The following is a 72,089-nucleotide window of genomic DNA, read 5'->3' on the forward strand; positions in this document are numbered from 1 at the left end:
GATAGGCCTCGGAGGCGCCTTCATAATTTTTGCATGAGAGCACACGGTCTACACGGTTGAACTAGAGAGGTGACTACCCAAGCTTCTTCACTACTCCCTTGCCTCTTGCCGATCACCCAAGATACCAACAATGGACAATTGTACTTTGACTATGACCAATGAGATCATTATCATGGAATTCAGAAAATTCTAAGTATAGGAGCATCAAGAACTTCACATAGATGATTGAGTGTTCAGTACGGATTTTTCCACCCTTAGTATAAGAGGAGACAGCTCAAGGAAGATCATATGATAAAGTCCTTGGCCAAGATAGTGAAATATTCGAGAATAGTTCTCTAACGATTTCAAATCCATCCATACTAACTTAGATGAATTAAGGTATGACAGTTAACCACAACCTAAGTCATCCTAGGAGCGTCGAATATATGATGGACTATAAGTACGTGATAATCGAGGACATTCATGTTCTATGAGTGAGTCGATGCACACTCTTTTGTGTAGCTCGGCACCCCATGAGTTGGAGCCTTGATCCATAGATTCATTGGAAAGGTCACTGAAGTTGATTCATTTTGGTGATATAGTTGATTAAATCGAAAGATCACTAAAGGTTATTAGGCCACTGGAGTCATTAACTAGACCAATACATGGCCTAGAGGGTCACACGCAAACGGTCTTTTGGACATCAGAAGATATACTTTGGGGAATTTTATGAAAAACACCCACTTAGTATTGATAAAATCATAAATAGAGTGAAATTACATCATTGTGGATTTTATTTTAATCAATAAAAATTATAAACCTTTATTCATAAAATCATTTGATTAGTTTGAGAGGAGCAACAGTTGTCTCCATCGGGAACGCATGTTAGAGATGTAGTTTTCTCTCTGGGGTGAATTTATAATGATGAGAAGGGATATGTAGAGTGTAAGAGGTAGTGGGAAAATGAAGGTAGTGATTAGAGATAGGGATAACGCCTATTTTTTAAGAATAAGATGAGAATTACACACGAGGTAGGTAGGTGATTGCAAATGAAGCAAGTGAAAATTAAAGGATAGGATGAAGGAAAATGTGAAGAAGTGACATTAAGAGGAGATGAGAACTAATGGGAAATAATAATAGTAATAATGATAACTGATTTTGGGTTTAATAATTGTGTATGTAATAATTTTGGGTCTAATAAAATACAGGAAGGGTTTGAAGGTGAGACAAGATAAAGACGACATGATGATGAAGGTGGTGGGAATAGGAGTTAAGTGATGAATGAGATGAAGATAATAGTTTAGGTTTTCTTAAATAAATTGAGAGGTGAATATGCGATGCAATCATGATGGAATAGGTGATACATGAGGAGGATGGTTGATGACGATAGATGGGGATGGATTATGGATGATGGTGGATAGTGATGATGAGTATAATGTGTTTGAATGAATGTGTTGAGGTGCAATGTAGACCCAAAATGTGGCATGCAATCATACACATTTTAAGGTTATTTTGGGATCATTTCATGTGTATTATCCTCAACTTTACATGAATTTGCATCTCATGCACTAAATAGAGAGTGATAAAAAAATGCATTTTTAATGCCATTTTTACATGTTTTACAAGTCCAAGAATTTCTTAGTAAAAATTAGTTCAAAAGATATTTAATTATTATGACATTAATGATTTATCTAGTATGTCAGTCTATATTTTTGCAGGGAAGAAGTCAAATTTGAAGAAGTAAATAGAAGGAGGGAGAGATAAAGGAACAAAGTATATACATATAAAAAGTAAAAAATAAAAAATTGTATTAGTGGCCAGCTGAAGGGGGAAGAGCCGGTGGCACTCAAGCCAGTTGCCAGCCAGCAAACGCACAGCTCTCAAGCCAGCGATCACCGCCGAATCACTAGCCCAACTACTGGCCCACTGACCACTCACACAAATAGACCCTAGGTGGCCCAACAGCAGGCCCAGAGAGGCGAAGGAGAAGTTCGCGCACACAATAGAGGGAAGTCATTTATTTTCAATTCATAGTAGATTGCAAAATTTTTATAGAGTAATAGATTATAAAACTTTCCCATATGGGATTATATCCCATTCTTCCGTTCAGCTCCATGTCGGGCCGGGACGAGAAGCAACACGATTGATCTCGGCCCAACGGGCCACGATCTTATGATATTTAAAAACAAACCATGACCGGGCTGGGAGCCGATCTGGGCCGGATCAGGTGTCATTTCAGGCTATTTTTAAAAAACGGATATGATCTCATCCATCTGATCTTCTAAAAGAAGATCAATTGATGAGATCTGCCTTGTTTTATTTAACTTGTTTTATTTCTTTTTCATGCCTTCGTATTGGTTTTCGGGAGTGACAAAGATCATGGGACCCCTCGATAGAGGAATCAGGATAAGGATTGGTGACGGGATTGTTGATGTGGCGGCTGAAAGGGCAGGCTGACATGGCTCGTTGGATCAAGCCTCAACCCTTGAGGGGTGATAAGTCCAAATTTAGGAGTTATGTCGTCATTTTGATTCAGACTTAAACAACAATATTTATGAAGTTTTTCCACTTAAATACTCTATACTTAATATAGGAAAAGTAAGAGGTCGATCCACATAGAGGCACAAATTAAATTTCAGAATTTTTTTCTCAAGCTTGAGGTGAAGATTTTGGGATTTTGGGATTTTAATAGATTTTAGATAATTTTCATAATTCCCTATGATTTAAGTTGAAGCCAAAACAAAAATAAAAACGCAAAATAATATTTTTACACTAAATTTTCTATTTTATCTTAACGAAATAAATAAGAAATAAATATTTTTAGAAATTTCCATATTTAAATTTGCACCAAAAACAACTATAAATATAAAAAATGAGAGTTAGAGATTTTTTAGAATTTTTTAGGTGTTAAAATGACTGTAAATTGATTATATGAATTTTTGGGGTTTTTTCTAATTTTTTCCAGATTTATAAATGCAGAAAATAACTTTTCTGATTTTTTTTATTTTTTAATAATTTATAAATACTAAAAATATGGTATTTACCTACAGCGGCGATCACCGGAGAGACGGCCGCAGCAGCAGTAGCGGAGCGGCGACGGCGACAGGCCAGATGGGCTGGCGGGTCCGGTGTGGCTCGTATAGGGCTGGCCTTAGTGGGTCAGCCCACTAAGGTTACCCCAATTTGGCCAAGTAAAGACTTAGCCAAATGGGCTTAAGCCTTATTGGGCTTAACCCAATGCTCAGGACTTAGCCGATTTGTCTAAGTCCTACACAGGGTTACCCTGTGCCCTGCGGTCGTGTGCCCTGGCTGCACGCAGACCGGCGGGCAGAGGGCTGTCCCTGCCACACGGGCACCGCATGGCACTGCACTTCACCGCACAATGGCGGCTAGAGGACAGAAATTTGAGTTTTGAAAGGATACAAATGATATTTTAATGTGATTTTTTTGGGATTCGAAGTAGGGAATGCTTGAGGATCTAGAGAGAGATAGGGAGATAGTTTAGAGGGAGAAATAAACATTTTTAGAGAGATAAAATGTCAAAATGTTAGGATAGAGAGAGAAAATGAAGAGATACTGTAGAGAGAGTTTGAGAGGGAATTTGAAGGTGTAGATGAAGGAGATTTTTGAGGTGGTGAACTTTGGATATGGAAGAAGGTCTAGAGAGATAAATAACAGATTATAGGGAGAGAAAGGGCCAAAATGAGGATATAGAGAGAGAAAATGAAGAGAGAGTATATAAGGAGTTTGAGATAGAATTTAAATGTGCAAATGAAGAAAAAAATTTATGAAATTTTTAGGGGAGTAACTAGGGATAGAGATGAAGGTATAGTTAGAGAAAAACCTATTTTAGAGAGAGAAAGTAGAGAAAATGAGTGTTTAGAGTGGGAAAGTGATGGATTTTAAGGGTAAATGGATGGGAAATGATGGAGAAAGTAGAAATCTAAAATTTTAAAGCCTCAATGCAAGTCTACTGAGCCCTCAATGCTTCCTCTTAAGTATGGATCCTTATATTTTGCAAGGATCAGGCGTTTTTCAATGCAAACAAGATACGACATTAAGAGAAAACTTCAATAAATTGACATTAAGCAGGTTGAACAACCTGGATTCTGAAAAATGCCTTGTCCTGCTGGCCAGCCACTTGCTAGAGCACTTCCAAAATGAGGGAAAATGAGGGAGAAAAATTCAATTTATACATTGGGAGAATTACTAAAATACCCCTTTTGGCAAAGCTCTCTACCAATAGAGAAAAAGAGGCAAAATGGCAAGAAAAGTAAAGGCCCAATAGTTAGGTCAGGTCATGGCCCAAGCCCCTCTGATATCTCCTTTAAAAGCCCACAACACCGTTTCATCATTTGCAGCCCATTTTGATAATCACTAAGCTCCCAAAAATCCTCCAATTTCCTAAGAATTGTATCTTCTAATTCCTGTAAATTTCTGCACATTTGGAACTATAAAAGACTCATCAGTAATCAAACTGATTGACTTCATAGAAGTCAATGAAGTTAGCGAAAAATAATCATAATGTGCAAAAGTTGGAATTTCTAGCTAATGCATAAATATTTGGTTAATTCAAATAATAACATGATAAATTATAAATTAATAATACTAAAAAAATCTAAAATGTATGAAAATATATGTTCATTTATCATGTTATCAAGGGGTCGGGAGAATCCCTCTCGACTCCTTAAAGGGAGAATTGGAGCCTCATTTCAGATCATCTTTCGTTCATCCCTCTAAGCAGCGGTGGCGATCCCATCCGACGGCGGCGAGAGCAGGAGGGGCTTGACACCCCTCCGATCATTCTTGGAGCTCCAGACGACACCAAAGGAGGTCTGGAGAAGCCTAAATTCACACTAGGATGAAGGAGGGGAGTAAGGGAGACCACACACCGAAGCTAGACGGCAGCGCTCGGTGCCGCCAACCTTTCTCATCAAATCAGGGTGGTTCAGGTTATTTTATGACTTTCTTTGGTGTATTTATTTGTGTTGATATACTCTGGATGCTTGATTTTATTCACGATTAGAGATTGATCAAGTTTTCTTGGAAATTTGGTATCGCCATTTCGTTTTGGCATTCCATCAAACACATCGTATGTTTGAGAAATCTTATTCAATTCATACAAGTTTATTTTTATTAACCTTATAAAAGTATAAAAATAAACATATACATATTTACTTCCTCCTTTCTCAGCCTCTTCGAGGCATTCTGTCGAACACCTCTGGGGTGTCGATAAAATATACTTTATTTCTTACTATTTTCATTCAAAACAATATATAAAAAAATACATCTTGATTTTGGCCCCTTTTGGGCATTTGGTTGGGCACCCCAAGGTGTTTGACTAGACTACCCCTTTAACATCCATAAAATTGACTATAATATATATATACTACTATACCTATATAAGCCCATTTTTTTCAGCTATAGGTGACCTTACATTAAATATATACTCTTACTAGTGCGCTTATCTACACCGTATCTTATATTTCTGTAACAATTCTTCTCTCTCTTTTATTATTATTAAATTAATTACCCTTATTAAGTAACCCTTTACTTCTCACATCTAATTTCCTTGGATCCTTTTTCTTCACTACCTTTATTAATATCATCCTTAACTCTAATATCTAATATTTTACTTCTTTATTATATCTAGTATATATATAATACCTGATACTAGGTATAATAAAGAAGTAAAATATTAGATATTATTAGTTAAGGATGATATTAATAAAGGTAGTGAAGAAAAAGGATCTAAGGAAATTAGATGTGAGAAGTAAAGGGTTACTTAATAAGGGTAATTATTTTAATAAGAATAAAAGAAGAAGAATAAAAGAGATAGAAGAATTGTTACAGAAATATAAGATAAGATGTAGATAAGCGCACTAGTAAGAGTATATATTTAATGTGGATGTGCCCAAGTGTCACGAGACACATGGTGCCACGTGGAAGCGTGAAGCGCACATGTACACATGGCAGGCATTTATTAACCAGTTAATGATTCCATAACTGTTCATGTTAATGATTTGCTGTCACCAATCATTAATCTTAACCATGCTTGGTCACAATTTGACAAATTGAATGACTACACGTGTCGTTGGGAAAAAATTTTTAAAAAACTTTTAATTTTAATAAAGGCCCAAAAATTATAAATAAATATGTATTTTGCATTAGAGAAATCATATTTTCAAATTTAATGCCAAAAAAAATCAGGAAAATTCATCTTATGACTAATAATATTATTTTATTTCATAATTTATTGTTAAAAATATCTTTAAAATACATTATAATGCATTAAAAATTCAAAATATCATTCTTAAAATAAGTTTAATCATTGTATGCCGAATAACATGCATGTATAATCAATTTAATGCAAATAAACATGTAACATGGCCAGATTAAGCAATTAAAAATGTTTATTATGAATAATTGTCACCAATCATTGCAAAAAATGTCATTATCTCATCACACATAGGGATGTTATAATGGTCATTGTTTATTTAACAATGAAAGGGGAACGTGCTGACATGGCACACGGTGATGTGCCGCTGCGTCAGCTGTGACATACTTATTAAATAATATATTTTAATATTAAACCATTAACTATTAATTTTGTCTTTTTCCAGGGCAACACATTGCACGATGTGAGCCGTTGATCATTGATGATGAGGAAAAATCTGATCCAATCATTGCATTGAATGCCGTGATGAGGCAATAACCTAACAGAAGAACATGAAGATGCTGACGTGAATGAGGAGAGAGAAATATTTTGATTAAATCAATGAATATAAATTGTTCGTCTTTCAAGCTTGATATTTGATGATCTAGAATTCCAATTGAGCTGAAATTTTTAGGGTGCCTTTGTCTTTATATCCTTTATGTATCCATATGTGGATCTATAAATTGAGCTCCCAATCTTTTTGTAAAAAGTATCTTTATTTCACTCCCTCCTAGAGAGGCAGATTGAAACAAGGTGAAGTTTTGAAGGTCCATCAAGGTTGTGTTTGGTGTCTTTAGTGATTGGAGAGGGTTAACAGAGAAGTGGCAAGGCTGATCTACATCAGGAAGATACCTTGATCCTGGCAGAACTTACGAATCTAAGGTTACTCTCTTGCCTAACATTGATTCATTTTCAACACATTTAGGTAGATCATTTAGCACTTCCATCTGTCATCAACATCCATCCTCACCCATCATCACCCCAACCTATCACCACCTTCCTTCTACCTCACATACCACCACCACCGTTACGATCTCATCACATACCCCCTCCTTTCGTTTAAGAAAACATACATCACTATCTCTCCCTTTTCAATCCTAATTCTTCCTTATTTTCACTACCTTCATCACCACATCTTAGACCATCATCTTCGTCCCTTCTCATCTTCGCACTCTCCTATATTACATTAAACCCTAAAGAAGTACACCCCAAATAATTGAACACTAATCAACTGTGTCTTATCTTTAACTATCATCTAGTCCCACGGCTGCCATTCACGTCTCACTTCACCATAAGCTCTAGTCCTTCTCACTTGATAATGATCCATTCCAAGTATGATACTCATCCCATCTTCTCAAATTACTACTACATCTATTGTTATTACTATCTTTGCCCATTCAATAACTCCCACGCTCTGCATAATCCTTCTCTCCCTCTAGAATTCACCCTTAAAAAGTGCTATTTCCCAAAGATCCATCCCTTGTGGACACGACCCTTACTCCTTACTAAGTAATTAAATTATTTTAGGAATAAATGTTTATAAATATTATTTATTGAACTCAATTTCATGACGACATAATTTTTTACCCTAAATTTGAGTTTATCAATTATTATTATGGAAAGAGATGATGGGTAGCCATCCAATGGTATCGATTGGCTAGACATGCCAGTTCAGACAATAAGACTTGAAATGACTAAGGACTTCTTGGAAAATACATTATAATTCTGAAAAATATAAGATAGTATCTTATGCCTTTAAAAAATTATCCCCAATATTTTATGTCAAAAGATTCTAAAAACATGTATTCCACACTAAAAAATACGATTTCAAAAAATCCCAGGAAGGTGCCCAAAATTTTATTGAACTTAAAATGATAACATCAATTTTTAGAATGACATTCTGATTTTTCTAGATTTCTATATTTTATAGATTTTTTTGACATTACATTGATGATAAAATAACTTAATAAGTCGGGATATATATATATATATATCTAGAATTTTTGACATTAAATTCATAAATAAATTAATTATCTAAGTCACAATATATTTTATAGAATTTTCTAACATTAAATTTGCGAAAAAAAACTTTTAACTTTGTACTAACTGTACAATACTTTATGAATTAAAATAATTTTATGAACTTATTTAGTATTTTTTTTAATTTTATGAAATTATGAAATTATGATTTATGAAATGGAAATTATGATTGGTGCAGCCCACGTATGGTCTGCTAACAAATCAAATAATAGAGAGAAACTCAGATGGTTGAAAATGATTCAACTACTAACTATGATATCTATTAATCTATAATGGCTTTTGGGCTGATTTTTTTTATTATAGATTATCTCTTTATCCTCTATGCATCCATAAAGGATAGTATGCCACAGGGATCACAGAAGAGAGAGAAAATCAGCCAACTAAAAATGACTCAACTATAAATTGTGATATCTAGCAATCTAAAATGCCTTATGGTCTGAATTTTTATTGTATCTTTACCCCCCTCTATTTATGTAAAAAAAGTCCTAGAATGAGTCCTACTTAAGTATTCTGTGAGAGACAAAGTGATTTCGAGATCTATCATTTTTCTTGCTTTTCGTCATGGATTGAAGTTACACAGGGAAAGAGAATTGGAGGGTTCTCCCATTATCATAACCTACCTTTACTTTAATTATCACGTGTATATTTTTCCTTAATTATCATCCTTCTGATACTGTGGTTTTCTTATTATGTAGAATATATATTCTCGTTGAATCCCTAATAATCTCTCTCTCTGGAAATGACCCTTGGACATCATTAAATTGCCAAATTTTTTGGATTTAACGTTTATAATGATTTACTGCTTTACTGAAATAAAAATGGAAATTGAAAACCCCAATATTTGAGTTCATCAAAACAGCACAAAAACTCCGTTAATCTTATGTGTTTTCTTTAAGATAAGCATCCAACTTCAGTCCTAGAAATAATGAAGTTTTTTGGGTCTACATCTTACATGGCGGAGCTTTTACGAACTCACCAAAACAGCACAAAGACTCCATTAATCTTTTAAGTTTTCTTTAAGATAAGCATCCAAAACAGCACAAACCTTATGTGGTGGAGTTTTTATGAACTCACCAAAACAGCACAAAGACTCTGTTAATCTTTTAGGTTTTCTTTAAGATAAGCATCCAACTTCAGTCCTAGAAATAATAAAGTTTTTTGGGCCTAAATCTTCTCCTGAAAATGCAATTCAACCCATCTTTCTTTATAGCACTATCCCTAATAATAGTTTTTACACTTACATCAGAAAAAATTGTGGAAGTGGAGGTAGGAGAACTCAGATATAGTTGATTGCCGCCTTATTTTTCTTTTCAATTAGAAGTCATCCCTTCTAAATAATTCCTGCACAGATGTTTTTGTGACATCTGATGCATTTCATGAGGTTTCTATTCCATCCCTTTAGGATTCCATTTAAACATTCCTTTCAAAAGGTGTACCTATGCACTATAAATATGCATGTAATGTTTTGGTTGAACATTAGTGAAGTTCTGATACAATTATTATAAGGCTTCTATTCCATATATTTAGGATTTCTTTGAAAAGGTCATTTGTAAAACTGTAGCTATGTACCTATGGATTATAAAGTACTTCCAAAAAATAGGACACTCTACTTGCAGTAGGTAAATATATTTTATTGTGTGCTTCTTAAATCGAAGGACATAAACAATATTTTTAATTTTCAACATAATTTTCCAAGAGTGACCAGTTATAATTACAAACTAGACACAATCAAAATCGTCAAACCCCTTTTTAACTTCCATGTCATTATCATAGTCACCAGGTGCCATCAATTCTAAGAATCATGGACTCCATAAACTAGATATGAACTTGATAGAGAAACATAAATACCAAACTGAAGACAGATCTTAAAACCAAAATCATAGTTATAATTTGAAAATCCATGATGTATTGGTTTCTTGAATATCTTAATGTGATTTAGATGCCTGACCTCACAATGTGATCTCCATTCTCTCAAACTGTGTCTCTACAAAATTGCGAGGATTTCCTCACCATTTCATCTCACCAAGAATAACACTCTCAAAGACCAAGAGAAGTAAGGAGAGGGCCCTCAAGAATGATACACATAAGTATCCAACAAGGGTGGCACCCAATTTTTATACCCTCAAAGCAATTTTCATAAAAGTCCTTGAGAGAAAGCTCTAATACTTGATAAAATTACATGAAAGCCTGTAAATTCAGATTATATCAACCAACATCCAATATTCTTTAGGCCCATTTATCAGTCTAATAGATAACTTTAAAGGCCCAATAACATTTATCAGCTCACCTAATTGATAACACACTAATTACTACATTAATATCCTTGATTTTTCATGTGTATTTGCACTAAAATAATTAAATATGTGTGTTAGCAAGCTTAAAATTAATTACTTTTATAGATTTTTCTATATTTTTGGATATTTTTAATACTTTTTTGACATTCTATTCACAAAGAAAATTATTTTTAAGTTGGTGCATATATATTAGGATATTGTGACGTGAATCTCATGTAGAAAATAAAGTTTAAAGTCAGTATATTTTTTTTAATAAATTTTATAAGTGACAATATGTTCTATATTTGCAGTTTTCCAGTTTTGACCAGGGCTGGTCTTATTTGACCAGACTAGGACCTTGGATTTGCCATTTTAGGGTGGACCATGGTGCCAGTCTGGATCTGGACTGAGAGTGAAACTGAACCAGAACCAGAGTTTCATCAACCCCCACGTCTTCCCTGTTTGAGCGTACCCAAACCCCCCCCCCCCTTCCCCATTTGTTATCACACTCCCATTTTCCCCCTCCTCCCCCTTCCCCCCCTTCCTCATTTGTTCTCACAACCCCCCTTTCTTCCTTCATTTTCTTTTTCTCTTCTTATTATTTTATTATTCTTTTCTTCTTGTTGTTTTTCGTTTATTCTCATTTTCATGTTTCTTTCGTCTTCTCCTCTTTTCTTTTATTATTACTATAATCTTCCTTTATTATTCTTCTATTTTTTTCTCTTATTATTCCTGTCTTCCTGTTATTCTCATCTTCCCTTACTGTTATTTTCTTCTTCCTTTCTTCTTATCCTATTCTTCATTTATTCTTCATTTCATTTTGCTTTCTTCTTCTCTTCCTCTTATTTTATTAATATTTTTATCTTCCCTTCCCATTCTTCTCTTTTTTTATTCTTCCCTTATTTTTCTTTCCGTCGTTCTTTACTCTTCTCTTGTTCTTCTTTTCATATTCCTTTCTTCGTACCTTCTCATGCTTTTATTAAGTTTTTTCATCTTCCTTTCTTCTTATTATCTTTTTATTTTATTTTGTTTCTTCTTATTATTTTATTGACATTTTCATCTTAATTTCTTCTTATTTTCATATTCTTTTAGTATTATTTCCTTATTCATTGTCATTTTGTTTTTTCTTCTTTTTTTGTTTTCTTTTTTCAATTTCTTTATTCTTCTATTTTTGTTTTCTTGTTTGTCTCTTCTTCTTTTTCTTGTATTTATCCTTTTTCTTCTTTCCATCCTTTTTTGGTCTTTATTTTTTCTTATTTTCTCTTCTTTTTTTAGGCCTGATAATTTGCAAATCGACATGTTTAATTAATGAATTTTACATTATATTTATGTGTTTTAATGACCATATTTGCATGTTATCATATAAAAATGAAGATAAATAGGTTACACTGTGATTTTTTGGATGTCTCTAATTTTTTATTATTTTTACATAGTATTTAACCTCATTTCATTGAAGAAATATTTTTTTACACGGCCTTAAATACTTGGCTAAAGGTTGTCAAAGGCTTTACTAATTTTCTGGAATTTTCCATATTTTTGATAATGTTTTGACCAATATTTAGCCAAGAAATGATTTTTTCTTATTTAAATAATACATATTCTATTTATATGGCATTTTAGAAAGCATTTTTAATATATATATATATATATACATATATTAAGTGGCATCCACGTCATTCACCCGAAATTTGGGCGAATAAGTGAATGCACATTTTTTTATATATATATTAATGAGAAAAAGAACATTATTGGCTCATTATGGAATCGCGATTTGCGATGCCTTAATGACCAATCATTGACTAGAATGAAGTGAATGGCGCAGTCGGCGAGAAGAAAAGGAATGTTTTTAATTTTTGTGCAATAAATGCACGCGGAGATCAATTCTCCGCGTGCATTTATACGTATAATTATTCTTAGTTTGTTAGCGCGTTGATAAGCCAAAAATAGAGGTAGAAATTACACAGTTTTTAGCCCTTGTCGTTGTGAATTTTGGCTTATGCAATAAAATTTATAAGAACTCCACTTAAGACGTATTGTGATAAGTACGAGTGTCGTCCAAGGGAAGCGAGTAAGAAATTCAATTCGATGATCTTTTTGGTGTTTTAATCCTAATTGGAGTGAGTTTGATCTTCAATGAAGATCAACTCACCCTAATTAGAAGAGGAGTTTAGAAAGGGGGGTAGAAGAGGTGAGATGAGTAGAAGAATTATGGATCTCTAAATTGGCTTCTTTGATCCTAATGAAAGGATCCAAGAGGTCAATTAGAGAGGTTAAAAGGGAATTTTTAATTTGAATTTGGGTTGTTTTTTTACTTTGGTAATTCAGAACTGAAATGGGGTAATTCAATCTCCTAAGAATTAATACTAATTTTTTTAGAGTTTTTCTTTGGGAATGCAATTGAATGCCTGGGTATATCCCTCAATTTCTCCTCTCAATCCTAATCAGGGCTTGTACATTCCGCTCAAGCCAAGCGATTTAGAAGTTCAGATCAGAACAGAGAAGAAGAAACAAACAACTTAACCAATTTCATTCAAAATGCATCAAAGTTCAAATACAATGAAGGGAAAAAGTACCAAAAAGATTGATCCAGGCTGGGGCTCCTCTCTGTCTTGTAGCTGTGATAGAGAACCAACAAGAATGATCCCTCCCTCTCGAAATTGGGCTTTTATACCTAAGTAAAATGGAATAAATTACCATTTTACCCCTTATGAGTATTTAAATTTTATCTATGAATGCAGGCCTGATCTCAATGATCAAACCCCATACAGATAGAAAGAGGGTGTCAAGACGATCAAATCCATAAAAAAATCATCTCAATCGGAGTTCTGGATCGAAAGTTATGAATAAATGAATTTAGACCAATGTTAACCATTGGATTAATTCATTTATTCATTTCTTTATTTCTCCTAACTGGAGGCTGACGTGTCGCCATTTTATTGGTGGCGACTTTCCAAATTCTTCCAGCAGGTGCTCTCTCCTTGCGCCACGTAACCCCTGGCGAAAATAAGAAAACAAAAGAAAAATTCAAAAAAGCGGGATTTGCGTACATTTCGCTACGCACCTTTGCGTGCCTCTGGACGCGGAAACTTCCATTGAAAATGCGCCACGTCACCGCCCGTGCGTGCGCGTCGCATGCGCCGCACGGGCGGTGAACTTGCCTCCCGGAGCTTCTCTCTCTTCACGCCCCATCCGATTCTCATCTGACGGCCAAGAGAGTGCCACGTCGACACACAAGAGACTCCTTTATAAAATTAAAAGCTGCAAGTGAACGCCGCCCTAAAGTATTTGTGTCTCTGTCCTCCCCGCATTCTCTCTCCTCCGCTTTTCTTCTAAAACATTAAAACAATAAAACTGGTAATTGCGATAAAACCCTGTAAAATTATATATTAGATCTTTACGCCTGCCGTGGCAACCGAGAGCTGTTTTCAGGGTCTTTTGCAACGAAAGTTTGCAAAACGCCCCTTCAATGTTCAAAAATTATAAAAATACTTTTTTTCTATTATAAATATACCTTTTTTCTTAGAATAAATGCATTTCCTCTTCAAATAAATCCCAAAAAAATCCTTAAAATTTGTAAAAAATTCTAGAAAATTCACTGATTCATTCCCATGCTGATAAATGTCAAAATAAAATATTAAAATTGCCATTTTCATACATAAATAGTTATTTCGAACTTCCATAAATCCTTTAAAATTCATAGAATTAACAGAAAATTAGGGAAAAATCAGAAATCACTTGAAAACACTATTTTCATGTAAATATGTGATAACAACCCCATTTTAAGCTCTTTAAATGCATAAAATTGTGCTAATAACATGAAATAAAGACAGAAATTAGGGTGTTATCACACATACATTTAATACACGCGCAAATCAACACACGTGATTCAATGTGCATGCGGCGTCGATTTGCCGCATGCATTAAATGCATGCGGAAATCGACGATGCGTTTATTAAAAAGTATGGTAAGCTCACCTTATTTTGTCATTTTCTGCTTATTTTATATAAAAAATAAAACGAAAGGGCGACGCGGCATTTTCTAGGCCATTTATATCAAACATCATTCTCCAATGATTGCGTGCGGCGGACGCGGACAACGACGTGTCAGATCACGATCCAAGAAGGCGGAAAATGACAAAAAAATGCGGCAGCCAATCAGGAAGCGCCATTTCCTAGCTCATTGGAGGAGAGATAAATTAATCCAATGGCTAGCATTAATCCTTAGTAAAACAACGATATCTTGAGATCTAGCCGTCCGATTAGGCTGAAATTTTGAGGGCATGTTTGTCTTTTCCCCTCTACAATTCGTATGGTTGGATTTTTAAATAGAGGTCTGAAAAAATGTGAAACTCACTTTTTGAAGCTCTCCCAAGGATTTGGCCAGGAAGGACACAAGAGTTGCTTTGGAAGTCGACAGATCTTGGTTCTGCATTCAAAGTTTTAAGTTTCTGATTTGTATTTTGAACTTCTTCTTGAGAGATTCTAAAACGCCTTGGCATGGGCGAAATATACATGCCCTAGAAGTTGTTTTGAATGAAATTAACATTGCATATTAAGTCTGATTCGAGATCTGAATTAATATTTAGTTTTTAATAGATTTGGAACAATTCTGCATTTTTAGATTTTAAATGTAGGGTTGGATTTCACATTTTTCCCAAATTCTTCACTTTCTCTCTCTAGGTTAATTCATCTAGTTTCTCTCTCGAGATTTAAAAATCGATTGTTTGGAAATTTAATTCAATATATAAAAACCCTAAATATAAAATTTCATCCAAAAAGTCGTCATTCTTGAAGTTCAATTTCAAAATCCCTTTCTTGATTATTAAATTCCCAATTTTAATTCATAAAAATTGTCAAAAAATTTTATAATAACTGGAAAATTAATAATCCAAATTAATCTGATCTTATAATTAAAATTATCCTATCTTGAGCTTTTTGACCGAAATATTTAAAATCAAAATTAAGTTTTTATTCATTTTTGATTAATTAAAAATATTATTAAGTATAATTAAGGTTTATTTATTAAAAAATTAATTCATCCTTAAATTAATTCATTAAAAATTGGATAAAAATTTCTACTTGCTGCCTCCCTATGGTTTGAGCATTTGCTTGTTCTATACCCAATATTTAGTGATTGAGGGTATTTATAAATTTTATTGTATAAGTCTAAATGCAAAATCAACGATGTATCTACACACTATTTTTAGGCTTATCAATTGGCGCCGTTTCCGGGGAGGCACGGTTAGAATTTTAAATTATTCATCGGGAATATTCTTTCTAGAGTGATAAACCATTTTTTTATACATTCTTGAATTGAATTTAATTTTGCATTTGCTTTAGGAATTTTATACGCATAGTGGAAATTTGCAAAAATTATCATTTCTCTCTATCTTATATTTGATTTTTCTTGTTCATCTAAGCTGATTGTCTTACTATTTGTGTCATTGACGTTGCATGAATGGTAGGAGATCCTTAAATCCCTATTTAGTGAACCTTGAGACGATCAGTAGAAGTCCTAGCCTTGATAATATTTTTGAGAGCTCCAAAGGGGAAAATCAACAAATTTGTGAGAGAATGGAGGATAACCAAAATTGTAGAGCTGAACAAGGAATGATAAGAATGAGATTGATAGAGTATTCTAATCCTACAGAGAGTGAAACTTACACTAAAATTTTTGCTCCTTTACCTGAAAATGTTAACTTTAGAATTGACCCAAATATGATCAATCAACTACCTACATTTTATGGACGATTCAATGAGGAGCCTTATGAGTTTTTAGAAGAATATAACCAGATATGTTCTGCTTTTAGCTATGCAGGTGTTTCTCAGGAAATTCTCAAACTCAGGCTATTTCAATTTGCTTTGAAAGATAGGGCCAAAAAGTGGTTCAAAGGAGTAGGTCAAGAATTTCAATCATGGAGTGAGATGCAATCTAGTTTTTTAAAGAAATTCTATTCTTGTGGAAATACCGCTTCAATTAGGAAGGCTATAATAGATTTCTATCAAGGAACTGACACCCTTGGAGAAGCATGGGAAAGATTCATGTCACTTACTAGGAAGTGCCGACATCAAGGAATTCCATCTCATGAATTAGTTCAAGTTTTTTATGGTGGATTGATCATATCAACAAAGTTTTTCGTACACTAACCAAAATACTAGTCCAAAGTGTGGAGGAATCATTGATATCAAAGCAGTTGAACCAGAGATCAGAATGGATAAATTGGAAAGAGACAGGAGCAAGATTGGTAAACCAATGGAAGATATGAATAATAATTTTAAATCTTTTTTGCAGGAAACTAAGGGAAAGGCAAGTACATATGATGCCAACAAATCCTCTAACACCCCTTGTTGTTTTTGTTCTAGTGAAGAACAGTTTGATGAATCTTGTCCTATGGTTGAACAGGTTAACGCATTTGGGAGACAAGATGCAAGACATGGTCAATGGAATGCAAGACCTAATTTTGCTAATCAGAATTGGAGCAGAGGAGGAAACAACAACTTCGCATCAAAGCAATTTGCTCCGCAGCAATATCCGCAAAATTTTCAAAATTTCTCTAAGCCTTTTTACTCTCATCCTAACAACAAAAGTGAAAACACTCACTCAACTTTAATGGATTTTTATCAGGGAAATGCAGGAAGAGAGAAAGAGCATGCATGAAGAAAGGAAGATGTTGATGCAGACCTTAGAAGAGCACAAGAGAGAGATTGAAATGCTCAAGCGAGGACGAGGCGTTCAAGCACAACAACCTGCCCTTAGAATGAAAGGTAAATCAAGGACAAGGCGCTCAAGCACAACAACCTGCGCTCAAGCACTATTTTTAGGCTTATCAAGGCCATTTTTAAATTTCTCTTCTTTTATTTTGACTTCAATTAGTCATCATGATAGGACCAGGATCGGATCGAGACCAACAAAGTATTGCACAAGACTGGTCCATAACTGGACCAACCTTTAGATAAAGATTAGGTCCTTGCCAAAAACCAAGACTAGGCTAGGACCGTCAAACCCTATGTATATTTATGTTAATATATTTTCCAAATTTATTCTCGAATTAACACGTTATAATCCATGCCTTTAGATTTTGGCTAATCACTGGTTGCAGCCAATGGCAGCTACAACCAATGATATGCACAAAAATGATGTCATTATGGCACTAAAAATTGCACTACAGAGATATCAAATCAAAGATGGATCTAAAAACCAAAATTATATAAATACTAAAAGCATCACCTTTTCATGGATATTCTATGTGGTTTATGGTTTATTGAGTTATCATCTTCAAGCTATTAAATGTATGGCTTCTAAACATATCACACAATATTTAAAGAACTTGACTTCTGCTCTTCTTTCCCTCAAAATCTAATATTGGAAATCTGAATCCCTCTCCATCTAGTTTTAGCAGAATCAACACCTAGGAAGATGAAGAGAAGAAAGGAGGCACCCAAATTGACTCAAATGAGTATCAAATGAGGCAGCTACCTTATATTGATACTATATAAGAAATTTTTATAAAAGTCATTGAGGAAATTTCACAAAATTCCAAGTCTCTAATAACATATAATAAACGTTCTTGAAATTAGAGTATATCCACTATGTCAAAAAAGAACATTTTGCATTTGACCCTCTAGGCCCATGCATCATTTAGACTAATTACTTCGATACCTAATAACCTTTACTAGTCTGACCATATTAATTAACTATAACACATCTAGTTTAATTAATTAAGAATAATTTAACCTAATCAATTGGCTTAGTCGTTAGCCCGTGGCTTGCAAAGCTGCACATTCTTTCCTTAAAAGATACAAAACAGTATGTCAACTATTTATGGAACTCTTACCATCATCAGTTATTGTGCATTTACAATCATTCATCCATGTGAGACTCTCAAATTACTTATGACATGGTCAGTACTGATACTTAACCAAATCATCAAGGAACACCATCTCCGATATTTCCGTTAACATTGCAAGGGGTTTAACTACATCACCTTCTTCAAGTCAATATCCTCTAATATTACAGACAAATGATCCTATCTTGATCTCACAATCACCTTCATAGCCTTGTTTCTCCTCTAAAATAGTATAGTTTAGAATCTCGCGATTCTAAAATAGGAGACTTTTACGTCAGAGTCAAAACACAAACATCCATCCATAAGACATCTTTGGAGTCTCAGTTAACTTACACAACCATGACATGAATCACACTAATTTAACTCTAGGTATAACACCATTCAGGGATTTGTACTGATCAAATTAATGAACTCTTTTCTCATAGAGCACCCATTATTTTCCCTTGATACCTCCACACTGATGCCTATGGGATCTCCCATACACATCATACGAGTGATAGTAAATATTATTATTCTATCTAGATGTTAAATATAAAAGTCCTTGACTTTCCTTCAAACATGAATGTTTAGAAACATGTTAAAATAATAGTGAGCACTATATTATGATCTCACCATAATACACTTAGTCATTATTGATGGACTTCTTTATAAGCATACCCCATGCATTATAACATGTATATCATATTACTAAAAATTTTGAACGAGACACTATATGTGTGATTGTCTTGCACGTGACCTATATTTCCAGTCCCTGAAGTGTGATTGGATGATTCGAAGATCAATCAAGTCTTCAAGAAAGATTAAATAATTTGAAGAGTATATCCAACATCACATCAATAGTATGGATACATCTAGAGGCTGGCTATGTAAAAAATATGAAAAAACTCTTATATGGAACAAAGTCAGACTAAAACTACCACACAAGGTGATAATATCATCAAATATGACATCAGATAGTCAATCAAAGAATAGAATCACACAACATTAATACTAATGTATGGTAAAATCATCATCAAACAATTTCTATGGTATTTTTACTACTATTCTTAAGGATTTATTGTATCTTCTTCATCAAGTTAATCATCTCTTATGACATGGGAGGATGATCCCATTCTGACCTCCCGATCTCCTTTGATATTTTTAGACCTATAATCATAGTGAAAAAATAACCATCCATCCAGAATAGGTCTTTGGTTTCTCAATTCAAAGGACCACTTGCAGAACGATTTACTGAATTATTGGTCCAAAGAGCATCAAATATCTTCCCTTTGGCACTCAGACTAATGGTTGCAGATTAATCATAATCATCATATTAGCAAGACTAAATAGTACTATTCCTGTTGGATATTTAGATGTCCTTCTTGAGTATCCTACAAATAATAATGTTTGGATCACATGTTTAAAGATTATTGATCATTGTGTTATGATCCCATCATAATTCACTTGTCCAAACTAGTAACGATGCAGAGATAATTCATCTGATAAGTTGAAGTGCTTTAACATCATTCTTTAACATGAGGCTTCCTCCACGGACAGTATCCAAGACTTTACTATCATTATTGCCCAAACCTTAGTAGATAAACTTAACGGTTCGATCCGATCGATCATGATCATTCAATCGATCCGATCGATTTGGCATAGATCTAATTTAAGGGTCCGATCGATAGTTCCACCTGATCGACTATTTGGAAAGCCTCGACCCGATCGATCATTCAGTCGACCCCATCGATTTCGCATCGATCTAATTTAAGTGTCCGATCGATAGTTCGATCTGATCGACTATTTGGAAAGCCTCGACCCGATCGATCATTCGATCGATCCGATCGATTTGGCATCGATCTAGTTTAACGGTCCGATCGATAGTCCGATCTGAGAGACTATTTTGATCGAGCGATGGATCGAGTCTCACGATCAGACGTCGATCGATCCGATCCGATTCGATCGCGAGATCTACGTCTATTTCAATTACTTTCATCAGCTTCGTTGTCGCTTCTGTTCTTTTTTCACTCTTTTTGACCTAGATGTGAGCAATCGCGGAGAGAATTGTTTCGTTTTCGCGGTGATTACTTCGAAATTGATTCGTTTGGGGCTGAAATTGCTCAATTGGTGGGAAGATTTGCAGGAATTCGATCGGTTTGATTCCTCTACCGGCTCTCTCAGCTGATAGAAAGAGCAGAGGACGGGATGAGAAAGCGAGACTTGGGGATTCTCTTCTTGTGCGCTGTCGCTGTCTTTTTTTCTCTTCAGGTTTGCTAGTTTATGCGTGTTTCTTCTTTGCTTGGCTGAGAGAGTAGGATTTATCCTTGTTGATTTTGCTGTTTGAAGGACTATTTTCTAAATTTGTTTCTAGAATCGGTGTCTTCTTCTGAGTTCTTGTCGTAATACCATGTTTCGTTCAATACTCGGTTTGAGTGAATAGTCTTTAACAGCATGTTACGCTTTCCACTAGGAGCTCTTCTGGCGAAGGACGCGCTATGTTTTGTAGTTTTTTCCATTGCATACGTTTTCCGTTGATTGTGTTTGTACCGAAATTCTTTCTTTTAGCATGACGTTTTCTTGTTCTAATTCGTACAGCAGTCGGGCTAATTTCCTATTTAAAAACTAGTATGTTCTGGGCTACGGTGATGAACTTTGCATTGTCTACGGTTCTGATTCCTGTGTCGTAACATTTAAAATTTTTCCTGTGCACGCCGACTTTCTTTAAGTTTTTGTTTCCAAACAGCAAGAAGGGGATTTTTCATTTAGAGAGGCCTGGTTCCACCTCTCCGAAGAGTACCCAGTGAAGTACGAAGCGGATCGTCTTCCTCCACCTATCATAGCAGATTTAAATGGCGATGGTAAAAGTGAAGTTCTGGTTGCTACGCATGATGCTAAGATTCAGGTATTATCTTTGGCTAAAGATGATTTCTCAGAATAAACTTATGGATTTAAATCCTCCTGAATTATTTACCTGTGGTCTCATTTTAACAATATATCGGTGATTTGTTGTCCTTGTAGTGGATTGAAAATATTTTAGAGGTCTTTTTTAAAGCCTTACCCCTATCCCTTTCCTTCCATTTAACGTGGAATGTTCTTTTTCAAAAAAAAAAATAATGTAGGATGCTAAGAATGACATATGTGAGAAATAGGCCTATAGTTTGAGAGGAGATGATTCATATTTAACTGTTAACTTTGGTTTGATCACCGATTCCAGGTGATCTTCCATTTTTCGTTCAAAAAAGGCAAAAAAATAATGGTTAACTTCTTGAAGTCATAATTGAAATACATCAAAACTCTAGTGCATTGTGTACCTGTCTTTAGCCTTATTTTATTTTAAGATGGTGGTTTTGTTTTAATAGTCGATCACTGGTGTATCCCCGTTTAAATGGTTTGACTGTATTTTTTAAACTTCGTTTTAAAATCATCACCACTCTCTTTCTTCTTAGTCTATAATGCTATATACGAGCATCCAAGTAAAATATGACTACTTGAGGAAGGAGAAGCATATAATTTGAGAAGCGATGATTAAGTTCAACTGTCAACTTCTTGAATTCATGATTGAAATACATCAAAACCCTACTGTATTTTTTAATCTGTCTTTATCCTTAGTTTATAATATGATGGTCTTTTTTCACAAATATATTAAGATTTATTTGACAGAAAAGTTTTCCAAAGTTCGCTTCTGGAACCTAACACATCCTTTTTTTCTTCCATTTACTTTAGAATGCTAGAAATGATTACATGGATAAAATATGGTTTGACTTGTCTAAGAGAAAGATATAATTTAAGGACGATTCGTTTTTAACTTGTCCAAAACCTTCGTGCATTTTTTAATCCGTCTTTGGACTTACTTACTTTACTCTGGTATTTTCCTATTTACGATAGAACGATGGTCTGTACCATTTAAGTGGCGTGAATGTCTTTTGAAAGCTCGTTTTAAGAAGTCTGAATCATCATCCTTTCATTCTTGTCAGCAGAGAATGCCAGAAATGAGTATACGAGAAAAATGTGAATTCTTTTGAATAAAGAGAAGCATACAATTTGAAAAGTGACCGTTCAACAGTCAACTTCTTGAATCTCTCTAATTATAAATGTTAATTTATATCAAATACTTGATGAAATTGAGTTAATTTCTGGCTTTTCTAGGTTTTGGAGCCTCACACAAGACGTGTGGATGAAGGATACAGTGAAGCACGTGTTCTAGGAGAGGTGTCTTTATTGCCTGACAAAGTTCGCATTTCATTTGGGAGGCGTGCTGTTGCCATGGCTGTGGGGATGATAGGTCGAACTTACAAAGATAGTGAAAGAAAAAAACAAGTGTTGGTTGTTGTTACCTCAGGCTGGTCCGTAATGTGTTTCGATCATAATCTGAAAAAGCTATGGGAACATGACTTACAGGTATTTCTTTCGCAATGATTAGAAATAATGTCTCGATCATCTATATCTGGTTCTTTTTTCTAGAAAAGGCTAAAAGATTGTTCGTACTATGATTTTCAATGAGCTTTGCTATGGAAAATTGCCTTACAGTTGCTTATCTTTATCAATTGTAGGAAGATTTCCCTCATGGAACTCACCATAGAGAGGTTGCAATTTTGATTACCAACTACACATTAAAGCATGGAGATGCAGGTTTGGTTATTGTGGGTGGAAGGATGGATATCCAGCATTATGTACGTTTCTTATCTCCAAAAATGTTTTATCTTTTTGGGCTGGCCCTTTGCCGTGATTAGCTCCATTGACTCATAGAAGATGGCAATATATATGGAGATAATTTCCCTTGGCGATGTGTGTGTATATTTGAAGAAATTTTGATTAACTTCGTGCTGATAAGACTTTTTTATTCATAAGAAACTCATTCGTATCAATATCACACTGAACATCATAAATCACATCTCTTTCCTTAAATAAAATCATAAAAATCTTCTCAAAGCAATTATGGTTTATCTCTTTCAATGAGAATCTTGTGTGTTCTTAGTCCTTTTCAATTTCGTGTGTTTATTTTGATTGTCTTCACCAAACTAAAATCGTATTGGAATCGTATTTTATAATCAATATTAACTTATGGGAGTAGAAGAACCCTTAAAAGAAAATCATAAATCACACCCCTGTATTGGTCAAGTTGTTCGGTTTAAATGCAAGATGGAATTCAGGGAATCGTTGAATCTATCGTAAATCTTCTCAAAGCAATTATGGTTTATTTTTTTCAATGAGAATCTTGTGTGTTTCTTAGTCCATTTCAATTTCGTGTGTTTAGTTTGGTTGTCTTCACCAAACTAAAATCGTATTGGAATCATATTTTATAATGACTATTAACTTTTGGGAGTAGAAGAACCCTGATGTTTGTTTCCTTCTGTTTTTGTTTCTCTGGTTTCCTATTGCGTCACACTGAAATTTTTATAAAGTTGTTAAGAAGTGTTTGAAAATTCATTTAAACCAAACAACTTACTGTTTGTTCGGTGTAGAATCTCTTACTGCTTGAAAGTTTATATATGGCTTATTTATATCGTATGTTTGTCTTAGATGTCCGCTGACTTATTTGAAGAAACACTCATGGGAACAAGTGAAAAAGATACTGAGCATCATCGTCGAAGTACAAGTGAAAAAGAGGTGAATCCTTCATGATTACTTTTTTCCATTTCTTCCACTGTAAGTTGTTGTCTAGTTGTGTTGAGTACTCCACAATGCATGAATATTTAAATAACTTCAAATTAATTTTTAAATGCCATTTCTGTGGAACCAGTCGTATGCCATGCGGCGCTTGAAAAGATTCTTGGAATTATCGCTAGTTTTACGCTTTGAACTTTTGGATTTGCAAGCGTTCAGACCTATAGCTTCAACATGGAAAAATTCCTCTCTTTGTGTCCATGTTTAAGTGTTCCAGGAACATATGTGGTGCAGTATCTTATTTTATGACCCATTTTTCCAGTAGAAACTTGGTCTGCTCATGAAAATATGTCATGATAGAATCAAATAGGATGGATAAAAAGATACAAAGACCAAATTTTTGACCTGGAGAAACTTGGAGAGTGTGGAGAACTCTGAAATCTGCCGAGCCTCTATGGGACCTTTTTCGAAATTTATTGATTTTAGATGATTATCCTAATATGTTATGCTCACGTAGGGCCAGACTTCTGATATGATTTCTAGAAGTAGTTCATAGAAATGTTTCTCCTACAGTTGAATTAAGTAGAGCACAAATGTTACCAGCTTCAGAGGTAAATTGAATTAATTTGAGCAATCCTGGATGTGTGTTTCTTTTAGGAAAGCTAGTTGGGCTGGGCCAATATTGGGCAGGTAGAGAGATGCAATATACCCCAAGGGTATATGCAGCATTTTGGTTGGGGGGGTTCACGGATTCATCGGGTGTTCACCCCTTTTTTATATTACAAAAAAAAAAGTTCAGCATTTTGGCCCATAGGCCCACTAGAATAGATTGCTTCCTTTCTCTATAAAAATGCATAGTCCTCCCTTTAGGGGGATGTCAATAATTAAGATTAGATCTGCCTCTTGGCTCACTGTCTCAGTCCTTTCTCTCTCTGTCCTCATCCACTCCCCCCCTGACTGTCCAACACTTTCCTACTCCTTTGATTGTCTCACCAGATCTTCAGCTGGCTCCCCTCCAATCCGATCCTGAGCCTTGTTGATCGGTCCTGTTCTGGTCTTCGACGATTCCCTCCCTGCAATCGTCAACCCTTCATTGCAACTTCAGGCACCTCGTCTGTGGTCAATCCTTTCCTCCTCCATTCGACCCCTCCAATCATTCCTGTTTTACTCTCTGACCCTGCTAACATCTACTCTTCTCCTCTATTCTTCTTTCCCCCTACAAGCCTTCATCATGGTTCATATCACAGGGCCTCATGCTTGATACTCACTCGCACGTGTGTGTCCTGTGTTAATGTGATGGGAGCCATCCTTATGGTTGCTACTTTTGTGCCCCGTGGCAGGCCCCTGTGGTTTATCATGGTACAACGCCCGGCGTAAAGATGTGCAATGGGTTTATTGTGTCAAGAACCAAGGGAAAATGGACCTGCACTGCTGGCGCCCTCACTATTATCGTGCTGGACTTTTTTTTATTCTTATGTTTGTTATTGTAAATGTGGGCAATGACTTATAATTAGTTGTCGGACTCTAGTAACATTCTTTCTTATGTTGTGAGTTGTCCATAAGTTACACGCGGCTCATTGGGAGTCTCTAATGTTACTTCTTCCCACATGGGAATATGTAACTTAAGTTAGGTGGGCCTACATAAAGTGACTTTTTGATATAGCGCACAAACGCATGAACAGGTGGTGGGCCAGGGTAGAGAATCTTCTAGAAACTGACAAGATCTGCAGAAAGTCACCTAGAGATGCATGAAATCCTTCGACAAATCTGCCTCAGCTGGAATCTGCTGAATATCTTTGCTATACCATTTCAGAGTTGGAAATTTTCTGTTTTGTCTTGTCAAAATCTTCTTGACCCACACGATATCTTCTTGCAGATTTGAGAGGTCCCAGAACATGCAGAACATCTCTGATCAGGCCTGTCAGGTTTCTGGCTGTTTGTTTTACCTGGCCAGTGTTGTTTTTCTAGTGTTTTAAGTTGTCTTTTCAAGGGACCCTCTTTGCTGGGCTATTTGAGGCCCCATTGAAACCTTGGAGGACACAATATGAAGTATTCCTTTCTTCTGAAAAACTTGTTTCTCCCTTTTTACGGAGACTAGTGCTTGTGGACACAAACACAGCCCCCTTGTGGACTCAAGGTTTGAAGAGGCTAGCTCTATTGATTCAAAACTCAGCAATTTTTAGTACAACAAGGCTTGTGGACTCACGTTGTATTTCTATACTGTTCCTGTGCTACGGCTACATAACTTATGAGGTCGGTGATACACATGTTGGATATAAAAACTTACTAAAACAGATACTACACTTGATCTGAGCCAAAAGGGCACGAAAGGTACGATAGCAATTTGTACCTACGGGATATGACTGTCGCATCCTCTTGCCATAAAAATGACAGCACATTGTTCTCATGTATTAAGGTGGGCAATGAGCTGGTTTTTGACTGCAAGGTAGCTTCGTTGGTCATGAAGATGGGAATGGAAAATTTTTTAGAATATAAATATCAGCTTCTAGGGGTCATGCCAAATCAAATGTGCGGCACTGTTGCGACAAATGCATTAGAAATTTGCCTGCCTATGAAAGGGAATTTTATGTTGAGTGGAAGATGGATTTCTTTATTTCTTGTTCCAATTCCTCTTTGAGATTCCCTATTCAAAATGCTATTTCTTTCTTACTTGATTCTGTGTACACTCGCTAGAAAAATTTGCCAAGTTTTCTTTTCTCAAGTCAGTCACTCCGATTTGGATTACCTTTTCTGTTCTCAAGGATATGAAACTAATTTATCCAAATATTTTATTGTCTGATGTCTGGTGGACTCTCTACTTAAGCTATGGTCTCTGTTTACTATTCAGGAGGCCTATGCTTGCCTTATCAAACTTGATTGTCCTTTGTGATTGGGCATTTGGATATGTTTTTACTATGTATGTGTCTTTTACTAATCAGTGTCCTTTGTGCTTTGAACCTCCATTATGCGTCTGTTGTTTTACAAAACATGAAGGATTTGTTCTTCAAATTGACTCATTTGAGTGAGCAAAGAATGATCTGTGGTAGCTGTCAGTTTCTATTAGAGCCCCTTGTTTCCAAATTGATTTCCAATTCAAAGATATAGTTTCCAAATTGGAACGATCTCAGAATTGGTCGTTTTTATATTTTCTCTGAATTCTTTCTTTTAACTCTATTGATTCAGAATAAAGGTTCTGATGCTCTTGATCATCGCCATTTTGCATTATACGCATTTGCTGGTGGAAGTGGTGCACTGCGATTGAAAAGAAAAAATGAGGTAACTTATGTTTAACGTGACCAGCAACAGATGGATCTCTTAAGTATCTTACTGTAAGGTGGTGGCCGAAGTTTTTATGTTTGAGGAAAATTCTTCTCTTAAATTTCCAAAGTATGAACATGTTTTGGGACTTCTTGATCGCAAGATTATCTTCTCTTTTTCAACGAGATCTGAAACATACTGGATTTATGTTTCTCTAGTCGAGTAAAAATATCCAACATATGTGCTTCTGTGATTTCTTTTGAAACCCATGGAGAAGAAGATACCCATTTTCTGGTTTAATTTAACCTGTTCTAGGCAAGGATCTGGATTAGGTTTTCAGAGTAATGTGTGCCAGGATGCAGAATTACCTTCCGCATTACTATTCTGCATTTTTATTGGCACTTAAGTCTTTGGTCTTACACGATAATGATGTACATAGTTGATTCTGAAATGTGAGATTTTCCATGTGATTCATCTGAGAAGCAATAGATAGAAGAATATGTTGTGAGAAGCTAAGATTTTTTAATTGGGATTCAACAGAGAAAGAGTTGTCCTGAAGATATCCGTACTGACTGAAATTAGATTTAAACTCGTGGATGAATAATCTTTCAATTTATCTTTCTCTTTTGGTATCACAGGATATTCAAATGCAACAATCTGATCCCTCTATGCTGATTCCTCAACATAACTACAAACTTGATGCTCAGGCCCTGAATGCTCGTCATCCCGGAGAGGTACACCTCCCATTTTGTCAATACTGTGCTTCACCAATTCTGGTTTGTTTATCCTTTCTTGCATGAGTGAAGACAGGCATTAAGTTTGAAACACTTCAGCAGATGACTCTATTTTTAATTGGTATTAGTTTTCTATCACGAAGCTGTAGACTACCTCACCAAAGTTAACTTGGTCCACGGAGACGAAGAACAATAGAACGGGAGGGGGCCTACAAGTCGGCGGAGACATAAATCATACATACTCCACCAACTTAGAGTACTGAAGGCCAGAGTCACAAGGTGTAGAGGAGTCAAAAACTCCATGAACAAAGGGAGAAAGGAAGCGACAAGAGCCCGAACGCACGGCCGCAAACGGGAGATGGGTTGGCAGGAAGGGAAGAAGGTCTTGAGAACTCGGAGTGTCAGGAAGGGTAACAGAAACCGGAGAAAGCAGCAAAGCATCGGGCAGGTGCTCACGGCAAAGCAAAAAGGGAGAGCAAGGTCCACAAGGCCTTGTATACAAGGGCAAAAAACTAGGCATCCATCACGAGAGAAGAATCGCTGTGTGCGCGTGGGCCAGTAATAGCAGGCGATTGGTAATAGCGGCGGAGAGTCTGACGAGAAACAACACCAAGACAGAGCGTGGGGTAAAGGGGGAAGCCGAGTTTTAGGGGAAAGAAAAGGAGACCATGGGCTGTACAGTAGGAGGATCACAGAGGCCGACAAACGTCGAAAGGACATCGAAGAAGATGCTCTTAATTGCGGTTAGACGGTCCGATGGAGTGGTGGTTGCAAGGAAGGAGGCCATGTTCTCCAAAGTGACTATGTGGACAGGGCACTTTGCCGCAGCAGTCAAATTGAAATGCATGAGCGACAACTTCAAAATGATCGTAGCCTCTATATACGGCCCAGCAAATGTCCAACGTAGAAGGGAACTATGGAGGGAGATGGCCGAGTTAACAAACACGTTCAACGGGTGCCCCGTGTTGTTGGGTGGCGACTTCAACGTGACATTAGAGGCTTAGGAAGGCTAAGGATCGACCAAATGAAGACGGAGGGAGAACGTAGACTTGAAAGACTTTGGGATTTCATCGCAGAGATGTCTCTACAAGAAATGAGGCCTTCTGACTGCATATACGTGGAGAAGCGAGGGCGAAACAGGATGTCCCATCTGGACCGGTTTCTATGCTCTGTTGAGCTCGCAGACCGAGTTCCACTAGTGGACATGAGATCACTTCCGCGCCCTCTCTGATCATACACCAATTGTATGGGCCGGAAATGAGACAACTAGGAGACCCACCTACCTCAAGGTAGACAAATCGTGGCGGCAAGAGGTTGGCTTAAAAGAAGAGGTGCAGGAAAAATGACGTTCTCTACCTCAACTACAATCAAAGACGGAAATATTAGTCGCCAAAATGTATGGGCTGCGGCAATATTTCATGGAGTTTTGCAAGCGAGTACATGAGCAAAGAAAGAAGACAAGAAATGAGGCTCTGTGCAGAATCAAACAACTAGATGATCTCGAGGATATACGGTTTTTGGAAGAAGAAGAGTCACACAAACGAAGGAAGTGGAGGGAGGTGATAGCCGTGGAAGACAAGAAACTTGAGATGGACTGGAGACAGCAGTCTAGACAGCTATGGCTACAAGCTGGTTGGACCAATAGTATTTGGAAACTGACGGTCGGAGGCCATGAGCATGTTGGAGCCCAGCCAGTGGGACGTGCAGTTGCAGATCACTTCCGCACTTTCTATAAGAAAGGTAGATGCAATACGTGGATGTGGTGCAGAACGGGGGCTCAGACTTTGGACCCCTCACACAAGGAGGAGTTGATTCGTCCGTTTTCAGAGGAAGAGGTCAAGGAGGCAATAAAAGGCCTCAATAGTGAAGGGGTGCCAAGCCCGAACGGATTGCCAGTTTTCTTCTATAATGTACTCTGGGAGTTGGTGAAACCAAATGTGATGGCCACACTTCAAGTGTTTCGACAAGGGACATGCGGTATGGAGATACTGAATCGGGCATATTTGGTTCTACTCCCCAAACAGCAAGGCGCGGAACGAATCGAGGACTTCAGACCAATCTCCTTGTATTACTCCATATACCTAATCATTGTAAAGGTATTGGCAAACAGATTGAGAGAGGTGATTGGGGAACTTGTGGGACCCTCCCAATCAGCTTTCATACTGGGCTGTTTACTGGTCGACAGTGCCGTAGCAGCAGGCGAGATCCTAGCGACATGGAAACGAGACAGAACTAAAGGTTTCATGTGGAAGGTTGATTTTACCAAGGCATATGACACGCTTGTCTGGGGATTCCTCTGGGCGTCAATGAAAAGGAGGGGCTTCCTGAAAGAATGGGTTATATGGATAAAAAGATGGATCACAACACATTCCTTCTCAGTGTTGGTGAATGGAAGGCCAGAAAGCGAGCGTATATAACCGCAAAAGGGGGTGAGGCAAGGGTGCCCGCTCGCACCCCTACTGTTTTTGCTAGCGGTAGACGCACTCGCCACATGCACTAATCTACCATGTACACATGGTCTTCTGAAGGGTTATCAAACTGCTAGTGTCCCTGGGTAATCCAGTTACTGTAGTATGCGGACGACACTACTTTTTTTGTAGAAGGCTTTGTAGAGGAGGCAAAAAACCTGTCCTCATTAGTCGACCCATTCGTGAACTTTTCGGCCTACGCACCAATGGAGCTAAGTCTGCATTTGTGAGTTGTGGCCTTTCCTTGGAGGAGGAGGTTCAATGTGCAGAGGCGCTGGGAACACCGATTGGTAGCCTCCCTATGAGATATCTGGGTCTCCCTATGACTAAGGCAGATTGGCTGCCGATGATAGAGAAGGTCGAGAGGCGGTTGGAAGGATGGCAAGCCAAAGTGTTGTCTATAGGCGGTAGGTTGGTGCTACTGAGGGCGGTCCTGTCAGCAATCCCTATATTCTATCTCTCTGTATTTAAGATGCCTACTGGAATCGGCCAGAGACTCGACGGCTTGATGAGACACTTCCTCTGGAAAGGCACTGGTACCGATCAGAGTCGAGGGCTCGCACTGGTCGCATGGGATACCGTATGCAGGCCCATTCAACATGGCGGACTAGGAGTATTGCATATACAAAGCATGAATATGGTATTATTAACGAAGTGGGTGACTAGGATCATGCAACCAAGCGACGACCTCACCATACGGATCTTGAGAGACAAGTATGGTCGAGGATTGAACTGGGATAAGAAAATAACCCCAATCAAGGGGGCGTCATTATTGTGGCAAGGCCTCAGACAAATATTCCCCAAGATTTGGGAGTTCTACTCTGTCCGAATAGGCGATGGCTCTCTCGTTAAATTCTGGACAGACCTCTGGTCGTCGCGCAACCCCTTGTAAGAAGCATTTCCTTGGCTATTTGCACTCGCGCAATGCCCCGGGGCTACAGTAGGTGAATGCTGGGACAGTACCTGGAATCCGAGGGTTGAAGGTGCCTTGTTAGACCAACGACTAACTGCTTTCTTGTGCTTACAACAAGCTCTAAATCAGATCTGCCCTAACCTGGGGGAATCAGATGGTTGGGATTGGATAAGAGCTCCTTTCTCGGTGGGGAAAGGCCTATGCAGGGTCCGACAGGGCAACGAGGAAGACAAAAATATGATCTAGGCGTGTCGAGCCATCTGGCATCTCAAGGTTCCACTGAAAGCCTAGATTTTTGGGTGGCTCTTTCTCCGAAAGAGACTGATGACCAGTATCTTTCTCAAGAGGATGTATCCAAATGCCCCAATGGTATGCGTGTTGTGCACGAGAGATGACGAAGATTGTAATCATTTATTTTTTGGATGCCCTTTTGCACGCACAGTTTGGACCACCCAAGCACAGTTTGCGGTGAACACATCATCAGAGGAGGCCTTTTGGGAGTCCATGCAGAGGACCGGTCCCAGACATAGAGAAGTGGGGGGCCAAGTGCTGACAGTGCTCTGGGGAATCTGGCTACATAGAAATAAGGTGATCTTCCAAGGGGTGAAGGCCTCTACAGATGGGCTTGCCCATGAGATAGAAGGTCTCGTAACATTATGGTTTTCCTCATGACGGGGATGAAGAGGGAAGAGGACAATGTATACATGTAATAGAGTCCTAGGGCTCGAGCCATGTACTTGTGAGGTGGTGACCGATTTGTTCGGGTGACCGCCTCATATGTTTTAAAAAAAAACGTATATTTTTTTGTTTGGCGAATCTTCATTCTGTGATCTGGCTCCAACTCAGGCGTAACATTTGTATCTTTTACTTTTCCTGTGCAACTGTTTTAGTTATTATGGCAGAAGTTAGTTTTGTAATAGCGTTCTGTATTCTTTTTTCTCAGTTTGAATGTAGAGAATTCCGGGAATCAGTTCTTGGGATCATGCCACACCACTGGGTAGGTGCATAGTTTCGTATCTTTTGACCACTCTGAGGAAGGTTAAAAAATAGAAGTTGATTACTTGTGCAGGATAGGAGAGAGGACACGTCTCTTGAGCTAGCTCACTTCAGAAGACACAAGAGAAAACTACAGAAGAAGAGCCAGGGTAAAAGTATCAATCATCAACTTCATCCTCCTAGTGAAAAAGTTGCTCCTGGGAAGGATTCCTCCAATAAGATTGCAGGTGCCATTGGGAAAGCTGCGAAGTATGCAAACTCTGCAAAAGTCAAACAGGTGATAATCATTGAGGCTTGGATTTTTCTTCTTTCCTTCAGCAGTTAGGCAATTCTATGATCTATGAATGCGTGATCTTAACTTACTCCCACTGATTCGTCCCAGATTATTTTGAACTATGAATAGCAAGTGCCAAAGTTTTTCGCCTTTTAATTATCAAACAGTTCGCAAATATTCCAAGCAATGCCTGATCCCGTTCTTCTCCTCGATTGGTTTAATTTTCCAAGAATCACGATTAGTTAATTCTTTTTTTTTTTTGAATGAAAGAGGGAAGATCACTTGAAATCGGTGATCAACTCGACGATTAGTTAATTCTGATAAGAACTAGTTTGGAAATTGAGAAATGTTGGGAAATAATTGACTAATGTCTGACCATTAAGTTTATGTGTACAACAAGACCACTGCCTGCATGCAGGAAATAATTGACTAATGCAGAAGGTGAGGGTAAAGTGTCCCTGGAAGGTTCTTGTAGGGAAGGTTTCGAGAGTTCCTGTACATCTCCATACCTTGCTAACTTCTTTCTTGATCTTCTTTACCTTCTTGGTGTTATTGATAGGAACCTGCGACTTCCTATCAGGGTATAGGGAAGGGATGAGAGGCAGGCAGAATGGACAATGGCTAGGAGGAGGTCCGATGGGGGGGGAACTCGCCGGAGAGAAAATAATGGTGGGATGGACTTTGCCGGAGAGCCAAACATCACTTTATTTTTCTTGGCTGCCCTCCAAAAAGGAGGGCTGCCCTGTTTAAACAAAGTACATTTGGTCCAAATGAACTAAATGCCCTTAGTGAGCTAACATGATGAAACTAACCCTGTATAGAATGGGGATTATTGAATATGCACTTTATTTTTCTTATTTTTTCCTTTCTTCCCTCTTTTCCTTACCTCTCTCGCTATATGTACCCTCTTGAAGGGAACCCAAAGAAGACAGTTATTTTTTTCTTCTTTTCACATTCTCGTTTCTCTCTCCTCGGGGCTCTCTCACCCTCTCTCCGTGGATCTTCTCTCGTTCTACATGGTATCAGAGCAATCATTCATCAAGATCTGAATGCGGCCGACGACTGTGCTGATCAAGCTCTGTTGATTCAAAGCTTCGATTTCTCAGCTTCTGTCCTTCGACGTCGATCTCTTGGCATCATTCCTTCTTCTATTGATCCCTCGTTCTACCGCGATCTGCCTAAATTCCCCTGCGGATTCAAAGTAGTCGTCGCCTCTCGATCTAATGGGATCTGCCGCGTTCCGCCTCTCGATCTCCTGCGGGATCTGCTGCGATCTGCTGCGATCTTGTTCTGCCTCTTGATCTCCTGCGGGATCTGCTGCGATCTGCTGATCTGCGATTTGCTGCGATCTCGTTCTACATAGTATCTGTGGATCTGCTGCGATCTCCTGCGGATTCAAAGTCGACGTCGCCTCTCGATCTGCTGTGATCTGCTGGGATCTGCCGCATTCTGCCGGAACTCTCTTATTGATTCCAATTTGGCGCCACTTCTTGTCTTGCCGCGATCTGCTGGGATCCGCCACGATCTGAACAACATCAGCATATATTGTCAGGTCGTTAATTTGGCACCAACCCTCTTGATCGACCAGTTTGACATTACTGCTCACAGTTATTTACTGTTTGGCGCTAATACGACCTCCGGCACCTTATGGCGTCCAACAACGCTACTACTGTTGCCGATTTGCCACCAGGGCTATCTCCTCACTCCTCCGAGCTAAGCTCTTGGCACTACTCTTTGCCCCGTACACCATCTGAATTTAGATTCACCGGGTTGAATCTTCTTCAATGGCGTCAGTACGTTCGAATCACCTTGAAGGGGAAACTTATGAAGCACCTTTTGGACGAGCCGCCACTTCCCACCGCTCCTCACTATGATCAGTGGCTTGATGTTGAGGGTGTGGTCCATCGGTGGCTTCTTGACAGTATCAGTCCACCCCTCTGAATTCTTATCTCTCGATTCTGCCAAGGAGATATGGGATGCCGCTCAAGAATCTCACTCGAGGGAAACAACCTGGCCATCATTTATGAACTTGTGACTCGCTCTACTAACTTGGTCCAGGGCCTCGCTCTGTTCGAGCCTATAGCCTGGAATTGACATCCCTTTGGGCCGAATTGGACCACTACATGCCTCCTGATCCCCACTCAGTTGATCGTGGGTATGCTCTCTGATACGTTCCTGATGATGTATCGTATAGTTTCTTGTACTCAAAACAGTTCACGATTTACCGATGAAATTCAACGTCTACAGCAGTGTTCCACGGGGAGAGGAGAGGAGAGGAGAGGAGGAGAGAGTTCCCGGGGTGGAGAGAGGGAGAGAGAGAGATGGGAAAGGAGGGGGATTGTCGGCTCCGCGGCAAGGAGGACGCGTCGACCTACAACCACGAGAGGGAGTAAGGAACCCGGTGAGGGAGGTCAGGAGAGGAGGGAGGGATGCTTACTTCTGAATGCCTGCCTTCCCCATCGTTGGGGAAGGGCTTAAGTAGGCGTAGGGGCAGCGAGGTTCTGTTCCGGTGTGACGGGCCCAGCCCGGCCCTTCCGTCTCGCATAGACCCGTCGCCGGATCATATCACTCTCCAACTCCGGGTTTTCAAATTTCTCATGGGGCTGAACCCCGAATACGAGCCTCTACGCAGCCAGCTGATTCATTGGGAAAAAGTTCCTACTATGAAGGAGGCTCTTTTAGCCGTTTAAATGGAGGAGACGCACCGTGGTATATTTCATTCGGAACCTGTCTCGGCAATGGATGTCCAGCAACTGGGAAGCTCACAACCTACACCTACTCGGGGTGGGCAACCTCGTATGCCCTCTCCTACAATGCTGCAATCTCAAGTGATTCCCACAGTCCATAAATTGACGAGCACAGGTCATGGAACCCATGGAGACCCTTCTCTTTTCTGCAATTATTTCAAAAAAAAGGGGTCATACTAAAGATACTTGCTACAAGCTCCAGAAAAAACATGCTCACCAAAGTCACTTGGTAATCACTCCAGCGCCTCCAATCAATACCTCTGCCTTCACCTTCACAGGATCGTCCACCGCTCTTCCCACATCTCTTCTTGGAACACCTCAACCGACTACTGCAGCCACCTCCTCCATGGGAGACCAATGTGGATGTGATGAAATTGACCAAATCCGACAGCTCCTTCAGTCTAAATTGGTTGTCTCTACTTCACTGGTTCATCAAAGTACACAGTTTTCCTCTTCTTCCTCCCATATGCAATGGGTCATTGACTCAGGTGCCTCCTCATATGACTCCTTCATCCCAATGTTTTCTCACTTACACTTCCTCTCCTAGCTCTCATAAAGTTAGTAAAGCATCCGGTCAACTCCTCACCGTGGCCGGTGTGGGAAGTGTCCAACTCTCCTCCCATCTTATCCTCACACATGTTCTCCATGTCCCACATTTTACCCTCAGCCTCATTTCTCTCCGTCACCTTGTTCAAGACCTTGGTCAAGACTTATTTTTCAACCCTAATACTTGCTTCTATCATGATAAGGTGTCGGGGTAGATGACTATACTTGCTGAGGAGCGAAGTGGTCTTTACATCCTTTCTCTTCCTTCAGTCCCTGCTGTGGGTGTGGCTCTCTCCACTACTGCGCAAGACTCTCTTTGGATTCTTCATTGTCGTTTGGGACATCCTTCTCTACCTTGAAATTAATGTTTCCTCGCTTGTTTCATGGATGTCCTATGGACGAGTTTGTTTGTGAACCATGTCGGTTAGCTAAACATACTCGGACGACGTACCCTCCCTCTGATCCTTCTCCGCGTTCCTCTTCTCCTTTTTCTCTCATTCATAGTGACTTATGGGGGCCCGCCCCTGTTGCTAGTACTTCGAGCGCCCGATGGTTAGTGATATTTGTGGATGATTCCACCCGCTTTACATGGGGTTATCTCCTAAAAAATAAATCAGACCTTTCCGCAACGATCATTTCGTTCCATGCCCTCATCCAAAACCAGTTTGGTACATCCATTAAACGCTTCCGCTCCGATAATGCCCGTGATTATGTTAACTCCACCATTTCTACCTTCTTCACCTCTCATGGTTTCTTCCATGAAATGTCCTGTCCCTACACGCCTCAACAAAATGGTTTAGCAGAACGCAAATTTTGTCACATCTTTGATACCACTCGCTCATTACTCCTCCACATGAATATGCCTAAATACTCCTGGGGTGAAGCTTCTCTAACTGCTGTCCACCTCATTAATCGTCTTCCCTCCCGCGTTCTTTCCCACCTTTCCCCTATCAATGCTATACTTCGGGCCTATCCCACTGTCTCCTTGAAAACCAATCTTATTCCACATATTTTTGGGTGCACTTGCTATGTCACTAACCATCATCCTTCTCGGGATAAACTTGACGCGAAGGCGTTCCGTTGTGTCTTTGTGGGTTATTCTTCTCATCAAAAGGGATATAAATGCTATCACCCTTCTACTCATCGCATCCTTGTGAGTAAAGATGTCACCTTTGACGAGTCCACTCCATTCTACCTCCCTGGCTCGTCCTCCTCTCCTTCCCCTTCTCCTTCATGTAATGAGTCCCTCAATTTCCTTGTTCCACTTTCACCCCCGCCATTGTCTGGTATACCTGGCCCCCCTCCGTTGAATCTACCCAACTATGCCCCTCCTAAAAAATTTGATGGGACCACGTACCATCGTCGTCCTCGTCGTCCATTGAATGTCTCTGCCCCATCACCTGCACCAATAACTGACGCCACAACATCATCTCTCCCTTGCGATGCCCTTTCCTTGGCCTCACCACCCTCTCCACTCCTTGCTGCCCCGGAGCCCTCTCCAGCTTGTGATGACCTTCCCATTGCCCGTCGAAAAGCCCCTCGGTCATGTACCTCTACCCCCCTTTATCCTTTAGCCAATTATGTTTCATTTCATCGCCTCTCCCCGTCTTACCGTGCCCTTCTTACCTGTCTTGATTCAATTGCCATTCCGAAGACGGTGGATGTAGCCTTAGCTTCCCATGAGTGGCGTCGTGCAATGGAAGAGGAATTGGTCGCCTTGAAAACCAGACTTGGGATCTGGTTCCTTTGCCTTCAATCAAGCACTTGGTTGGCTGTCGGTGGGTCTATACCGTCAAGTACCAGTCTGACGGTTCTCTCGAACGTTATAAAGCTCGTCTTGTGGCTAAAGGTATACACAGCAGTTTGGTGTTGATTATCTGGAAACATTTGCCCCTGTTGCTAAGATGAATACTGTTCGTCTTCTTATTGCCCTCACGGCTCATCATAATTGGTCTCTTCAGCAGTTCGACGTCAAGAATGCCTTTCTTCATGGTGATCTCCATAAAGAAGTTTATATGGCCTTGCCTCAAGGCTATACAACACCTCCTTCGGCGCCTCCCTTGGTGTGTCATCTCAAGAAGGCTCTCTATGGCTTGAAGCAGTCTCCTCGAGCGTGGTTTGGTCGGTTTACACACTCGATGAAACTATTTGGATATTCCAAGTGCAACGGTCACCATACACTTTTCTATCGTCATTCCTCGTCGGGGGGAGTCACGCTACTCCTTGTCTACGTGGATGACATTATCATTACGGGGAATGACTCACATGCGGCAGGTCAGCTAGCGGTTCATCCTGCAAGTGAATTTGATATCAAACATCTTGGTCTCCTCCGATACTTACTTGGTATTGAGGTGGCATATTCCGCGACTGGCATCTTCCTTTGTCAAAGAAAATTGTTAGTGAGAGACTAGCTACTATGGGCTAATGGGCCCTATTCTATAAGCCCATTAGCCCATCTATCCTTCTCTCTCTTAGGGTATACATACCCACCTATGTACTCAGTTATGTGCATGTCATTATCTTCCTCTTCCCTTCCACAACATGGTATCAGAGCTCCAGAGCTCCTCACCTAGGGTTTGACATCGCCCGCACATCGCCGCGCCATACGCGCGCTGCAGCAGCATCGCCGCCGCGCTGCGCAAGACGCCAGCAGCACGCCGCCGCCGCGCGACGCGCCGCAGCCCGCCGCTGCGCGACGCGCCTCAGCTCCAGCCGCAGCGCCCACGCCGCAGCCGCCAGCGCGCGCACGCGCGCAGCGCGCTCCAGCCGCAGCGCGCCGCGCAGCTCCAGCCGCAGCGCGCCGCGCGCAGCGCCGCCAGCGCCGCCAGCAGCCGCGAAGCCGCGCTAGACGCGCCAGCCGCCAGCGCCAGCGCGCCAGCCGCAGCCGCCAGCCGCCAGCCGCGACGCGCGCGCAGCCCTAGCCGCAGCGCGCCGCCGCAGCCGCCGCCGCCAAGCGCGCCGCAGCTCCAGCCGCAGCGCGCCATGCCGCAGCCGCCAGCCGCCGCACGCGCCGCAGCCGCCGCCGCCACGCGCGCGCTGCAGCCTAGCCGCAGCGCTCGCGCCGCAGCCGCCGCCGCGCAGACGCTGCAGCTCCAGCCGCAGCGCGCCACGCCGCAGCCGCCAGCCACCGCGCGCACGCCGCAGCTCCAGCCGCAGCGCGCTCGCCGCAGCCGCTAGCCGCCGCGCGCACGCGCCAGCCGCCAGCCGCCGCGCACGCGCCGCCAGCCGCAGTCGCCAGCCGCTGGCGCACGCGCGCAGCTCCTAGCCGCAGCGCGCGCGCGCCGCAGCCGCAAGCCGCGCACGCACCGCAGCTCCAGCCGCAGCGCGCCCACGCCGCAGCCGCCAGCCGCCGCGCACGCAGCTCCTAGCCGCAGCGCGCTGCGCAGCCGCCAGCCGCAGCCAGCCGCCGCAGCACGCCGCCACCGAAACCAACATGCCGTTCACTGAGACTGACTTCGCCGAGAGGCCCTTGTCCTACAAGGTGGCCCATCTGCTCCCATCGGTCCCGGAGGTGACACTCCTACGGGGCCCGAATCTCCTTCAGTGGATGCGCTTTGTCGAAACCGCCCTGAAGGCACGTCAGCTCTTCAAGCACTGCACTGAAGAGCCTCTTACAGTCGACCACCCACACCATGCGGCGTGGGACGTTGAGGAACAGTTCGTCCTCGGCTGGCTGTATGCGTACACCCTGGCTCCTGACTTCCGCGACCGGTTTCCGCATCAGAAAACAGTCAAAGGATTCTGGGATCAGGCGCGCTCCTTCTGTGGCCGGGACAACGACTGGTGGCGCCTTTATGCTCTTGCATGTCAGGCCAGCAATCTCCGTCAGGGGACGCTGACCATCTCTGAATATGCACTTGCCCACAATAAGATGTGGGATGAGGTGGACTATTATCTTCCACCCGACAACCCGACATCGAAGACGTACCAGAATGTGCTCCTCCTGCGGATCATGGGCTTCCTCAGCGGCCTGAACCGCGAGTATGATGACATCCGTCGTCGTGCTTTGCACCGCAAAGAAGGTCCACCTGCTCTTGAGGAATTGGTGAAGGAGCTCCAAGAGGAGGAAAGTCACTTTCTCCTCCATGGGACTCCCTCCTCCGGTCCTCCGGGCGAGTCGACCGCACTGCTTTCTGCCCCCACCGCGTCTCCCCTTTCTTCCGGCGGCAAGCCCCGGCGATCCTCCCTACGCCCACATCCGCTGCTCCACCAGCTGGGACGGCGGTTTGCTCATATTGCGGCAAACCGGGCCACGGGAAGAACAAGTGCAAGAAGTGCCTGAATGATTGGAGAAAGAAGAAAGAGGCCGCCGACGGCAAGGCCATGGTGGCCCAGTCTGACTCATCCTCCGCCAGCGCCTCCTCAGTGACCATGGATCAGCTCCAGGCAGATTTGGCCCGACTTCGTGACCAGATGGCAGCCCTGCAGAATCCATCCACGGCTTACTTCGGTGGTTTTGGTGCATCTTCCACTCCTTCCCCTTCCGATGAATGGTACTGTGGTCATACGGCTTTTCACTCTCCTATTGTCTCCGATACTACTTGGGTCCTTGACTCGGGGGCCACCGAACATATGACCCCGAGTAATGCCCGGTTTGTGTCCTACGAGCGGCATCAGGGTGGCCGTACTGTTCTCACGGCAGGGGGTGGACGTCTTCGTGTGGCTGGCATCGGGGCAATCTATGTGGACGGTCTTGGTGTGGTCCACAACGTCCTGCATGTTCCCGACCTGCGGGCAGTTCTTATGTCTCCACAGCGTTTAGTTGATGCCGTCTCCTGTTCATTCCACCTCAGGCCTGACGGTATGTTTCTGTCTGACAAGGTGGGCCGGACTACACCGATTAGGCGGGAGAATGGACTGCTGCTGCTGGATGACGGAGGCCGCTCCCAGTGCTTCATGGTGCACCGGACTCTACTCTCTGCGGCTGAGCAGTGTCGGGGTCGTCTTCTGATGGAGCATCAGCGCCTTGGACACCCCCCTTTCTCTACTTTACAGCGTTTGTTTCCGTCGTTATGTTTGGGCGTGGACCTCAAGACTGTGATTTGTGAAGCTTGTCAGTTGGCCAAGCATCGTAGATCCTCTTTGCTTCCTCTCCGTCTCACACTACGACCCGCTGTTCCGCGCCCACAGTGATGTATGGGGCCGCCCCACAGCCCAGTCTGAAGGAGCACCGCTACTTCCTACTCTTTGTGGACGGCTACCCGCTATACGTGGGTTTACCTTCTGACTGCGAAGTCGGAGGTTGCGCAGAATGTTCGACATTTTTGCACCATGCTCCAGACGCAGTTCGGTCGCGGCATCCAGCGTTTTAGGTCCGACAATGCTCGGGACTTCTTCAACGCTGACCTCGACTCTTTCTTTGCCGACCGGGGCATTCTCCACGAGTCCTCCTGTGTGGCCACCCCCGAGCAGAATGGCATGGCTGAGCGGCGGATCGGCTATGTTACCTCGACAGCGCGCACGTTGCTGTTGGACTCGAAGGCGCCTAGGCGTTTTTGGGGCGATGCGGTTTTGACGAGTACTCATCTCGTTAACCGTATCCCCACCCCGCTCCTGGAGTTCTCCAGCCCCTTGGACCGGATGACTGCGGCCTTCCCGGACGCTTCCCTGAGGACGGGGCTCTTGCCTCGTATCTTCGGCTGCACGGCCTACGTCCATGACTCTTCTCCGACACGCACAAAGCTTGATGCTCGCGCCCTCAGGTGCGTGTTCGTGGGTTACTCTTCCCTCCAAAAAGGGTATCGGTGTTACCATCCGCCCTCTCGGCGTTTCTTCATCTCGGCAAACGTCACCTTTGCCGAGCATGAACCCTACTTTGGGGACTGTTCTACCTCATCACGCCTTCCGCTGGATGAGGCTCCTTCGGCCCCCCCCTTGGGGCCCCGTCTGATCGTGGAGTCTACCACCACCACACCACCCTCCTCCCTCCATGATCTCTCTCCCCTTGCCTCCTCTTCCTCAGTTCCCCCTGCGGGGTCCTTGGACGTGTCCTCCACTTCGTCTTCGTTTCCTGCCCCTCCCCCCTTGGCAACTCCTCCTCTCCCATTGGTCTCCGGTTCACCATCCTCGTCCCCTCCCGGTGAGTCGCCCTTGTCACCTGTTCGTGACCAGCCCTCGTCTCCATCCAACTCATCTTCCCCTCCTACCGCCGACATACACTCCTTATCCGGTGTGTCGTCTCCTGCTCCTCCCGGGGAGTTCCCCCTTGCTTTCGCTCCTCCTTCTGTCGATGGTGACGATCAGTTGGGATGGTCTATTGCTCTACGGAAAGGGGTCCGTCAGTGCACTAAGGCCTCCCTATACCCTCTCTCTCATTTTATCTCCTTTGACCGGTTGAGTCCTCCCTACCGGTTATTTCTTTCCCGCATCGAGTCCGATCCCGTTCCTCGTCGCTTGGCCGATGCTCTCGCCTCTCCTTCTTGGAAAGCGGCGATGGATGAGGAGATGCAGTCTCTCCTCAAGAACCACACGTGGGACGTCGTTCCACTTCCCCCTGGCAAGAGGGCTGTGGACTGCAAGTGGATCCACGCCAAGAAGCATCATGCGGACGGGACTCTCGAACGCCTCAAGTCTCGGCTTGTGGCTCGGGGGTTCACTCAGTCCTATGGCGTAGACTACTTCGAGACGTTCTCACCAGTGGCGAAGATGGAGACTGTCCGTCTTCTTTTGGCTCTTGCGGCCCATTTCCATTGGACCATCCGCCAGTTCGACGTCAAGAATGCCTTCTTGCATGGCGATCTGACGGAAGAGGTGTACATGCAGCAGCCGCCGGGCTATTCTCTCGGCCCCCCGGTTACGCGTGCCGCCTGCGGAAGTCTCTCTATGGACTCAAGCAGTCTCCGCGCATGTGGTTTGGGCGGTTCTCCTCCGTTCTGAAGACCGAAGGGTACACTCAGAGTAATGGAGATGCCTCCCTCTTCTTCCGTCACAACCCGACCGGGATCTCCATTCTTGCCGTGTACGTCGACGACATCCTCATCACGGGGTCTGATGCTGCTGAAGCTGTCTGCCTGAGCGCCGCCTTGGCTAAGGAGTTTGAGATCAAGGCCCTCGGCCTTCTTCGCTACTTCCTTGGTCTCGAGGTGGCCTACTCTCCTCGTGGGATCTTCGTCTCACAGCAGAAATACACCGTCGACTTACTAGCACTGACTGGGATGACCGATTGTGCGCCGGTGAGCACTCCCATTGATCCCAACGTCAAGTTGGGCAAAGGGGAGGATTCACCACTGACGAATTCCCACCGGTATCAGCAACTGGTGGGGAAACTCCTCTACTTGACGCACACTCGGCCTGACATCGCCTTCGCCGTCAACTTGCTCAGTCAGTTTATGCATTCTCCCTGGGAGGTTCACCGTCAGGCCGCCCACCGGGTTCTTGCGTACCTGAAGGGCTGCCCCGGCAAGGGCCTGCTCTTCCCTCGCAGTACTGACCGGACCGTCAAAGTATACACTGATGCTGACTTCGCCGGTTCCGTTGTGGATCATCGGTCTACCACGGGCTACTGCACGGTTGTTTTTGGCAGTCTTGTCAGCTGGAAAAGCAGCAAGCAGGACAAAGTGTCCCGTTCTAGTGCCGAAGCCGAGTACCGTGCACTCGCCGATGGGGCCTCCGAGGGCCAGTGGATCTATGGCATCCTTCACGATCTCCGCGTGGAGTACGCCGGCCCGATTCACTTCTACTGCGACAACAAATCGACGATCGCGTTGGCCAAGAACCCTGGACAACAGGGACGTATCAAGCACATGGAGCGCAACCGCTACTTCTTCAAGGAGCGAGTCGACGAAGGGATCTTTGACCTTGATTTTGTTGCCTCCGCCGACCAGGCAGCGGACGTCCTCACTAAGGGCCTCTCCCGCCCACTTCTTCAACGTGCCGTCTCCAAGCTCGGCATGGAAGATATCCATACTTCGCTTGCGGGGGGGTGTTAGTGAGAGACTAGCTACTATGGGCTAATGGGCCCTATTCTATAAGCCCATTAGCCCATCTATCCTTCTCTCTCTTAGGGTATGCATACCCACCTATGTACTCAGTTATGTGCATGCCATTATCTTCCTCTTCCCTTCCACAACAAAAATATATCACGGATCTTCTTCAAGAGCTTGGAAAGGAGGACTCACAACCTCTTACCACGCCTGTGAATAATCAGAGAATGTGAAGGAGAGAGAGAGAATGTGGACAACAGATGGGGCAAAAGAGATGATCTTTTTACTGCATCAATAGTTCCCCTTTTATACAAGTTTTGAACGCTGAAACAAAGGCCAAAAATAGCCTGTCTTCCAACGGCTATATTCAAACAGAATATAGCCGTTGGAGGCTCTGACAGATTCCAACGGCTAGAAAACTAGCTGTTGGAATCCCTATCCTGATCTGAAACAGATCAGGATAGGAGGCCCATAATATTGGGTCCTTTATGGACCAAATATTAGGGCCCATGATGGGCCCTTAATGGGCCCACCGAGGATCATTAATGGGCCCTTAATGGGCCCATTAATGGGCTTTTAGAATTCCTTAGTTAGTTAGTTTTTTTCCATTATTCCCTAGGGTTAGCTATTACATTTACATTGGCCTCTGGCCCAATAGTTAGTTCAAGGAAGGTACTAAAGATAGCCTGTAATCACGTGCATTTTCAGATCTGAATCTTTTCACTGTGACCCCAAATTGATTCTTTATCATTTCCATAAAAACTTTAACAGTTTGACCAACTTCCATCTTGGACTTGAGCAAATACACCCACGTAAATCTTGTGGCATCGTCCACAAATATAAGAAACCACTGGTGACCAGATATACTTGTTGTTGGGCTCGGACCCCATACATCACTATGAATGCGATAAAGTGGGGTATCACTCCTCCCAATATGATTGAATGAAGTTCTTTTATGTTTTGCCAGTTGACAGGCATCACAAGATAATTGTTCAACCTTAACATCCTTAAATAGAGAAGGAAACCAGGTCCTTAACAAGCCAAAAGAAGGATGGCCAAAACGGGGATGATAAAGCAAGATTTGAGCAGCTTCATGTGCTCTCTCCCTTCCATCCCGGACAGACTGCAGAGTGGAGAAACACGTTGCTCCTTCAAAAAAACAGCAATCCATCCTTAGCCTTAACACGTCCAGTCTTCTGGCCCACCACCTTATCATAGAAATAACATTCATCATTGTCAAATATAAATCTGTAAGGAAGCTCTTTAACTAAACGCTGAGAGGAAATTATGTGTGCCTTCAGCAGTGGAACATATAGCACATTCCTCAGCCTTCCTAGAGGATGAACCTCTAGATCACTGATACCTGTAACCTGCAATGCTTCTCCTCCAGCTGTTAACACCCTCCTTTGGCCATCAATAGGTCTATAGTTAAGAAATTTAGAACATCGGGGGCCATATGATCTGTTGCCCCACAGTCAATGACCCACAATGTCCTTCTTAACTTAGAAAAAACATGTGCATCACCAAAGTAGGCCTTAGCCTTACCTGAGTGGATGAGTGACGTGGGGCTCAACATGCTCTTCAGTTTTTCAAAATCCTCCTCCAACTTCTCCAGCTCGCCAGCTGGCCTTAGGAAGTAGGCCTTAGGAAGTAGGCTCCAGCACGCTAGCTCGCTCCCTCGGAGACGACTTCAGCGCCACCATTCTCATCATCCACGGCTTGCCAATTAGTGTTCCGCCTGATCGGCATGCCAATGAGTAGTTGTATAAGCCTTCCCCTGTTGAGTTGGTTTCCCATGCAGCTTCAAGCACATGTCTTGATTATGTTGCCAGCGCTTGCAGTAGGTGCAGAATAGATCATCCTTCTCATCTCCTTTCTTCACATGTCCCTGCTTGTTGGAGTTGCTGTTTTTAGTGTCTGATACAGTATGGCATGGAAGAATTCCATCTTTTTTCTCAGTCAAGAAGGCTGTAACCTCTCCCTTTTCAGGCTCCACCAGCTGCTGTAGCCTCATCTCTTCATCAAGAACAATACTGACTGCCTCTTCAAGATTTGGAACTCTCTCTCTGTGCAAGATCTGGCTCCTCAACGCCTCATACTCCATGTTGAGGCCCATGAGAAACTTGTAGAGACGATCCTTCATCACATACTGCCATTCTGGTGACTCAGGATTCAGAATTGGCCTGTAGTGGTCGATCTCCTGCCAAAGGGCCATTAATTCAGTTGAATATTTGTCCACGGACCGCTCTCCCGGCACCAAGTTAGTAGCACGAGTAACCAAACTGTAGATGCGCCAGACAATACCTCGTTTAGAGCTACTCCTCTGTGCATGGTCCCATATTCCTTTTCCAGTCTTCAGGAACAGAAATTTCTTGAATCTTTCCCCAGCCATGCTGCCCAAGAGCCAAGCATGAACCAGTGAATCCTCTTGCTTCCAAACTCTGTAGTGTGGATCTTCAGAATCGACCACCCTAGTGAGGTGATCAAGGAGTCCCAGTCCATCAAGAATCAACTCGACATACTGACTCCAGTGAAGTAGGATTAAGCCATCATACTTCACAGACTCAGGAACTTTGGGAAAAGTAATTTGTGGGGCTCTCTCACGGTCTTGAAGAGACCATCTTTTCTGATGATGCTTGGCTTACTCCAGACCTTGTCGTCATCTACTCATTGGCCATGACCAGGCGCTCCTTGCTCCAGGCAGGCCGAAATCACTGCTGGTGAACACAGCAGAATGCCCCAGATTAGGGCTCTGATACCATGTCAGTATCCCTTCTGGAACCTGTAATCTCCCTCTCTCACTCCTGGCGGCTAGGGTTCGGAAGAAGAGGAAGACGAAAAGCCTCATCTCATCAACTTGCTGGATCTGTATAAATACAGATCCAGTGACAGTTACATTCATAATGGGCCGGGCCCAATAATGAGAGAAACAGGAAATAGTAAGAAATAGAAAGAGAGAAATAGGAAATTCAAAATAGAGAAATAGGGAAATAGGAAATAGGGCATCGGCTAACACTTACCTCTCTGTGCTCACATTTCCTCTTGCAGACGTCCATCCCTGCAGGCAAAGACCAGCTCTCCTTTACATCAATGGGCATGGTCCATTCTGCTTGCGTGTCAGCATCATCCACCCCATTGGATATCTCTCCCCTTCCCTTCTCATCTACTTTCTGCCCTGTCTGCTTCCCCGACTCTCTGTTCAGATCGTGGTTATGAATTGGAATTAGTTTGGATGATACAAGGGGTCGTATCAGTTGTAGCTAGACTTTATGCCGGTTTGTGCTTCCTGGAGCATAACTGTCATATGAGGTTCCTTCTTTGGTATTTAATAATCAGTTACAGGGACAGATGAGAAGGTAGAAGAATGATTATTGTTATGTATCTTTTTGGAGCAAAAAAAATTCTCTTCTGACTAATTTTTAATGAAATTGAAGAATAAGAATGTGATACGCCCCCGATACGGACCCTATTGGCGGCGAGTCAAAGAAGCCAGGGGAGAGGAGTCCCAAACCGGGTCGGGAACTGCTAACGGGCCGGGAACCAGCCCACCAGAGGGGGCGGCCTAATCTGAAGGTGGGAGCCTTGACTAGGGCAGGAGGAGGGATAAAGGGCATGTGGGAGGGGAGAAGGAGGCGCTGCTCGCTCTCTTTCTCTCGGTCGCTCTCTCTCTCTCTCCGACTCTCTCGATCTCTCTCCCTCTCTCTCTTTTGAGGATTGTCTTCTTAGGCTCCTGAGACCCCTGCTCCCAGTAGGGGAGGTCTGCCTCTCCGGCAGCTCCTTGCTTGTTCACTGACGGGGGAAGTGGGAAGGCTCAGAACCTTGGACGGGAATGCAAGATTTTGGGTTTTGAAGTTTCTTTTACTCATTTCTCCATCTCCGGTTGAGTCGGGTCTACCAGAATGGTGATGCAATAAGTCTGGTTATTGCATGCTATATAAAAGGAGTCAACTGGTGAGGAAGATAACACACGTGTGCCATACTAGGTGCACATGCTAGTTAGGTCAACAAAAAGGAGGGAAGATCAGAGAAGGAAGGGGGCTGTTAGGACCACAGAAGGCTACTGAGGCGTAGATCGTTTGGATCTTTGGGGCAGAGTGAGGTTTTATCCCATCTTACATATTGTTCTTCTCAGAATTCCTATTGGATTTTAAGATGTGACTACTCCAAGGCTTCTATATCTGATAATTTGTGGATTGTTGTTGTTTTCCCAAGTTATATTGTTGTGCCTTATCGTGATGCCTCTTGGAGATGTAAGTTGGACCATTCTGATTTCTCTTGTCCTGAGTTGACCAGTCTTAAAATGCTAAACACACGGGACAATGGAAAGTTGCTAACACGTGGTGGTCTCTGAAATCTTAGTTGTTGCCTTCAAATTCTGGATGAAGCAATCGTTACACCAACAGAGCTGATGGGTGGTATTGTCTACGGTGGGCTCGAAAGGATGGTCTAAAGACCTATCATAATGTCAAGAGATGTCGTCGTCATCATATACGTTTGGCCTAAACTGGCGCGTGTGACTTTCAAATAAACATGGGCAGGAGTCACCTCCTACAAATGAAGGACAAGAGAACATCGCAGGGATAGGGCATTCTTTCATGATTCGAGCAACTGCTTTGGGAGGGAGCTTGGAGACCCACCAGTTCCTGGGACAGTAGAGGGCCAATCTGAGTCATTCTCAACAGTCTACTGGAGGATCAATTTGGCTCACTCTCTTTTGTTTTGATTTTTGTATTTGTTAGATTGTAGGTTTAAAATGTGTTTCCCTAATTTCTCAGGGGTTTTTGTGTAAAAGTGTAAAAGCCTTTATCTCCCTATTTAAGGGAGATAGAACATGAATGACAATTGAGCAATTCCACTATTTTTCTAGGGATTTATTCCCTGGCTCCCAGGGCGGCGGGATTTCTCCCGTCGCCCTGCCTCTCATTCTCTCCTCCGATCATCCAAGAGTTGACAGTATTCTTTTCTTCCCGGAAGCAACGCTGTGCTGGGAAAAACATTCAATTTGAGGGTGTTCTATTTCTGGTACGTTTCTTGGTGAGGAGTTCTCGCTCGGTCGCTCCAAGAATGTACCAAGAATGGAATTCCATCACCTCCTTTTATGGCAGAATCTGCCAAATACAACCAGTTAACCGTTGGTTCTTCTCTCTCTCTCTCGTTGTCATTAGAAGGCCCTTTAAATCAGAGCCCTGTTATAGGGGCTTATCAATATTCGTTTCTCTTGAGCTAGATAATATCCGACATTGTAATATATAAAACAACTGTCTCGAGAGAAACCTGAAGAAGAATGGACAGATATGTAGATGATAGAATGTAGATGTTGATGGAGAGAAATGAGAGAGGAAAAAAATAGAAGGGGATGACTATAATCAACTCTTCTCCTCTGGCCAGTGGAGGATCCCACCGGCTCCAGCTCTTGCCGTCAGCTCTAACTGTTACAGCCTCCACTTATTGAGATTCAAAATCATACCAGAGCATTTCTTTGGGTTACTATGGAGCAAGTGTTTCTCCACTCGTGAAATAAATGTAGTATTCAATGTGATTCTGGCTATAGACTGGGATGTCATAAAAAATAACAGAACACATTTTCAGATAAAAAGGGGGAAAGATTTATGTTAATCAAGGGCTGAAAAGTTGCAGGTCCATTGGATGACCCAAATGACGTATGTTTAAAAACAACGGCAAAAATGCTGTTTTAGGATATCTGATTCAGACACACAAATTTGATGACGACCAGATCAAAATCAATTGTAGAGAATAATTCATACCATGCAATTCATCATGCAGCTCATCAACCACAGGTATGGGATAGCAATTAGGTACAGTATGCAAGGTCAGGGCCCTATAATCAACCGATAAGGGCCAACCTCCATCCTTTTTCTTTGGGTAACTGTTAGCCCACAGAATTGGATCATCATTACTCAGTCTTCTTAGTCACCCCATATGTCATTCCTTTATGGCCCATTATGGAAGGCCCATAGGGGCTTTCCACCTGGCCAGTTCCACCAGAAACACGCATGTCTCTCTGTGTTGACTGTAAGAATGCTGGGCTAGCATATGGGCGTGTGTGAATGCAGTATACTTCTGTGGCCAAGTATACATTTACTGACCAACTTTTCAATTTTCTTCTTCTATTAGTGGAAATATTGATAAGGATGAAGATTCATGGATTGTGCTGCAGGAAATAATGCGATGACATGGTTAATTTGTCTCTTCAATGGTAGCCATTGTATCGAGGCAACGACCCTGAGAAATGTGTTTTCCAATGAATATTCACTCCAATTCTCCGGGGTTAGCTGCCAGTCATTTTCCATGATACAACGGGGTTAATGCTGCTCGCATGGCTTATCTTAAATGTTGGACATTCATACCTGAAAAACTTCAGAACTGCTCAAATGATTGAGTTTTCCCTGAGTTGCTCTCTAACTCCTCTTACCACTAGGTTGTTCCACCTGCTTGGGTTCTCATTCTTTATTTTTTTTCTAGTGTTTTTTGGGGTTTTGTAGAATGTTTTTCTTTTGTCGTTTTGAAAAAGGTTCTAGGCTTGGTCATAGTTGATTACTCTCTAATATCGTATCTTATTTGATTGCAGAGGATGATGTATTATCCAACCATTACGAATCATACCCGGTTTTGGTGGGTGCCAAATGTTATCGTCGTGCATGAGAAGGAAGGAATTGAGGTTATCCATTTACCCTCTGGTCGCACTTTATGTAAGGTATGTACAAACTGCAAGCTGACTTCATAAGAGAGTTTTTAGCAGGTTCCTTATTTTTGGATGACTTATTATATTATGTTCAATTTTTCATATGTCCTCTTTCCCTCTTTGATGGGTCATGCAAAGGTGACGGAGTTTTGTTCTGTAATTATGCAATATTATTATGATTTACTACGATATTTTACTGTGCTATTGTCTCGTTTTAATTTATTAGACAATCACAGCGTCTTATTCTGTTATTTTCAGCTACATCTTCCGGAAGGAGGACTACACGCAGATATCAATGGAGATGGCGTCCTGGATCATGTTCAGGTGCCTTACGCATAGTGTTTGACAATTAAGGGGATTAGTGTTGAAGTTGACATTATGGTTATGTCAAGTTAGCCTTACGATGTGGTTAAAGTTGGACTCTTGATAACTGTTAATGACGTCATCAAGATGAATGACTGTCAGCATCATCAGCCCAGGGGCGCCAATCATTGTCAACCACCAAAAAAATTTAATACGATGGCAATGGTTGACTCCTGCTTCCATCATTGGGGTCATCCTGTTGACTTTAGTGCCATCAACTGTCAACATCAACCGTTCATAGCACCCCATCATCGTCAATCACCCTGGAAACTGTCAATGTCATTGTCAACATCTTTGTTAAAGGGGATCCACGGCGTGGATGATGACATTCAGGGGTGTTGAAACTTACTGACATCCGTGTTTCTGATCCTTTGTGGATTTTTCCTTACAGGCAGTGGGGGGCCGAGGAGTGGAGCGGAGCGTGGTCACCGGGTCGATGGAGGTACTAAAGCCATGTTGGGCTGTGGCCACGTCGGGGGTGCCAGTGAGAGAGCAGCTTTTCAATGTCTCCATCTGCCCGCACACCCACTTCAACATCTTCCACCAGTCCGGCGGCGACCTCTCCTGGGCCCTCGGCAACCATCGCCGAGCCGTTGCCGCTGACGCTGCCCACTCCCTTGAGGTGGCCACCCCTGTGCTACTTCCGCGAGCTGATGGCCACAAACACCGCAAAGGCAGCCATGGCGACGTCATCTTCTTGAACAGCCGGGGCGAGGTAAACATCTAAGTATAGTTCCGCATCGCGCGGGATGTGGACGATGGATGGGACGGGACGAAGATCATCCTGTCCGACGTCCGGAAGCAGTGCAGGGACGTGGACGGGACAGTTTCTTCGTCCGAGTGGATGAAAACCGTCCTGTCCATTCGTTTTGGGATGAATTTCCGTCCCGGTTTTCGTCCAACCTCTCGGACGGGACGATTTTATTCGTCCTGGGACGAAAAAACTGTCCAGTCCGCGTCCCTGCACTAAAATAGTTCCTGATTGTCCGGGACGATGAATGGGATGGGACAAAGATCGTCCCGTCCAACGTCTGGAATCAGTCCAGGGGATGAGACGATTTTTTCATTCGAGTGGACGAAAACCATCCCGTCTGTTCGTCTCGGGACGAATTTCCATCCTGGTTTTCGTCCAACCTCGTGACAGGACGATTTTCTCGTCCTGAGATGAAAAAACTGTCCTGTCCGCGTCCCTGCACTATTCATCCAAGTCTCCCTTTTTGGTCTCCTTCAATTCTCTCCTTGATCTTCTTGCGCAGATGACGTCGTACTACCCAGGGCTCGTGGGCGGCGGCGCGGAGTGGAGGTGGCAACTTGTGACGGGGGCAAGCTGGAAAAGCGCGGCGGGAGTGGTGCCGACGCTGGCAGCGGTGCGTTTGCGGGCGGGAGACGACCAAGATGTAGTGATCGCTGCGGGGGAGAAGGAGGTGGTTCTCGTGTCACCGGGCGGCAACGTGGTGGCGACAGTGGAGTTGCCTGCGGCGCCGACGCATGCGCTGGTGGTGGGGGACTTTGACGGGGACGGGCTGGCGGACCTTATCATTCCCACTGCAGGGGGTGTATATGGGCTGGTGCAGACGCGCACGCCGGGGGCTGTCTTCTTTAGCACTCTCGTAGGCTGCCTCGTTGTCGTCATGGGTGTCATCTTTGTCGCCCAGCACCTCGGCGGTGGCACCAGCAGCAAGCCCCGTGGGTTCTCTCGCTAATGAGGTATGTCCACGTCGCCCTTCCCTGTTCGGAGTTCATCCATTGTTAATACAGCGCAAGTATAGTTCCGGATCGTCCCGGACACGGACGATGGATGGGACAGGATGAATTTCGTCCCGTCCGATGTCCAGAGTAAGTTCAGGGACGAAGGATGGGACGGTTTTTCGTCCCGTCCAGTCCTCCCGGGACGATTTTCGTTCCGGCTGTCGTCCCAGACAAAAAACAACCCATTTAAAAATTTTAATATATTAATATAGATTATTTTAAGTTTTTTAAGGAATTACGGAGGAGAGAGAATGCGAAGGGACAGATTCACAATTATTTCTGAGCGGCATCTGTCTGCATGCACGTAAAAATACAGGGCCTTTGATGCAAATTGTCATTACGAGGCCAGGTGGCAACATCACAACCTTCGGATGTGAATCCGGCGGTTTTCTGTCCAGATTCATCTGTCCATTGTCCGAGACCTCCGGACTGACGGTTTTTTCGTCCCATGGGACGAAAACCGTCCCGTCCGGTGGTCCCCAGGACGAAATTATCGTCCCGAAACTATTTTAATACTTCGCCTTCAATCGCTAGATATAAAACGTTTGTTGACGTATCCTTGCACTGTCATGTTAAAACATCACATATTGAATCGTTAAGCTGGGTTTCATGCTTTTAATCGTCTCATTGTTTTAGAATGAAAATCTTTTCATCTAAGTATCCGATCATGCTCCTCTATGTTGTTAACTTTTGAGAGAACTTGGATTATTTCTTGTTTCTTCTTGGTGTCCCCGTTATCTTAGATTGATACAGCCATCCCGTCTTAAATAAAAAAACATTTTCTTCAGATAAAATCTAGTTCTTTTTCCTTCCTGCACTGAACCCGTTTTCAACGGTGGGTAGTGATTTCGATATCTCTGCTGTTGGGTGTTGAACAGACTTGTGCCAATTTTTAATCAAGATGGCGTGATTCGTAAAATCACACCATCTTGATGAAAAACGTAAAATTTAGTATCTTCTAACGTCCTGGGATTTAATTGTCTTATTGTTTCTAATTTTTATTTTGTAGCGGGTTTGATTATTTCATGTCTCGGTTGTTGGGTTTTTTCAGGTGGGATGGAGAGCAAGTTCCTGGTTAAGGAAATATAGATGCGCGCCAGTACAAGTCTTGCTCACATCCTTCACTGCCATAAACAGTCACGTGTTAGAGAGAGAGAGAGAGAGAGAGAGAGAGAGAGAGAGAGAGAGAGAGAGAGAGAGAGAGAGAGAGAGAGAGAGAGATTTCAATTTAATAGAAAACTTGGCCATGTTTTCGTGCTCTGTTGAAGAGAATCGGGGCGCTCTTTAGCTTTGGATTTCGCGAGCTGGGCGAATGGGTGGGTGACTGGGTGGAGAGAGAGAAAGATGAGGAAGAGATACAAAGAGAGAGAGAGATAGAGAGGGAAAGATAGAGAGCGAGACAGAGAAAGACAGGGAGATAGAGAGAGTGACAAAGAGAGAAAGCGGGAGAAAGAGAAAGAGAGAAAAAATGAGAGAGAGAAAGAGCAAAAGTGGGAGAGAAAGAGAGCGAAAATGAGAGAGAAAGAGAGCGAAAATGAGAGACAAAGAGAGGGAGACTGAGAGAGAAAGAGAGAGAGAAAAAGATAGCGAGACTGAGAGAGAAAGAGAGAGAGAGAAAAAGAGAGCGAGACTGAGAGAAAGAGTGAGAAAAGAGAGCGAGACTGAGAGAAAGAGAGAAAAGAGAGCGAGACTGAGAGAAAGAGAGAGAAAAAGAGAGCGAGACTGAGAGAGAAAGAGAGAGAGAGAGAAAAAGAGAGCGAGACTGAGAGAGAATGAGAGAGAGAGAGAAAAAGAGAGCGAGACTGAGAGAAAGAGAGAGAAAGGAGCGCGAGACTGAGAGAGAGAAAGAGAAAAGAGAGCGAGACTGAGAGAAAGAGAGAGAAAAGAGAGCGAGACTGAGAGAGAGAAAGAGAAAAGAGAGCGAGACAGAGAGAAAGAGAGATAAAAGAGAGCGAGACTGAGTGAGAAAAAGAGAGCACGACTGAGAGAGAATGAGAGAGAGAGGGGGAGGAAAAGAGAGCGAGACTGGGAGGAAGAGGGAGCAAGGAGAGCGAGACTGAGAGAAAAAGAGAAAAGAGAGCGAGACAGAGAGAAAGAGAGAGAAAAGAGAGCGAGACTGAGTGAGAAAAAGAGAGCACGACTGAGAGAGAATGAGAGAGAGAGAGAGAGAAAAAGAGAGCGAGACTGAGAGAAAGAGAGAGAAAGGAGAGCGAGACTGAGAGAGAGAAAGAGAAAAGAGAGCGAGACTGAGAGAAAGAGAGAGAAAAGAGAGCGAGACTGAGTGAGAAAAAGAGAGCACGACTGAGAGAGAATGAGAGAGAGAGAGAGAGAGAGAGAGAGAGAGAGTGAGAGAAAGGGCGAGAAAGGAGAGCGAGACAGAGGGAGAAAAAGAGAAAGAGAGCGAGACTGAGAGAAAGAGAGAGAAGAGAGCGAGACTGAGTGAGAAAAAGAGAGCGAGACTGAGAGAGAGAATGAGAGAGAGAGAAAAAGAGAGCGAGACTGAGAGAAAGAGAGAGAAAGGAGAGCGAGACTGAGAGAGAAAAAGAGAAAAGAGAGCGAGACTGAGAGAAAGAGAGAGAAAAGAGAGCGAGACTGAGTGAGAAAAAGAGAGCACGACTGAGAGAGAATGAGAGAGAGAGAGAGAGAAAAAGAGAGCGAGACTGAGAAAAAGAGAGAGAAAGGAGAGCGAGACTGAGAGAGAAAGAGAAAAGAGAGAGACTGAGAGAAAGAGAGAAAAGAGAGAGAGAAAGAGAGAGAAAAAGAGCGCGAGGCTGAGAGAGAAGGAGAAAGAGAGAGAAAAAGAGAGCGAGACTGAGAGAAAGAGAGAGAAAGGAGAGCGAGACTGAGAGAGAGAAAGAGAAAAGAGAGCGAGACTGAGAGAAAGAGAGAGAAAAGAGAGCGAGACTGAGAGAGAGAGAGAGCACGACTGAGAGAGAATGAGAGAGAGAGAGAGAAAAAGAGAGCGAGACTGAGAGAAAGAGAGAGAAAGGAGAGCGAGACTGAGAGAGAGAAAGAGAAAAGAGAGCGAGACTGAGAGAAAGAGAGAGAAAAGAGAGCGAGACTGAGGGAGAAAAAGAGAGCGAGACTGAGAGAGAATGAGAGAGAGAGAGAAAAAGAGAGCGAGACTGAGAGAAAGAGAGAGAAAGGAGAGCGAGACTGAGAGAGAGAAAGAGAAAAGAGAGCGAGACTGAGAGAAAGAGAGAGAAAAGAGAGCGAGACTGAGTGAGAAAAAGAGAGCGAGACTGAGAGAGAATGAGAGAGAGAGAGAAAAAGAGAGCGAGACTGAGAGAAAGAGAGAGAAAGGAGAGCGAGACTGAGAGAGAGAAAGAGAAAAGAGAGCGAGACTGAGAGAAAGAGAGAGAAAAGAGAGCGAGACTGAGTGAGAAAAAGAGAGCACGACTGAGAGAGAATGAGAGAGAGAGAGAGAAAAAGAGAGCGAGACTGAGAGAAAGAGAGAGAAAGGAGAGCGAGACTGAGAGAGAGAAAGAGAAAAGAGAGCGAGACTGAGAGAAAGAGAGAGAAAAGAGAGCGAGACTGAGTGAGAAAAAGAGAGCGAGACTGAGAGAGAATGAGAGAGAGAGAAAAGAGAGAGAGACAGAGAGAAAGAGAGAGAAAGGAGAGCGAGACAGAGAGAGAGAAAGAGAAAAGAGAGCGAGACTGAGAGAAAGAGAGAGAAAAGAGAGCGAGACTGAGTGAGAAAAAGAGAGCACGACTGAGAGAGAATGAGAGAGAGAGAGAGAAAAAGAGAGCGAGACTGAGAAAAAGAGAGAGAAAGGAGAGCGAGACTGAGAGAGAGAAAGAGAAAAGAGAGCGAGACTGAGAGAAAGAGAGAGAAAAGAGAGCGAGACTGAGTGAGAAAAAGAGAGCACGACTGAGAGAGAAAAAGGTAAAAGAGAGCGAGACTGAGAGAGAAAGAGAGAGCGAGACTGAGAGATAGAAAAAGAGAGCGAGACTGAGAGAGATAGAAAAAGAGAGCGAGACTGAGAGAGAGACAGAAAAAGATAGCGAGACTGTGAGCGAGACTGAGAGAGATAGAAAAAAAGAGAGCGAGACTGAGGGAGAGAAAAAGATAGCGAGACTGAGAGAGAGAGAAAAAGAGAGCGAGACTGAGGGAGAGAAAAAGATAGCGAGACTGAGAGAGAGAGAAAAAGAGAGCGAGACTGAGAGAGAGAAAGAGAGCGAGACTGAGAGAGAGGGAAAAAAAGTGAGCGAGACTGAGAGAGAGAAAAAAAGAGAGAAAAAAGAGAGCGAGACTGAGAGAGAGAAAGCGAGAGAGAGAGAGAAAAAAAGAGAGCGAGACTGAGAGGAACCCAGAGAGAAAAAAGTGCGCGAGAATGAGAGAAAGAGAGAGAGTAGGTCAATCCGCGGAATAGCTACAAGGTCCTTTCGAAAGACGATGAGTTGGGGACGAAGAAAGGTTTCCACTTGTTAAATATAAGATTATGAAAGGCCAGAAGGCAGGCTTTTAGTTTGTTTCCTCCTGTCACCATATGAAAAGCTGTACTTGTGATGTTTGAAGAGATAAAGACAGAGAGAGACAGCCAGAGGGACAGAGTTTGGTAGAAAGAAAGAGAGCTAGAGCTCCAGAGAGAAGGAGATGGAGAGATTGAAACAACGCAATGTAGAGAGAGTCTGAAGGATAGTAAGAGAAAACACAGAGCTAAAGAGAAATGGGAAGCAAGAGAGGTAGAAAGAAAGGCAGAGAGAGAGAGAGAGAGAGAGAGAGAGAACAATAGGGAGAGGGGACAGATAATTAGAGAGAACGAAAAGGAGAGCGACAGATAAAAGGGGGAGAGAGAGATGATTAGAGAGAAAAGGAGAGAGAGTTATAAGGAAAGGGAGGGAGAGAAAGTGAGTTATGGGGAGAAAGAGGGAGAGAGATAGGAGTAAGCGAACAAGAGAGAAAGTTAGAGAGGAAGGGAGAGAGAGAGAGAGAAAAAGGGAGAAAAAGAGAGGGAGAAAGAGAAGGAGAGAGAGAGAGTTACAGAACGAGGAAGACAAGCGAACAAGAGAGAAAGTTAGAGAGGAAGGGAGAGAGAGAGAGAGAGAAAAAGGGAGAGAAAGAGAGAGAGAGAGTTACAGAGCGAGGAAGAAAGAGAGGAGTTACCGAGAGAGAGAGAGAGACGAGTTAGCGAGCAAGACAGAGACTTAGAGAGCAAGGGAGAGACAGAGAGTTAGCGAGAAAGAGAGATAGGTAGAGAGCAAGGGAGAGAGAGAGAGAGAGAGTTAGCGAGGGAGAGAGAGAGACGAGTAGGCGAGAAAAAGAGACAGAGATAGAGAGAGATAGATAGAAAGAGAGGGAGAGAGGAAGAGACGGAGAGAGAAAGTGGGGTTAGCGAGCAAGAAAGCGAGTAAGAGAGCAAGAGAGAGCGGGAGAGAGTTAGAGAGAGACAGAGAGAGGAAGAGAGAAGAGTTAGCGAGCCAGAGAGAGTTAGAGAGAGGAAGAGAGAGGAGTTAACGAGCGAGAGAGAGAGAGTTAGAGAGCAAGGGAGAGCGGGAGAGAGAGAGAGAATGAGTTAGCGAGAGAAAGAGATAGAGAGGCAGGGAGAAAGAGAAAGAGAGGTTAGCTAGCAAGAGAGAGAGAGAGAGTTACAGAGCAAGGGAGAGCAGGAGAGAGAGCGTTAGCAAGAGACAGATAGTTAGAGAGAGAGAGAGAGTTAGAGAGCAAGGGAGAACAGGAGAGGGAGAGAGACGTACCTTTAAAACGAAAATGCCCAGAGAAGTAGGAAAGACACCCCATCTACACAAAAAAGATCAGAAACTTGACCACAAAAACGCTGGTCTCCGTTTTGATTCCTCCAGGCATGATATGAATATCTTCTTCTTCGGGTGCATCTGTCAGCTACTTTTCAAACAACCGTGCTCTCTGCTGGGCTCACCTCAGACCATACTGACCGATTCATCTTCAGAACTCCGCTAGAAAGAAGAAGTAGAGATCAAGTAAAAGTCAAGAGCGGCAAAAAGAGAAGTGCGCACGAAAGTCAATTTAGAACTGAACCAAAGATAGCCAAGAGAGAAAGTAGATACCGTATTAAGTTCACTGAGTTAGGGTAGGTAGCCATACGGGTAAAAAAAACTACTGAATTTGCAGTAATAAAATGAAGTCTCACTCCTTTCAATTCTTTAAGGTTCATGTTCTACTCCGGGAAAATATTCAACTGAATTCCATATGGGGATACTTTAATTATCAGGAAACTGAAAAATAGTGTTTGAGGAAGGATGACGAGAGCATCAGGTGAACTGATTTTAAGAGGAGAAAAAGGCTTCCTTTTAAAGTAAACGAGATGGGTTTTCCTTAGAATGGAAGAAGAGTTTGTTTTTCTGAAGCTGAAGAGAAGAAGAGCTTGGGCCCTGTTGAACAGGTAGATCATGGGAAGGGGGAAGATAGAGATTAAGATGATAGAGAACTCGACCAACAGGCAAGTGACCTACTCCAAGAGGAGGGGTGGCCTCTTGAAGAAGGCCAAGGAACTTTCTGTGCTGTGCGATGCCCAGGTCTGCCTTCTCATGGTCTCCTCCACCAGCAAGTTCTGCGAGTACAGCAGCCCTTCAACCACGTTCGTTTCTAATCATCTTTATCTCCCTATCTATCTATCTATCTATCTATCTATCTATCTATCTCTCTATCTATCTCTCTATCTATCTATCTATCTATCTCTCTATCTATCTATCTATCTATCTATCTATCTATCTATCTATCTATCTATCTATCTATCTATCTATCTATCTATCTATCTATCTATCTATCTATCTATCTATGTATCTTTAGAAGTTCCTTGTCTTATTCAGCCTTTTGTGTTTGTCAGGACTAAGGCCATCCTCGATCGCTACCAGCAATCTACAGGGGTTGATATCTGGAAGGAACATTTCGACGTAAGTAATGATAAATATTTTCCTAAATGTTCACTGTCCTCACTGATGTGCAAAGAAAAAAAAGATTATGATTATATTTATGGGGCAGAGTATGAAGAACCAGCTGGTTCAGCTCCAGGGTGCCAACCTGAAGCTCAGACAGGAGATAAGGCAGCCTTCTAATCAAACTTCATTTAATTATAAAATTTTATAGGATATGATTATTCATGGTGCCTACCAGTGTATGAACCCTGTTTTTTAGGCTTGAAAACCCATAAAAATTCAAATTGACGTAGAACATGTGGTGGTGATCAGCCAAAGAATGGGCGAGGAGCTGGAGGAACTTGACATGAATCAGCTGCGAGATCTTGAGGAAGATCTGGAAACTTGCTTGGATTCTATTCGAGAGAGGAAGGTTTGTTACCTACTAGCATTCTGAAAATAATTTATTTGTTTTCTATATGAGCAATACCTGTATTTGTTTAGAAATATTTCTAGAAAGTCGTCTGGAAATATCTGTATTTGTTTTCTTGCACCACATCTGAGGTCTCATGTAAAACCTAACCGCTGTTTCATAATCTACTTTTACTTGTTACAGATAAAGCAGATCATCACACAAACAGAGACTTATAAGAAGAAGGTGAGAAAGAGTACTACTGACTCAAGCTTTCCATAATCTTCATTTACTCTTAGTTTACCTCTCTCTCTACAGAGTATCCGAATAGGTACAAGTTCCTATAGTCTAAAACATTTATTCTTTATTGTATTTTCACTTTTTTTCGTCACTGACATGTCAAAATAATACGTGTGTCACATAACTCAAATGGATGTTCTAATCCCTTTTACGCCAAAAATGATTAACTTATATGTATTAAAAACGTTATTAGATTATTTTTTCCAATGCTATCTGGCCAAGGCACCCTCCCTGGCTGATGTTATCTGCAGCGATAACTTCAGCTTAGAAATTAGAATGCATGCTTTCCGCGGTCTGGGGTTCTTCCGAGCTTGTTCTCTGAATCAGTCTCTAGGCTACAAACTGAAAATATAAATTTTCAGCTTTTCTTCGCCAGAAATGATTTTGACATTTGAGTTCTCAATTTTCAGGTTAAAAGCTCAGAGGATCAACACCGAATCCTCATACGTCAGCTGGTATTCCCCGTTTATTTTCTCTCCTCTTCTCCTCCCTTCACTTTCTCGCTCTCCTCTTGTTTTTCCTTTCATTCCTACTCTCTCTATTTCTCTCTCTCTCTCTCTCTCTCCATCTCTCTCTCTCTCTCTCTCTCTCTCTCTCTCTCGATCTGTCTCATTCACAATCTCCCTTCTCTTCAACTGTCCGTGTATCAGTCTCACTCTTCGCCTGTCTTCCTCTTTCTCTCTGACTTCCTCTATCTTTCCGTCTGTCTCCCTCCAACTTTGTTTTTCTCCCTCTCAATCTTTCTGTCTCGTTCTCTCTCTCGCTCAATCTTTTTCTCTTGCTCTCTCTCTCTTTCTAGCTCAATCTTTTTCTCTTGCTCTCTCACTCAATATTTCTCTTTTGCTCTCTCTCTCTTGCTCTCTTACTCAATCTTTCTCTCTTGCTCTCTCTCTCTCTCGCACAATCTTTTTGTCTTGCTCTCTCACTCAATCTTTCTCTATTGCTCTCTCACTCAATCTTTCTCTCTTGCTCTCTCACTCAATCTTTCTCTCTTGCTCTCTCACTCAATCTTTCTCTCTTGCTATCTCACTCAATCTTTCTCTCTTGCTCTCTCACTCAATCTTTCTCTCTTGCTCTCTCACTCTCTCTCTCTTGCTCTCTCACTCAGTCTTTCTCTCTTGCTCTCTCAATCAGTCTTACTCTCTAGCTCTCTCACTCAATCTTTCTCTCTTGCTCCCTCACTCAATCTTTCACTCTTGCTCTCTCTCTCTCTCTCTCTCTCTCTTGCTCAATATTTCTCCCTCGCTCTCTCTCTCTCTCTCTCTCGCTCAAGCTTTATGTCTTGCTCTCTTGCCCAATCTTTCTCTCTTGCTCTGTCTCTCAAGTCTGAATCTTTCTGTCTTGATCTCTCTCTCAACCTTTCTCTTTCTCTCTCTCAAATCTGGATCTCTCTCTTGCTCTCTCTCCCTCTCTCAACTTTCTCTTTCTCTCTCTAAGCACCAGTTTTTCTCCCTCGCTCTCTATCTCTCAAGTCTAAATCTTTCTCTCTTGCCATCTCTCTATCTCTCAAGTCTCAATCTTTCTCTCTTGCTCTCTCTCTATCTCTCAAGTCTCAATCTTTCTCTCTTGCTCTCTCTATCTCTCAAGTCTCAATCTTGCTCTCTCTCTCTTTCAAGTCTCAATCTTGCTCTCTCTCTCTTTCAAGTCTCAATCTTTCTTTCTCTCTCTTTCAAGTCTCAATCTTGCTCTATCTCTCTTTCAAGTCTCAATCTTGCTCTCTCTCTGTCTCTCTTTCAAGTCTCAATCTTGTTCTCTCTCTCTCTCTCAAGTCTCAATCTTGCTCTCTCTCTATCTCTCAAGTCTCAATCTCTCTCTCTCTCTCTCTCTCTCTCTCTCTCTCTTTCTCTCTCTTCTTGTATGACTTTTCCGCTCGCATTCACTTAATCATTCTCCCTCTCTCCACCCTGGAACACTCTCCCTTTCTTTCTCTCTATCTCCCTTTTTCCCCGTCTACCTGTCTCTCTCGCTCACTCTTCTCTCTGTCTTACACCTTCCCCTCTCTCTCGCCCCTCTCCAGCTTTGACGCTAACTCCTAAAGAAACAGACTTTTGCCTTTCTTATAAGCTGTCTTTTGGTGAGGAAGAGGGGCAGGTAATGCATTTCCTAGCACATTTCTCTTTGTTCTCTCTCTCATTCATACACACACACACACACACTCATTTCCTCTTTGTTTATCTGACTCACTCTCTCTCTCTCTCTCTCCCCCTCTCTCTCTCCCTCTCTCTCTCTCCCTCCCTCTCTCTCTCTCTCTCTCTCTCTCTCCCCCTCTCTCTCTCCCTCTCTCTCTCTCCCTCCCTCTCTCTCTCCATCTCTCTCTCTCTCTCCCTCCCTCTCTCTCTCTCTCTCTCTCTCCTTTCCTTTCTATCTTTCTTCGTCCATCTCCCATCATCATTCTATCAATAGCAATATCTACCTTTCCCTATAGCTATGTACCTTTCCCTATGCCTTTCCCTAAAGTTATACATGATACGTGATGCATGGAGATGTGTTATATTTGTTAGCAGCGCTAAGTTATTGGTCCAAACACTTTTCCCGTTTTTCTCTCACCCAATCACTAAGCCCAATTTATCTATGTGACTCTCTTACAATCTATTTATGGCTCTCCCTCCCTCATTCTGGATCTCTCTCCTCATCTACCATTCTCTCTTTTATAGTTTTAAGCTGTTGGTCCTAATACTTCTCTTGTTTCTCTCTCCTCTACCATTCACTCGTCCCTCTTTATTTATATCTGTCTATCCCTCTCTATCTCCTCATCTATGAATCCTTCTCTCCATCTGTGTTACCTGTCGTATTAATTTTCTCGACAAGGGTGGCTATGAAGATGCTTGTTATCTTTTTACATATTGTTAATCTGTGGATCCTAATACCCAATCTCTCTAACATCGTTTATCTAGCTGTTTCTCTCAGAATTTTTATCTGCCTCTCTCTGTCTATGAATTTCTCTCTTCATCTACTTATCATGTTCCCTTCTCTGGTATTGTCATATTAGCTCTCTCCTTGTGGATGTCTATAGAGATTGTGTTTTTTTGTCCTCTTTTTCTGACCCTCCAAGAATCTTTATCTCACTCAATCTCTATTTCACTCACAGTACCTTCTTTCTCTATCTGACTATCTAACCATGTCTCCCTCCCTCACTGTTATCTCAAGCACAGGGTGAGAAAGAGATTGTTAACCCACTAACAATGTCTCTCTCCCTAACTTCCTCTCTCCTACCTTCTTTGTTTATCTGATTCTCTAACAATCTCAATCTCTCTTTGTCTCACTCACTAATACTTCTTTTTTCTATCTGGCTGTCTAACAATATCTGTCGAACTCACTACTACTTAGTTTGTCTATCAGAATCTCAAACAATCTCTTTATCACTGGTGCCTTCTTTGTCTATATGACTCTCTAACAATCACTATTTTTCCCACTCTCACTCATGAATACATTCTTTGTCTCTATGAATCCAACATACACTTTCTATTTTCTCACTCACCGGCTTCTTTTTGTCTATCTGACTCTCTTACAATCTCTCTCTATCTCACTCACTGGTGCCTTATTTGTCTGACTCTATAAAATATATTTCTCTCTCTGTCTCTTTTTCTAGCTCAATCACTCACGGATATTCTTTGTTTCTATGAATCTATACAAGTCTCTCTATCCTCCTCAGTGGCACCTTCTTTTTCTATTTGACACTCTAAAAATCTCTATTTCTCTCTCTCATCATATATCCATCATTATCTCTGTCTTTGTCTCTGAACATGTCATGCTACTTCTCAATAGCAGACGGCAGATGCAAGGTTTGGGTTTTCTAGCGTGGAGTCAACGGTCAGCAATTACGATGATCAAATCACCATGGTGAATATTGGTGATAATCAGCCCCACGTTTATGGCTATGGCATCCATGAACTGCGCCTTGCATGATGTGGTACAATGTTCCTGATTTCTCCAAATATGGTCCACAAAGTCGTCTCAATGCGCCCGGATTCATCAATAGTCACTCTGTGATTCATTTTAATGCCTGCATCCTAAAATAATGAGCCGTTGATGTGAATGCATCCAAAATGATCTATTTTAGCCTCCCAAGAACTTTTAGTGTTCATTTATTTTTTTGTTTCATCATCTCCTACTATTTGACATAGAGAGATAAAGACAGAAAAAAGAGAAAAATGGTCCGAAGAGGAGAGAGTGAGCAATTGAATAAGAGTGTTAATGTGACATTGCATTAGCATGACAACAAGGATACAAAGTGGGAGGAACCTGACATCAAGGATACGACACAGTGGTACCAAATGATGAATGGGTATGGCAGCATCACTGCCTGATTTCAATTACTTGGACCCCATACTCCGAAAGCATCCCATTTGTAGATGTGAAATAAGAACTCATTAAGTTGACCATGATTTCACTCAACCGTATCCCTATAACTTGATGCTGTTATATTCATTCTAGAGCTGCGGTGATACAACAAATCCTCTCTCTCTCTGTGATAGTGGTTATTCCCAACTCTCTATCTTCTTTCCTTGTAACCTTATTCTTGCCTTCACCACTCATCATGATTCTTCTATCATTGTGCCAGATCGTCAATAGCCATGCCTCCCAAACCCTCAAGAAGAAGACTCCAGGACAGAAGCCACTAGTGTCCACAGAAAAAGGAAACACAACCAAATTGACTCATCCACCAGTTTATAATGCCACTTGTCATCTTCCTCGTGAGGGTATAATTCTTACATGACTGAACCACCCATTTATGGTATTGACAGGTTCAAGAAACAATGTACACACAAGGTCTTAGGAAGCATCTCACCAAGGATAGACTATCATCTGCGCAAATTTTCTCAGATCTTGAATATCAATGACAGAAAACACGTTATGACCATTTATGCCCATTATGTTGTTTTTAGTAGGTGACAAAGTTCTGAAAGTCATCAATGAGTGCGTCACTAGATTCAGAACATGCAAAACACTCAATCAAAAACTCTCTTAAATCTTGAAGTCACAAATGATGGAACTCGCAAAAGACTCCACAACCTATGACAAGTTACACATGATATTGATGATTTTGTACAACACATTCACACCATTGCTAAATCATTAGGTGTGGACTATTCCTCTATAAATGAGTGCATCTTGAAATTTGTTTTTCTTCAAGGACTTGGGCCCAAGTATCAAGAATTTTGTAACAGTATCAATACTAACTTTGTAATGCTTTCATTTGACGCATGAGAGATGAAGAAATATGCTCATGTTTGGAAGTGACAAAACTGAAGAAGCATTTCCCCTTTTGAATCATACCCAAAATGAATTATAATCCAATCAAAGGGACAACCGCAACAGAGGAGGATACTCTGGAGTATGAGGAAGACATGTAGGTACTCACTCAAGCACAAATCAACAATGCACAACTGTTCTCCAATGCCAAATCAGCTCTCATATTCGCTACAAAGTTTGACTCTGCTACAATCAGTGTGGACCAAGGCAAAGAACATTGAGTCCTAATGTATATTGCTCTATGTCGGGCACCCTTTTGGTTTCCACTATGTCCCATCTCCAAACACTTCGCATTGGTACCTCGATAGTGGCACCGATGGGGGATCATCTAGCTTCGAAGATCTTGTCTCAACCAGTTTGTCAAGTGAGGGATGATGTGTACGATCCAGCCTTCAAAGCACTCGGCCTGGTCAACGTATCCAGAAGGTTTGACTTTATTTTTTCGCTTATCTTTCTTATGGTTTAGGCCTTTTCTGTGTGGTCACGTACGTGTCAGGTGTGTTTGTTCGCCCGTGTTTGGTCCCTGTAGGATCCTACATGTTTGTGTGTGTGTGAACCCGTGTGTGGGCATGTTTGTGGGCCTCTCTGTTATTAGGGGTCCCTAGGACCCTTATTTGGGCCTTCTTCTCTTTATTTCCAAGGGGAAGGCCCATATTTACCCCCATGTAAGAGGGGAGTCACCCATTGAAAGAAAAGAAGAATTTTGAGAAAATATGACTTTATGCCTTATTTCCTTGAATATTAGGTATTTATTTAGTTATTTGTTATTTTAAAAATATTTACCAAAATGCCACTAGAAATTTGAAAATTTAAGAAAAACACCAAGAGTCGCTAGAAACCACCACCGCCTTAGCCGGAGCTCCGGCTGCCATCAGCTGGTGGTGTTCTCGCCGTGATCCCTGCTTTTGCGGCAGCCCACACCGCTTCCGCATCCATCCGTGCGCTGCTGCAGCCACATGTGCCGCCCCACAACCACTCACACAACTGTCCACATCGCCCTGCGGCCACCCCCTCCCCAACGACCGCCCCAGCCGCCCTCACTACCCCACAGCCATCCTTGATGTCCTGCGAGAGCCCTCGCCGCCTCGCGGCCCTCGCCCTGACATCGCCACGACATCATTCCCTGCCACCGCTGCACCCTACCGCCGCCGCGCCCTACGACTGTCGCACCGCAGCGCCCTGCCACTTAGCCGACGCGTCCTGCTTCCATCACGCTGTCAGGCTCTGCAGGGACCATACGCTGCATTGCGGCGCCCTGCCGCCACTCCCTGTCACCACTGCAACATCGTACTGTTCTGCCCATTACTGCACCTTACCGTCACGCCCATTGCCGCACCTGCCATGAGGCCCATTGTCGTGCTGATTGCCATGCCCATTGGTGGGCCCACCATTGTGCCTACTCGTGCCACCGTGCCTGCCCGCATGGCCATGCCTACCTGTGCCAGCATCAAGCCTACCAGCTGGCCGCATTACACTATTGCCGAATCATGCATCGCTTGTGCCCCACCGTTAGTGGTACACTCATTATCTCCCTTTCGGCATCATATTATTTCTTTCCGTGCCTCCAAATGTTTTTTCACCACTGGGGTTAAGTTAGTGATAGATAGGAATAACGTACAGTGGGATAGATTTCTATCCGTACGACCTTGGTTGATACGTCGAAGGTGCACGCACTAGCTACAATAGCCATACTCTCACTGTTGGCCCTCAACCCGTCGTTCAGGTCATCGGGAGCCTAGTGGCATTCCTAGGTCATGCTTACCGCAACCTAGTGGTCCTTGGAGTGCATCGATGCCAGGTTTATAGTTCTCATCGATTTCATAACTGCGTAATCATTCGCCCTTTCACCCGCATTATCATCTCCACTGCATGACATTACTGCCCCCTCCCTCCATGGGGTGTAACATAAGCCGTTTGATCTCTGTGCCCGTCGTGTTACATCAGGCGCTACCCACCATGTTACATTAGATGTTGTGGTAATTAATCAACATCAACCCTACCATGGACCAGAGAAGCTTATTTTGAATATTTCTTCTACTAGCATAACAGAACTAGCATCCTCGCATCAAAATCTTACTTTAAATAACTTCTTACTTGTTCCCAATATTAGAAAGAGAATTCTATCCATTTGCCAGCTTACATTGGACAATTATGTATATGTTGAAATTCACCCTTGTACTTGTTTTATTAAGGACGAATGGACAAGGGCAGGAATCCTCAAGGGTGACACGTGAAATGGGCACTGGAATTTACCTCCTCCAGCTGTTCACATCAGTTCAAGGATATCAACATCGTCACGACTTCATAGACTTGGTTTTGTCATTATGTGTTTTTAAAACTATTATTTCTTGCTTTGGGGACCCATTAAGTGATATTCTTCGACAGCATGCATGTGCTTTCAAGGCAAGAAATTTGTCCTCTCTTTATACCCAGGTTTTCTCAAAACCAATTGAGCTTATTTACTCTCATTTGTGGGGACCCCTCTTGTTCTTTAACACTTGGGTTTGCTATATTGTGTTGTTTATTGATGTTTATATCAATTATACCTTGCTTTATCTACTCAAGAAAAAGAGTGGCCTTCTCAATACCTTTTTCCAGATTTATAATTATGTTGAACAAAGTTTGTCGACTGAATCAAAGTTTTCAATCAGTTTAGGGAGGTTAAGATTTCTCTCTACATCAACACTTGTGCACTCATGGACTCCAACATCGAATATCATGCTGAATTGCTTTCCAAGTAGAATGGAAATGCTGAAAGAAAACAACATCATATTATCGAGCCATATCCTTATCGTGATGCAATACCTCAATTTCCCAACAGCTTTGGGATGAAGGCACCATCACTGCTGCATATTTGATTAGCCATATGCCTACACTAGTGTTGCACAAGTATTGTTATGAGGTGATTCACTCAACCTTACAAACTTTGAATTGAAATTTTTTTGTTGTTTGTGTTCCCTAATCGCAGGGCCTATGCACCAACTTAGCACCTAAGCTCATGAACAAAATGATGTGGAATGATGGAATATAGCCCTCATCACCATGGATAAATATGATTTTATCTAGTTTCCATTTGCATGTTTATTTCACATGAGGTTGTGTCTGATGAATCACAATTCTTACTTTAGAACTATTCAAACACCCTATTCACACCTCCTCCACTATATCCCTAATATACAAGGCAAGCCATCCATGTCTCGACATGGACCTCTACTTATCCTCCACTATACTTCCTAGTATACAAGGAAAGCCACCCACGTCTCAACATGAACCTCTGTTTATCTCTACTGTTGTCCCATTTTAGGTCTACTTCATCTTCATGATCAGTAATGCCACCTCCTTCACCATTATCTGATCTTTCTAATAACCCCTCATCGTACACCACCTTAACACTTTTACGAACTATCTGCCCTATACACTTTAAACACATGTATGATATATATAAGATTACCCATTCCTTCTTGTTATGGGTCATGAACATTCTTACATAACTTTCCTTTACTTCTCAAGTTCCTAGTGCCCATATTGGCGTCAACCCATGAAACATCAATACAAATTCTTGGCCCTCATCACACTAGTTGGATATGAATGTAGCTTCCACACTAAATGGAATGGAATCCTTGAGTGATGGAAATCCCGTCTTGTTGCCCAATTATTGTTGGGTTCTAGAGGCCTTGATATGGATGAATAAATCAAAATATTCTGCAGCAAACGACTTGAAGGGAATCAAACGACATCATTAGAACTATGCAACGACGTACCTTTGCATGGATCACATCTGTGGTTTCTTGGATCTCGGAGTGAGACGAGTCAATCTGCTCAAGTGTGCAGCCTCTATATGTATCCACACAATCCTCGGCAAGTTGGATTTCCTCCTTGTTGACGAGCCCTGTTCTACCTCCATCGTCACTGTTACACCATCCCGATTGCATCGGGCATGGAGAGGGTGTGTGGGGAGAAGGGAGAAGAAAGGGAAGCCCCCCTGAACAATTCTGTCCTGGTGAATTTTGTTCAGGGCCTTCCCCTATTTATACAAAGTGGGTATTTTTCATAAAAACCCCCAAAACTTAAGTATATCTTCCGACGTCCGAAAAACTATTTGCGTGTGACACTCTAGGCCTATGTATCAGTCTAGTTAACGATTCCAGCAGCCCAATAACCTTTATTGTACTTTAAAATTAATTAATTATATCATCATATAGATTAATTAATGTCAGATCGATTTAACCCAATCGATAGGCCATCTCCAACATGTGGGGTGCCAAGCTACACCTCGTGTTTTAGAAGAGACAAAGGAGTGTGTATCGACTCACTTCATGGAACCTGTTCATCATTGATTGCGGTGTAGGTATAGTCCCTCATCCACTTGATGCTCCTTGGATGACTTAGGGTATGGTCAACTGTCAAACCCTAATCGGTCACTCGAGTTAGTACTGATGCATTCGGAGATCATGGGAGAACTCTTCTCCCCATATTTTGTTGTCTTGGCCAATGACTTCATCGCATCGTCTTACTTGAGCTGTCATCTCTTATACCGAGGGTGGACAATCTCATCTTGATCACTCTATCGTCTTCGTGAACTTCTTGGTGTACCCGAACCAAGACTGTTTAGAATCCAATGATTAGAGATTCGTTGGCCACAATCAAAGTGCAATCATCCATCCACAAGATGTCTTTGGTGTCTCAGGTCTAAGGACCACTTACACAATCATGACGTGAATTGACCTGATTGACAGTTTGGTATAATACCATTCACGGATTCGTACGGATCAATTTAGTGAACTCTTTCCACTAAAGGGAATCCATTATCTATCCTTAGTGTCTCCACACTAATGGCTACGGGACCAGCCATACTCATCATATGAGTGAGACTAGATAGTGTTATTCCATCCGGATACTTGGATGTCCTTCTCACGTATCCTTCGAATAGGAATGTTTAGAACATGTGCTTAATGACTAGTGATCTTCGTATTAAACTCTCATCATAATTCACTAACTCTGATCATGTATTCATGGACTTCATTATAAGCATCACACATGCACTGTAATGAATATGTTGTATTAATGAACATGGAATAAGATGTGGAATGTGTGATTGGCTTGCCGGCCACATATATTTTCATCAATTATTTAGTCAAACTCCTAAAATAGACCATCATGAGATATTTAGTTTTTTTTCTAAAAATGACAATTTTACAAATTCTTCTTTCTCTCACATGATCTCACCACAAGACATCCAACAACTTGACATTTTGAATGATTTTCTGTGAGGTGATCTCATAGAAACAATTTATATCCATCAACCACTTGGATTCATATCCTCCATATTTTATATCTCCAAAATCCCATTGTAGAATAAAACAAAATCCTCGATACCTTGTTTCACAAACCAGGTCCTTCCTCCTCTCCCTCTAGTTTTGTGTCTCTCAATCCAATTCATCTCATTTTCCTCAAAACAATCTCTAATAATCCCCTTAATTCACTTATATAAATTGATGATATTTTGATGATTTCAATCCTAGAGGTAAAAAACCATCCTGTCAGCTCTCAGCACTTCTTCTATAGTGACATCTAGGGCCATCTCAAAGCTTTATAGGCATTGAAATATATTTTCAACCCTCCAGTATGTAATTATTACAAGCTCAATATGGCATTGAAAGTGTTGTGCATGGCCAACATGGTCCACTTCAAGCACATGAATTGTCCATGTTACATAACTTGGACTATAAATATTAGTTTTAATCTGATGCAGGATGACTAGATGTGACGGAGCTAGGTGCTGAAGAGAACTGGATTCTAGGACAACAAGGGGTAATGGGATAAAACAGACCATAAATCATACGGTCGAGTTTGAAAATTAAATCCGGTGAAAATAGTGATGGTGCAGCCCCTCTCCTCGTCGAGGGCAGGAGTACTGTCTTACAACCACCAAGGTGATGCAAAACAACAAAATCAATGACTTCGAACAGGCGATCGCTAGAAGATTCAAAGGCCTATTCAATATATTCGCATGAAGATTCAAAATCCAAATCTAATCCGACGGCGGTGGATGAACACTCGAAGAAAACTGGATGAAGAACACGGTACCAAAGAGTGTAGAAGTACCTCGGCATTCGATAGTGCGTGAAGAGGTTGCGGGAAATTCTTGACGCGTCTTTGGCGGGACAATTAACGTGCGCTTCGACAGGTTATCGCAGATCCAACTGCGCGGTCAGTTGGGGGGGGGGGGGTCATGCGGGGCAGCGCCCCGACACCTAAACGGTATGCACGGTGACCAGTGGCTGTGAGGACGTCCGGGTGCACGGCGGGTGCGCGCTGGCGGGCGGGTGCGCGCTGGCGGCCGGGGACTCTACGGGCATAGGCGGACGGGATGTGGCAGGTACGTGCAGCCGAGGAGTGTGAGCGGCCGGGCGAGCGGGGGGCGCGGGCGGCGGGGGAAGGCGGGGGCGGCCGGGGCGCAGTGCGAGGGTGGTGGTCAGTTAACGGGTGGGCGGCAGGAGTGGTCCTTCCTCGACGACAGTGGCAGCGGCGACTACAAGAGGCGGTAGTGGTGGCGGTTCGGGAGGGGACCACTAGGGCAAACTTTTTGTTTGAAGAAGAAGACTTCAATTGAAAAGAAAATTCACTAAGTGTTTCTTACAACTTTGGCCTACATATAGGCCTCGGAGGAAAGTGAAAA

General features: G+C 42.4%; 2 protein-coding genes across 3 annotated transcripts; both read left to right on the forward strand.

Moving 5' to 3' along the window:
• Positions 1-20,358: 20,358 nt before the first annotated feature.
• LOC144716599 (FG-GAP repeat-containing protein) lies at positions 20,359-53,909 on the forward strand. The gene is made up of 14 exons (XM_078591780.1): positions 20,359-20,602; positions 21,078-21,236; positions 22,481-22,732; positions 22,885-23,004; positions 23,855-23,941; positions 27,122-27,214; positions 27,835-27,930; positions 32,255-32,308; positions 32,381-32,584; positions 50,386-50,511; positions 50,758-50,823; positions 51,254-51,577; positions 52,119-52,569; positions 53,663-53,909. The coding sequence occupies exons 1-13, from the start codon at positions 20,540-20,542 to the stop codon at positions 52,563-52,565; spliced, it is 2,091 nt and encodes a 696-aa protein (XP_078447906.1). The 5' UTR covers positions 20,359-20,539; the 3' UTR covers positions 52,566-52,569; positions 53,663-53,909.
• Positions 53,910-58,831: 4,922 nt separating this feature from the next.
• On the forward strand, positions 58,832-64,228 carry LOC144714990 (agamous-like MADS-box protein TM6). 2 transcript variants are annotated; one of them, XM_078589835.1, is made up of 7 exons: positions 58,832-59,168; positions 59,418-59,484; positions 59,573-59,634; positions 59,779-59,878; positions 60,062-60,103; positions 60,568-60,612; positions 63,926-64,228. In XM_078589835.1, exons 1-7 carry the CDS (start codon positions 58,981-58,983, stop codon positions 64,061-64,063), a joined length of 642 nt encoding a protein of 213 aa, XP_078445961.1. In that variant the 5' UTR covers positions 58,832-58,980; the 3' UTR covers positions 64,064-64,228. The 2 variants fall into 2 exon arrangements, with proteins under 2 accessions (XP_078445961.1, XP_078445952.1); XM_078589826.1 differs by having other exon boundaries at positions 58,845-59,168; positions 63,923-64,228.
• The last annotated feature ends 7,861 nt before the right edge of the window (positions 64,229-72,089 follow it).

This window comes from Wolffia australiana, chromosome 2, assembly GCF_029677425.1.
Source record: "Wolffia australiana isolate 7733 chromosome 2, ASM2967742v1".
Classification (NCBI taxonomy): Eukaryota; Viridiplantae; Streptophyta; class Magnoliopsida; order Alismatales; family Araceae; genus Wolffia; species Wolffia australiana.

Excerpts from the sequence above, each read along its gene's own strand:
- LOC144716599 (XM_078591780.1), top strand. The coding sequence starts at position 20,540 with ATGAGAAAGCGAGACTTGGGGATTCTCTTCTTGTGCGCTGTCGCTGTC. Across the intron at positions 23,942-27,121 it reads GAAGTACAAGTGAAAAAGAG|AATAAAGGTTCTGATGCTCT; the intron begins GTGAATCCTTCA and ends CTATTGATTCAG. Across the intron at positions 32,309-32,380 it reads GGATCATGCCACACCACTGG|GATAGGAGAGAGGACACGTC; the intron begins GTAGGTGCATAG and ends TTACTTGTGCAG.
- LOC144714990 (XM_078589826.1), top strand. The coding sequence starts at position 58,981 with ATGGGAAGGGGGAAGATAGAGATTAAGATGATAGAGAACTCGACCAAC. Across the intron at positions 59,635-59,778 it reads AAGCTCAGACAGGAGATAAG|CCAAAGAATGGGCGAGGAGC; the intron begins GCAGCCTTCTAA and ends GGTGGTGATCAG. Across the intron at positions 59,879-60,061 it reads ATTCTATTCGAGAGAGGAAG|ATAAAGCAGATCATCACACA; the intron begins GTTTGTTACCTA and ends TACTTGTTACAG.